We start from the raw sequence: 72,089 nt of genomic DNA on the forward strand, positions 1-72,089 counted from the left end.
TGACTATGCATCTGCCAGTGTACTTGTTACGGTGCGGTGCGGCAAAGCTCTGTTGCAGGACAATCCAGGGCAGGGTTTGGGCTCTTTGTGTCCTCTAGTACGCAGTCTGGTTCTTAGTGCTCAACCAATACCACACGAATGAATGAATGAATGACTCAGTAGCACAATCTTAACACATGAAAATACTAGTCAACCCACTGGTGGTCTGTCATTGGAGGAGTCAGCCCAGAATAGATGTCCCAGACAGAGCAGCAATGACAGACACCTGACCCCAAGAAACCGGCTCTCTGCATCGAAGTCTCGGAAGGGTTGCTACCATCTCCAGCTGAGAAGCAAGGCCAATCAAGGGTCAGCTCTTGCCCTGACCGGTGTGCCTTAGTTGGTTGGGCATCATCCTACAAAGTGAAAGGTTGATGTCTCTCTTCCTTCCTCCCTCCCTCCCTAAAGGTGAAATCTTTAAAACATAAGTCAGCTCTTGCAGGGATGGGGGCCTCTTCCCACCCGAAGTCTCCTCCTCTCCAGCACCCACACCTCCTTCCCTGCTCAATCCCAGACCCCAGCAGCCCGCGGATAGCCTTAGGGAGGGTGCCCTCCCCCATTCTAACTTCCTTTGGAATTCCGAAGTTGGCCATTCCATGTGCAGGTATCAACAGCCCTCTTTGTCCCTGAGAACTTGCCCAAGCCCTCTTCCCAAATGGTGAGCCTTTTGGCCACCTGGGGCCCTGCCCTATGAATAATTTTCTCTGTAGGCCCAAGTAGGTGCCTAGTGCTGAGCTTTGCATTAGGGCTCAATGAATATCCTTTCGCCAGCACAGCTTGGGCAAGAGTCTGGGCCAGTGTGAGCTGGGTTTTTAAGACCAGCATCTTCCTTTCCTCCCCTGGACTGATCCCCCACAGATGGCTTCAACTCTTCCATATACCAGAGATGCTGGTTCCTCCTCACCTGCCTGGCTCTTCCCCACTTTCTGCTCCCACCTGAAACACGGCTGTCCCTCACCACAAGGGGGCGTGCCAGGGCACGGCAGAGAGCATTCTCCCTCCCCCTGTCCAGCCTGTTCTGTCAGGAGCCGGCATTTCCCTGTTTTTCACTAGGGCTTCTCATTTTGCTTTCCCTCTGCAATGTCAGACCAACCCTCCCTCCACCCCAACCCTGTAGCCAGCATGTCACAGCACAATTCCTTCTAGTTCCCGTTAGCCACGGGTGCTGAGCTCATACTGCTGATATTATGGCAAGCTTTGCTTTTGACTTCGATGCGCCCATAATACAAATGTGCAAATCAACAATCACGGTCAGATATGCAGAGTTCCTGCATCACACCTCCAAAGAACAAGGGAGTAGTCTTCTGCTGGCTTGGGCAGGAAAACTTTCACAGAGCACCTAACACTGACATGGGTTTTAAAGGCTGAGGAGGAGGTTTGATAAGCAGAGAGGAACATGGGAGAATTTCTAGGCCGAGTGACTAGCACATGTAAGCGTGTTGAGGTGGGGAAAAGCTTGGGTGGTGAGTTTTTATCTGTGCTGGGCAGAGGGGGACACAGGCTGAAGGCATAGGTTGGAGCAAGTCTGTAAAGGGTTTCGAAGGCCAAGCGGAGAAGGTTGGAGTCTTGCTATCCTGAAAGTGGGAATTCCATTCATTATGGGCAGTATGGCAGAGGGGCATCCAACAAGTTCCAGGTTCCTGACATTCCAACCGTGTCTGCAGCAGACAGGACACGTAACAAATCTAAAGTGGCAAAACCATCAGCTAACACAGCCATTCCCAAACTTTCTGGTCTTGGGATGTCATCTCTTAAAAATCGAGAAACCAGAGCTGTTATTCATGTGAGTTGGGTCTATCAACAGTTAATTAGAAGTTAAAATTGAGAAATCTATCAATACTAATTTACTTAAGGTAAAATTAATTTTTAAAAAATAATGAAAAATTATTTCTAAGAAAGTGTTTGATTCTTGCAAATATCTTTGTTGTCTGGCTTAAGAGAAGACAGTTGGATTCTCACATCTGCTCCTTCGTTCCACCTGCTGTGGTTTCACATCATGTAGCTTCTGGGAAACTCCACTATACCTGTGAGAGCAGTTACAGTGCTAGAAAAATAGTTCTGACCTTATAGAACCTCCCAGCCTCCAAGCGGATAGACCTCAAGTCACATTGTAAGAAATGCTGGTCTATCAACAGCCGGGCAGATCACCAGAGGAACAAATAACCTGTCAAAACAGCGAGGAGTTTAAAAAAAAAAAAAAAAATCAAAGGTAGGAAAAAAGACTTCACTCAGGGGAAGTGAAGACGTATGGATGACGAGTGTCACCCAGGTGTCTTTGGGGCCTGGCTGACACTTAGTAGCTGTTTAACTTTGGCCTTATCGACCCGTTAATCCACCTCAAGATGGCAATAATGCTAGCATTTAACAGGGTGAGACCTGCAACTTGTAAAGGTTAGCTTCCTTCTCTCAGGCCAGAACAGGACTTTGTAACAACAGCGCTAGTTCATAGCTAGTGGAGAGCTTCAAGTCTGCGGTAGGTGGGCTGCTTTTGCTTCTGTAACACGGACCAGATGTGGACTCCACATGCACGGACACCTTGAAACTCTGATGTATTGGCACAGCTGCTCCATTGGAGGACACTGGGTAACGTGCCTGTCAAGCCAGCAGGCTCAAATTTAGGCTGCATCAGTAGAGGTAGCGTGCACAGAACAAGAGAGGTGAGAACTACAGTGCTCCGAGTAGTATACTTCATACTACTCAGACCCTCCCTGAAGTTACGTTCATCACAATGGGAAGGGACTCGACATAATTCGTTCCAAGTGAGGGATTTTTCTCAGCATTAAGAAGACTTGTCCAGAGGGTGGGAGGCGGTCAGGGGGAGATACAATTGCTCTTAGACTTGAAAGGTTGAGACATTAGCTTCAAGTGACCCCCCCCACCCCGCCCCGTAAATGAATTAAGGTCTGAGGGTGGCCTATGGAGAGGCAGTGGGGGGAGGGGAGTTGGACAATCACTGGAGTGTTTGAAATAGAAGTCGTCTGAGCTGGCAGCAGTACGAGTGCCACATTCAAGCGGAGGCTAGAGGATCGGGCATGAAAGAGGCACTGTGCCTGATCACTGAATGGCACCCACAAGCCCCTTCCAAACCCAAGTTCCTGTGCCTCTGGCAGATCGGAAAGACTGTCAGAAAAAAATCAAAAGAAAACATCGAGAAGACAGCCCCGTGGGATGGGTGAAAGAACAGTGGCCATTTTTTCAGGCAGGTCTGCTGGGTTCCCTGCCAAATTTGATCTGGACCTGAGATGTAGCTGCCAATTCCCTGGCCTAGAAACTGACAGGAGAAAATTCAGCCTTGCTCAGAAACAGTTCATTAAAAAAAAAAAAAAAAAAAAAAAAAAAAAAAATTAAAATTTTCTTTGCTGACGATGTCAAATATTTGAGCCGTGCTACCCAGCTGCGTGGGAAGCCCACCAATCTCTTGGGAGTGTGGAGATGTTAACAGTGAAGCAGGGACAAAGGCGTCCAGAAATCCAACAAGCGTCCTCAGCCCCACTCAGTCCTCGAGTGGCAACCTTCTTATCCTTGGAGGACAGAGGGCCTCTTCCAGACTTCAAGGTCAGCAGTCAGCAGCCACAACAAAGCTGGCCTTGTAAAGATGCTCCCCAATCCATTGTCACCTGACCTCCACTGGCAGTCTGTGAGGCAGGCTCTATTTTACCGAGAAAACCAGGACACAGAAGTGGAGCAACAGAGCCGAAGTCACAGTTGGTGTGGAGTGTGAAGAACCCAGGCTGGACTGAGCCCAAGTCCCTCTGACGTGGCCTCAGCATGGGACACCTGGAAGTGCAGCTGTTGGTCTGCTCTTCATCGAGTCTCAGGTGTAGACCCATCTCGTACTGGTCAACAGAATCCCACTGTCTGTCTGAGCAGCCATAGCCAGCTCACCGTTACGTGTCAAATCCCTCAGAATCTGGTGCCAAGGTCCCTAGGCTGAGGAAAGAAAACCAAAGCAGCCTTTGGGATACTGTACGTTGTCACTGAGCTTCTTAAAATGGAAGGTGTGGCAGAAAAAGGTATGAAGCCTAGAGAGCCCCCTAAAATACAGTGAAAGTCCCAACCATTTGTTCTTTGCCTATTTATCCACGCAATACTGACTGGGCGTCTGTGGTCTAGCCTGTCACTAGGTTCTGTACAGAGATGAAAGGCACTGCCGTTGACCTGGAAGAGCGCACCAGATGTTCTTTCATTCACTACCTTAGTGTGAGGGCTTTCACTTCTCCAGTAACTATTTACAAGCGGCTGAGAAAACGGAGGCCTCTGGCCCAAATCAGAGGAAAAAGGGGGTCACAGGAAGGTTTTGGACACAGAGGAATTAACAAGATAAAGGTGGGAACAGTTCCAAACCACGTGCCCAGCCCTGGGTGATTGCTCATTACGTGCTGACTGTACACTATGAACCAGGGAAGCAGCAGTGGAGGGTTCGGGCGCGGGGTGGGGATGGACCACAGCGGCCAGCCCGCGCGTGGAGTGCGCCCCTCCTGCAGCCTCCTGCACCACCACCACCAGCACCACCACCCCGGAGGAGGAAACTGGGAACACTCAGCCAGCATTTTAACCCCATGTGCCGCGCTTCCAGGGCATCTAGAGACTGGCCTGGCGGCACAGCAACCAGAGCAATAAAGTAAGGCCTTTTGCTCTCATGTACAGAGGTAGTTATTCAAGTGCTAAATTCAGAAGAAATGATCTAAACACATTTCCACCTCCATGTAAATCCAGTAAAAAGTAACATTTAAAATATTAATGCTCCAGCTTTGCCAAGAAAGTGGCCAAGCAGGGGAGCAATCAGCACTCACACAAGGAAAGGCAGCTGAGTGACTGAGGCTGGTTACACAGAGGAGGGGACAAATAAGAAAATATATTGAGCATTATGGGAACCAAGCTTCTCACTGTCTAAGAAGCTGAAATATGGAAAGGGAGAAGCTCAAAGGTATCCTGTGGTGTTGGGTTATAATTCAAAGTACCTGTGTGAACCACAGTTTTCAATTATCTATATAGATACAGAAACACAGATGTGAATGTGTGTACATGGGTGTTATTTCCCAAGAGCCTAGACAGATGGCTCGGGAGCAGGGAGACTCCAGCAGCAATGGGCACGCCTATCACCGAGGTTTGGTTCCTAAACATAATTTCCATGCAAGGGAACCAGAGCTCCTTGAAGAAATGGTGAATCCCAGGGATGGGGCACAGGAAGTATAAGAGCCTGGAAAATACTATTGTGTCAGAAAATAAGGAAGTTCTCATGGGTGTTAAGGGCATGCCCAACACAGAAGCCAACTTTAAGAATGCATGCATTATCCTGGGCATCAGAACAGCAGCACTACTGGACTATACATCACCGAATAAAAGAGGGATCTGAATCCACAGAGAAGCAAAGAGTAAGTGGGGAGAGAGAATGCCAGAATACAGGAGACCATGAGCTAATAAATGTAGAAATTATGTAATCTGAAAATTCCCACTTGGCAACCATCTTAGTAATAATTCAGGCAAGAAATAGTAGTGGATAGTGAAACTAAGGGGCAGGATTTTGATGAGAATTAAGATAGATATGCTATACAAGTATCTCCCCATATTTATTAAATATAAAGAGACAGAGTAACTGTCCAGCAGAGGGGCCTGGCAGACTCCACCTTCCCCAGATGACCAGAGTGAATGCGCAATGGCACAAACCGGCTCGGGACGCAGCGAGAGCGCACAGCAGCACTTCTGAGGTAATTCTCCCCAAAACGTCTAACTTGAGTCATGAGGGAAAGAACCAAACAAGCTGAGGGACAGTGTGTAAGACAGCTGTCTTGTTATCTTAAGTAGTAATACATTTGTTAAAACATTTAACTTTCAAAAAAAATACTAAAATGTTTATTCTTTATATAATTTCCTTAGCACTGAAGACAATATAGAAATTAGTCAAAATGCTATCAAACAAGCAGAAGCAGGCCTAACTGACCAAAAAGAAACATGTGTGTATATCTTTAAATCCTCCCCTAAGGATATGTTTATTGATTTTAGAGGAGAAGGAAGGGTGGGATAGAGAGAGAAAGAAAGGGAGAAACATCAATGAGAGCAAAACGTCAGTCTATTGCCTCCTGTACATACCCTAACTGGGGACTGAACCTACAAGTTAGGTATGTGCCCTGACCAGGAAGCAAATTCGCACCCTTTTGGTGCAGGGGATGACTCTCCAACTCGACTGAGCAACCTGGCCAGGGCGATCAAAAAGAAATCTGAGACCACCACCAAAACAAAAAAGGCTAAACTAAGACTAAAATGCAAGAAAGTTACAAAAATCACTCCAGGGTTCTATGAACAAAAACCCTAATCCCAAACTGTTCTAAGGCATATATCCCCACCAGCCCCACCCTTTCTTACCCAATTTTTAACAAATCAATTCTGAAGTAATTTATTAAGTGTTCTAACCTGCCACTGCAGGCAAATAAAACCCAGACTGGCTCCTGTAATTTACAGCCAAACGCTTTATGCATACTGTGAAACAATTTTAAATTGTGTTATAGAGGAAGAAGCTGTCGATGACCAAACCCAAGATCCATACCAAACATTCTCTGAGCCTTCAGGTGGCTATTCTATAGGCAGAGATCAGCCATGGTTGAAACATGCTTAGTGTGGAGGCCTTTAACAGGTAGGAGGCCCATCTAGAAAGCTACTACAGGTGCAGCATAGAGCTTCCCAACATTTTCATCACAGCAAACATAACACTTGTACAAAACAAGGCCGGGGGGAACGGGGGCGGAGGGGTGCTGGGACAAGGCTGCTTGGGGTAGGGCCGAGGCCAGGTTCCCCAGGTGCCCTCAAGACCATCTCATGAACTACAGAGGGCTGTTACTTCTAAACACCCGTAACTCACTGAGCCAGGCGGACAGGAGGATCAGGAGGGCCTACAACAATAGAAAACTGAGTGAGACATGAGGCAGAAGTCTCGGAGACTATTCTCTCACCTGTGCTCCTGGAAGACAAGTTACACTTTTTTACATTAATGGATCCATTACTACTCAACAGTACTGCAAGCTCATTGGCAGAGACCAAGCTCCCACTCGTTTTCCCACCTGCAGCACCGCACATAGGAACTTCTGTCATCCCTGGATTTCTCTGGTGCGCCCGGACTCCTCTCCACAGTGGAAACCCTACTTTGAGAAGCCAGTTCCCCAAATCTAACCTTAAAATGCCAGGGAAGGGCTTTTTCAACCTGTCACTACCACTGTCCCTGTGGTTTCCGAAACCTTATTGCAGTGTTATCTTTTCCCTAGCAAATCCAAGCCTTTAGAGAGTCCAGGCCTTCCCCCCTGCCTCCTTGCCACTGCCCGTCCTCACTACCCACAGGCAATTTTGGAAAGTGGTCTGCCACCCAAACAGGCCCAGCCGCTACACTGCTCCCTCTAGGGTTCCACCCACTTTTTCCAGCTGTTCAGCTGCCTCAGATCCCAAGGCCCAAGGATTCATCTAACTTTTGTTCTGATTGATTCATCACTATGCCAGGTGCTTCAGACATTGCGCTTAGGGCTAATTTCATTTTCTTCCTTTAAGAGCATGAAATAGTGTGGCAACAGCAAAGAATCATTTCAAGACACGACGTACATGCCAGGCCAACACACCAGACACACAATGCTCCTTCCTTTGTCCGTGCAGATGTAGGAGTGGTATCACTCCTCTGGAAGGAACTGTGACAGCAACTAACCACACTGAAGCTAAAACCTGAAGTCAGGAGGCCAAGAACACCAAAAAGGAATAAAAAGCATCATATAATTCGACATGACAGGCTGGCTGCCGTTTAAAACAGGGTTGGCACATTTCTTCCGTAAAGGGCCAGACAACAGTTATTTAGGCTTTGCCGGCCTTAGTCTCTGTTGTAACTAGTCAACATCTAACTTCCACAGCACAGAACTCATATTGGTAACATGTAAACAAATGAGCATGTTTGTGTTTCGTAAAGACTATTCATGAACACTGAAATTTGAATGATTTTCACCTATCATAATTTTACAAAACTTAAATGTAAAGACCTTACATTCTTAGTGGTGAGCCAGGTTCAGCTCATGGGGCTGTAGTTTGCCACCCCCTGGTCTAGAAGGATGAAGTGAAACAAAACAGACAGTGGAGATCCACTCAAAGGGCAAGTGAGCCTTGCAGTAGGGCAACTCACCTAACGCAGGCTTGGTCAGGAAGTCCTTACTCTCTGAAATTGCTGCCGATTGGCCGAGTATTTTGTAGCAGTCTTAGGCTGGCTGCTGTTAAGACATGAAGTATGGGAAAAGTGGGGATCCCGACATCTCTAAAAGCCCTCATGAAACTTGATTTACATTCCATCAGGTATCCCATTTGTTTGGACGCTTTTGTTGAGAAAACAAGAGAGCCAGTAAAACTGACGCAGTGCCTGGCCTCCTACATGCTACCTTCTCCATTCACTAAAGAAAACAGAGGGATCAGTGATAGAGGCATCGTCAACTTACATTCTAAGATCCTACATGGCAAAATCACTTAAAAAAAGGAGAAATGCAATGTTGGATGCACTGAAAAAGAGTTCCTAATTAATTCTTTAGAATCCTAGCCATCTTGTACAAGAAAAAAATTATCTGATGGAATACTTAAGTGTTTTTATACAATGTGAAGACACAGTTGACTTGAAGCTGGCAATAATATTTTAACGAATATAAACAAGCTTCCTCATATTTTTCCATAGAGCAACTAAACAAACAAAAAAAACACTTCAAAGAATACATGATGTAGTACTTCAAATGCAAAATTCCAAAGTCAAAAGTCACCTGCATTAAGAGATTTACCAAAACTGTAAATTAAAAGACAACAGCAAACGTCACAAAAAAGCCATTTCTTTTATAGTCTTGTCTGGTTCTTTAGGCAGATAAACAAGGTATTGTAAAGAATGGTCTAACTTGGCCCAAACTGTCCTCTGGTATTAATTAATCCCACTATTTGTAGTTTTGCTGTCCAAGGAGAGAAGCTCCATGCCACCCACTTCTGCTATCAGTTTCCAGAGTATAGAAGAAGCTGCTGTCTCCCTCACCTCCCCATTTCCAGTTTTCTCTTTCTCCGAACAATTAGGTAGCAGATAAAGGGTCATAAAATGAAAGCATTCTGTAATTTGACTGGAAATGCCACCCTTTCCCCAACTCCTCTGCCTTGAAAGATGAACATATTTACAAATCCTCATTTTATTCTAAGATATTCTGCATGATTCATTATAAAACGTACAGGTAATACAAAGTCCAAAGGCCTGTTGGTTTAAGGAATAAACACATGAAAATCACATGAAAATTAACTAACTGATTAACATTATTGGGGGGGGATCATGGACTTCATTCATTTTCAAAAGAGATAGGTTACGAGTGCATGATGGAAAAGCATGAACGTTATCACCAAATGGTGCACTAAGGATTATTGCAAGACTATGCAGGGAGAAATCTGTGCAAATTCATCATCTTAACTCAGTATCAGATGGTAGGAAAAAAATTTCTTTAGTCTTGTTTATATTTGAAAAACTGAACAAGTAGACACCTGTCCCCTCTTTATGGTCAAGTAACAATGCCAATGAGGGAGATTACAAAGAAAAAATTTAAGATGAAAAAATCCAAATAAAAGCCAACACTGCTATTAAGATTTTTCTTTTAATATGCCACAAGGTATCTTGATTGTATATTTTCCAAAGTACTTTTCCAGCCACATCTCCCAACCCTTCCAAGTGATTTCATCAGTCTTTCCAATGCAATGAAAGATGCAGGATTATAGTTCTGTCCACCTTCTCTTTTTGAAAGCAATATAATCCTAATGACTTTAATGGCCATATATCTCATCTAATAAAGGAAAACATTTACAAATATCAGAAACCCAGTTTTGAAACATCTGCATTAATTTTAAACTGAATCAGCATTTTGTCGGGTTTAAAAAAGGCAGCAGTTTGAACTCACAACTTGCTGACAAACACGTTTCTGCTGAGGAAAGGGGAGAGAGGGAGAGTGAATGCTGCATTGCTCCATTGGCCCCAAAGTGCTCATTTCACAAAGGGATACATCAAAAGCAAACATGCAATGGTGGTTTTAAAACTTTTACTGCAATATAACAAGGAAGTAAACAGTAATTAGACACCTACCAATTTCCCCCCAAAACAAACCAAAAAATGTAAACAGGAAAATAACTCTGCCTATACTTGTAGAGCTTCTCAAATCATGTTAGAAGGGTCTCACATTCAATGATCAAGAGATTTGAAAATAGCAGTAATTATTTTCGTTTTAAGAAAAGGTTCCCCTTCTTCCCTCCCCCATCCCAAGTATTTAACATGAAAGAATGGGCTTTCTTGACATTAATTTTATACTTATTTGAAGCAGCAACAATACCCATCAATAATTTGGCATTTGTTTATAGATGTTCCAATTTTTTTTTCAATTTCATAAAGCCATTATCCAGTGTTGCCATGAAATAAGAGACTGTAGATTCTAGGTAGCAGAGATTCTTTCTGAAACCAACATTAAGTCAAAGAAATATTAAGCAGGGCATTACACTAAATTTCTGGATCTATTACACTAAAAAGAGTGAAACCTAGGAAGTTACCTACTGTTTTATACAAGATATAAAGACCTGCAAAAGCTGGTTTTTGGTTGTCTATTTTACATACTGTGTGGATCTGCAGCATCTGCTAATTAAAGCAGACATGCACTGTATTTATCCCTGCCCTATATCCTAGATCCCTCCCTCCCCACCCCCAACAATCTACTACCTTATACCAAGTATTGTGGATATGAGCCCAAGTCATCCCAGACAATCCAGTGAACAAAGTTAGTGTAATGCACTGGTGTGAAGTGTGAGATTTTAAAAAAAAGTCCCTTTCAATCTTCATCAAAGTTTTGCTGTAGAAGAAAATTGGCAGCCAAGTTCTCATTCTTCTCACAAGCAAAATATGCTTGTATCACAAGTCCTTCAGGAAATCCTAATGCCTTTAACTGGAAGAAAAGAAAGAAAACATTATTATTCTAGCATAACACTACTGACTGATCATCACTCGAAAACTTACTATAGAAGACACAAACAAGCTCTTGAGGATTCTACACGAACCCATCACTATCTGAATATGGAGTCACTGTCCAACCCAAGGAGCCACATGGAACCTAGACCCTTTCCTTTAGCAACCACCTACACAATTCTCTGTTCCTACTTAAAGCTATTCAACTAACAGATATTTTGCTAACATCAATTGGCACTAACACTAAAAATTAGTTACTTACTATGGCGGTTTAAAAATGAATGACCCTGCAAAATTTGTAAATTAAATGGCTTTTAGTATATGAGGGCTGAAGATATGGACAAGAACAGCTGGAGATCAGTTTAACTACCTTAGGTTTGTAATGAAAGTCGTATTTTTCATTAGGGTCAAATATCATTTTCAATCTCTTTGCTTTATGAAATACTCCATACTAAAAAAATGAGTGATCAATTATTAGTGACATTACATGATACTCCTGAGACCAAGACATAGGGTGTTCTATTTCTATCTGCCTAATTTTTATAGTCACTTTCATTTTCCTAGTCTATTAAATCACGTGACTCAACAATCACTGCTTTAACAGACTTTAAATACTAAGTTTGAGGATCTAATTCACTAGAACCTATATATTTGACAGCTGAATGTTATTTATGAACCCCCTCCTCAACTTTCTCACTAGCCTTAAAAAAACTGGGCACAAGTCCCAATTCAGCATGATTATTCATCCATGAAAGGAGAAGAAACTAAAAAACAATTTTGTTACCTAGGTCTTGTCCAGATTAAAGCTGGGCTAGCTGAAGGAAAAGGTAGATAGGGCACGATCCAACTATATGCTTCTACAAGACACACACTTTAGATTCAAAGACACAAATATGCTGAAAGTAAAAGGATGGAAAGAGATATATACCATGCAAACAGTTACAAAAAGAGAGCTGGAGTGGCTACATTAATATCAGACAAAACAGACTTTAACATAAAAATTGTTACTAATAACAAAGGACATTTTATGATGATAAAATATCAAAAAGGCTTCATTATAAACATATATAACAGGGTCCCAAAATTCATGAAACAAAAACTGACAGAACTGAAGGGAGAAAGAGACAATTCAACAATAATAGTTGGAGACTTCAATATCCCCCATGTTAAATAATGGATACACCAACTAGGCAGAAGACCGGAAAGGGAAGAAGAGAAAACAACACAATAAACCAACTAGACTTAACAGATATTTACAGAACACTTAACAACAGAAGATTATGCGTCCTTCTCAAGTATATACATAGAACATTCTCGGTAAAGACCACGTTAGGCCATAAAACAAACCTCAATGAATTTAAAAGAACTAAACTTAAACAAAATGTGTTATCTGACCACAATGGAATGAACTTAGAATCAATAAATAATACAATCTGAGAAACTCGTAAATACGTGGAAATTCAAACAAAACCACAATGCAAACAAAACAAAACAAAAAACCTCCAAGCACTAAAACTTATGGGATAATGCTGCAGCTGAGCTTACACGGAAGGTTACAGCCAGAAATGTCTACATTAAAAAAGGTCTCAAATCAATAATCTAAGCTTCCACCTAAAGAAACTAAAAAATAGGAAAAAGTAATTAAGAAGCAAGCAGAGAAGGAAAACAGTAAAAATCAGAAAATAAATAAAATGGAAGCTAGAAAAATAACAGAATCAAAACCAAAAGTTAGTGTTTTTTTTCCCTTTAGATTAACAACATTGACAAAACTTCAGCTAAAGTGATAGAAAAAAAGAAATCTGAGGATTAAAATTACTAAAATCAGGAATAAATATGAAAATATTACTATTTTTACAGAAATAAAAACTATTAAAAAGGAAATATTATGAACAAATTAGGAAACGCAGACCAAGTAGACAAATTTCTAGGGGGAAAAAAAAACACCCCACCAAAACTGACTCAAGAACAAACAGGAAATCTGAATAGGCCTATAACAAATAAAGAGACTGAATGAGTAATCAGAGAGTTTTCCAAAGAAAACTCAGGCCCAGAGAACTTCACTGGTGAATTCTACCACTTGTTTAAAGAAAAATTACCACCTATTTTTTCATAAACTCTTCTAAACAGAGGATAAAGGAACATTTCCCAACTCATTCTGTGAGGCCAGTATTATTACAATGATACCAAAACCAGACATAGATACCACTATAGACCAGCATTTCTTATGAAGATAGATGCAGAAATCCTCAATAAAATACTAACAGACCAAATTCAGGAACATTAAAAAAAGATATATACCATGACCGAGTGGGATTTATCCTAGAAATATAAGGTTGGTCCAACATACAAAAATCAATTAACATAATAAAGCATATTAACAGGAAAAGGAACACTACATGACCACCTTAAACAAAGAAAGAGCATCTGACAAAATCCAACAACACTTTTTTGTTATAAAAACACTCATCAAACTAGGAATAGAAGAACTCTCTCTACCCTGATAAAAGGAATTTAGTAAAACTCACAGCTAACATCCTACTAATAAGGAAAGACTGAAATATTTTCCCCTAAGATCCGAAATAAGACAAGCACATTGGCTCTCATCACTTCTATTGATCAATAGATAGGAGGCTCTAGATAAAGCAATTAGCTACATAAAACAATAAATAATGGCATCCAAATTAGAACTGTAAAGCTATGTCTAGTTGCAAATGATATCTTGCATATATTAAATTCTAAGCAATGCACACAAATGATCAGAATTGATACATGAGTTCAGAAGATTAATATATGAAATAAATTGTTTTTCCACATAACAATGAACAATCCAAAAGTGAAATTAAGAAAACACTTTCATTTATAACAACATCAAAAACAATGAAAATACTGAGGAATAAATTTAACACAGGGAAGTACAAACTGAAGAGTAAGCATATTTCTGAAAGAAATTATAGAAAGTCTAATAATAAATGACTTGTTCATGACTTGTCTAATAAGTCCCATGTTCATGGCTTGGTAAGACCTAATACTTCTAACATGGCAATACTCTCCACACTGATCTACAGAAAAACACAATATCCTAATCCCACCCATTTGGAGAGGGTACAGGGACAGAAATCAGACAAGTTGAACCTAAAATCGGTATGAAAATGCAAGGGATCCAGAAGAGCAAAAACAATCTTAGGAAAGAAGCACAAAATTGAAGCACTCATACTTCCTGATTTCAAAACTCACTACAAAGCCAGAGTAATCAAGACTGAAGTTCTGGAATAGAATAAACATACAAATTAATGAAACAGAATTGAGAGTCCAAAAATAAACCCTTCACACTTATGGTCAATTGAATTAATAAGAATGTCAAGACAACTTAGTGGGGAAAGAGTAGTATTTTCAATAAATGGCGCTGGGGCAGGTGGACAGCCAGGTACAAAGCAGTGTAACTCGACATCATAAACAAAAAGTAACTTAAAATGGATCACAAACTTAAATGTAATAATCACTACAAACTCTTTGGACAAAGACAAGAGTAAATCTTTTGACCTTGCATTAGACAATATCTTTTCAGTATGACATTAAAAGTATAAGCAACAAAATTTCTCCAACATAGACATCAAAAACTGAACCTTAACCTCAAAAAAAAAAAAAAAAAAAAAAAGCTATAGAACAATTGAGGCAAGTGTCATTTACTCAATTCTGTTACTTGAGGGGGGAAATACCAGCCAGATACAAAGTATCTTTCAAGAAATACATATTTATAAACCTTGAACACTTGGTACGTTTATATTATATATAAAGACAAATTATTGCCCAGATGATTTTCTAAGTATTAAGTAAAAAAGGAACTTTATTGAATTTCCAACTCAGAACACTTTGTACAACAGGGCAAGTACTATGATTCCCTACTTATAAATGTTAACAATGGGGCTAGAGAATGAGTGAGTAGTCACTGTATCATAAACACCAGGTTACCATAGTGGTCGACCTAGTGAGGATGGAAAGAGAATCAGGATACCAGGGTCTGATGCTTACTGTACCTCATTTTTTATATAATTCACATACATATCTATTTTACATTTCAGTGACAATATGAAGTTAAAATCTGAAATATAAAAGAAAAATTGGACAATTTTATTTTGGGCAGACAACTAAAGATCTTTTTCCCCCTGAACTTTAAAACATCAATGAAACTTTTAGTTTCTTAGTATATTTACAGCTATTTCATGCTAGAATGGTATTCGCTGCTGGTCCCTAGGGTCCACAAAGACAAGCTGCGACAGCAGGCTGAGATGAGGAGCCTGTCTTTACTGCAATCCCTAGGGTAACGCTGTCTGACTCTGAAAGAACCACCTCCTGTGATGGAAATACTCTCTATCAGTGCCACCCAGCGCAGTAGCCACCGGCCCCAGGTCAATACCGAGCATCGGAAGGGTGACTACTGTGACTAAATAACCGAGCTGTTAGTTTTACAGAAACTCACCCTTTCTATAGCTTCTTTTTCCTGAGGCGTTACTTGAATGTAGTTCATATGACCGCTTCCAGCTTCTGCAATCCCTCCACTGCCACCTCCGCCGCCTCCTCCTTGACCACCAGCTTCTTGAACTGGTTCATTTAACATCTGAATAAAATGTTCCTGATGTTGGCTAATTTGCTGTGGTGGTTGGAAGGACAGAAAAAAACAATACATTGATATAAAGTATCTTCAGGAAAATAAGGATTCTAAATGTAAGTAAGAGAGAAGCTGTAACTTCGTGACTCTAACATTCTAGAATGATTCTAGTTTAGTCTTTGGAAGGATATGATTCCTTGTTTAGTATTAAAGCAGCTCAGTTCTTTTGAGTCAGATAAACAGTGAAGAATTAAGAGAATTCAAATTCTCGTTCATAAATGTATCCTGCCAAAAAAATAATCGATGTCAAAAAACTACTCGACGACTACAGGAACAAAAGCTATGTATATCTTCTACACGAGCAGGCAGTACAATGATCAAAACTAAAATAGTTTGTGATCAAAGCATTAATGAAGCCTACAAGTTTATTTTCTAAGAGATGGTGCTTCACTAATAAGGCTGGAAAAGAGACAAAGATTCTTTGCTGACGAGTTTCTCAGGTTCTTTAATAAAGTAGTTCCCAAATTCATATATTTGACCAACTAAAATCAACCCAACCTCCATGTTCAACTCTTTTTTCAGTACACCTATCCATACAGCACGTTCTACTGAAAGAGCAGCTTAGAAGAATGGTTTAAATGCTGGTGGAGAGGAAGTACTCATGGACTTTTTCAAAATGTGATACACACTCTAAACCTACTTCTGAAATTAACGCTAATTCAATAGTCACCTGTAGTAACTGAGGATTTTCTCGACCTATCTGTTGTAGCAATGCTGGAAGAAGAGAAGGATTCTGTTGAATAATTTGTCTCATCTGTTGAAACTGAGGCTGGTTCCGTAAAAATTCAAGGGGATGTCCTAAAATACACATAAATGTTTTTAAACAAAAGTAGCAATTACATATACAAAGAGCTGGTTCAAACATAATTTAGATGGCAGACACTGGAAAGAAAAATATTTATAATTTGAGTTCTCATATACACAATCTGAGCTCGAATTCCTGGGAAATTCAAAACAGGAGTGGACAAAAGTAGGTTTACAGTTGTTTGTACGGAAAAATACAAATCAATAAATAATATACATGAATAATTTGCTCTGGCCAGGTACCCGGTTGGTTAGAGTGTCATCCCGCTACACCAATGTTGCGGGTTCGATCCCTGGTCAGGGAACATACAAGAATCAACCAATGAATGCATAAATAAGTGGGATGGCAAACTGATGTATCTCTCTCTCAAAAAAAAAAAAAAAAAAAAAAAAAAAAATTAAAAAACCTGTTTTGCATAGTCACAACTGTAAACCCACTTCTGCATTTAATAATTAAAAGTTAATGTTTGCAGACCAGATGGAGTTTTATTAATACAAACTCAGTTCCAATTAGAAGATTTATTACTACCATCAAATTTCAAACTGATTTATAACTCTTTAGTCCAAGGTCCCTTTATAATAATAAATACTATTTAATAATGTGAAATAAAGCATAAGATCTAGACTTTCTGACTTTTTGGGGTGGTGGTGCTTGTCTGGTTATGCAATATAAAAATCAAAATTTGCATACAAAAGAATTGTTTTTGAGGTTACTAATGGAGGAGAATTTTTTAGATGTTATTTCCTAAATTTTAATTCAAGACACCATTCAAATGAAAATGACCACATAACACAGATAGTTATTTTTCTATATGTAACACCAGTTTTACAGATGAAGAAAACAGGAGTCGGAAACTAAGTTCGTAAGTGCTGCTCAAAGGGACAGCGCCCTCAATCTGATCCAATGTTGTGGCCTCTTCTTTCCACCCCCCTGATGAATCTCAAGAAACGAAAAGCCTGTCCTCTGGGAGACTGTATACAAAGTCCTGAGAAACTGTTGTCAACCAGAACTAACTGCTGTAATTAAGAGCTAGAAAATGCATCAAAGAATGGCCTCTTCAAATAACCGTTTGAATACTTTATCAATACACAGAAGAAAGAATGAAGGAGAACACAAGCAATTCCTGGGCCTACCTAAGGCTTTGCTTTGTAGTCAAACTTTTGGCAATGGAAATATGAGTGCTGGCCAGTAGACACTAGAATTCAAGTTTGCTTTCACCTCTTGATACGAGATTTTAAACCTTTTGAGGTTTTATTTCCTCGGTTGTATAATAACCACTAAGATACTACTGGTTTTGAAATTATACATACTTTATGACATTTGTAAGGAGAGAAGAGAGGTCAGCAAACCATTTGAAATGGATTCAGAATGTAACATGGAATGCAATCTGGGAAGCATCTCTTCCTTAGAATACTATGCACTTTACCAAAACTGGAGCAATAATATTTATTATAAGCAAAAATATCATCTATATCTACTTGGTAGAATTTCTTCTGGACCCTTCTCCAACATTAATGAATAGAGAATGTTCTTGGAGAGTTATCCAAATGCTCGAGGAATAAACCTCACCTCAAAATGAAATTATTTTACAGTACAAATTCAGGGCCATTTCCTCCCCATCCAAAAGATTCCACTTTACCTCCAGAACTTGTCGTTGTAGTTGTTGCTGTTGTAGTTGCTGCAGCTGCAGCCACTGAAGACTGAGGAGCCCCAGTACTAGCTGCTGGTGGGGGGTCCACCACAGCTTGACTTTCTCTGTCTCCGGGAATTCCCTATAACACAATTTCCAAGCTTTAAAATATCCTGTTCATTTAAAGTTAGTTAAATTATTCAGAGTAAAAGGTTTATTAATACAGTTACTATCCTTGTCTAATTTCCAAAAGCATTAAACAGATGTCTCCTTTACTTAAAAGTAAAAAAATCAAGCCTTATCTGAAAGCTTCATATATTTCAATTAGGTTAGAAATGGCTTGAGTGCAGTGCAGAAGAACCCATATTGCTATAATATTGGGATGGCCAAAAAGCTTATTCTATTTTTAAGTAAAAATAAGATGTTTTCCATTTTCACCAATAACTTGATTGAACAATGTATTCACTGTTTTATTCCACTACCTTCTGCCATCTTTGAGGCAACTTCATAATTCCATCTTTCCAAAACTTTTTATATTTTTTTAAAAAAAGATTTTATTTATCTATTTTTAGAGAGGGGAAGAGAGGGAGAGAAACACTGATGTGTGGTTGCTCTTGCGCGCCCCCAACTGGGGACCTGGCCTGCAACCCAGGCATGCACCCCTACCAGGAATCCAACTGGCGACCCCACTCCAGTTTGCAGGCCAGCACTCAAATGCACTGAGCCACGCCAGCCAGGGCACTTTTTATCTTTTTGAGCAAAGAATTATTCTAGGTGCCTTTTTCAGTTTTCCAGGAATTGGAATTTTTTCCATTAAGAGAATTCTGTAAAGACCAAAAGAAATGGAAATCCGAAGGTGCAATGTCTGGTGAATACGGCAATGAACCAGAACCGCCTAGTGAAAATGTAAACAGTTTTTGCCTGGTCATCAAAAACACTCAGTCTTGCGCTATCCAGATGGAAGAGTACGTGTTTTCTGTTGACTAATTCTGGACACTTTTGGTCTAGTGCTGCTTTCAGTTGGTATGATTGGTGGTAGTATTTGTTTGAATTAATTGTCTGTTTTTCCAGAAGGAGCTCATAACAGAGGACTCCCTTCCAATCCCATTATATGCACAATATTGCCTTCTTTGGATGAAGACTGGCCTTTGGTGTGGTTGGTGGAGGTTCACTTCGTTTGCCCCACAATCTCTTCCATTTCACATTTTTGTAAAGTATCCACTTTTCATTGCCTGTCACAATTTGTTTTAAAAAAACAGAACATTTTCATTTCATTTAAGTAGAGAATCACATGCACAACCATGGTCAAGAAGGTGTTTTCTTGCTTATGTGGAACCCAAAACATCAAAGCAATTAACACAACAAAGCTGGTACAAGCGATTTTCAACACTTGATTTGGATATTTTGAGTATGTTTGGCTATCTCCCACATGGTATAATGTTGATTGTTCTCAATGTCTTGATTTGATCGCTATCAACTTCACTGGTCTACCTGACTGTGGAGCATCGTCGAGACAAAAAAACCTACAGCATGAAACTTTGCAAACCACTTATGACATGTTCCATCAGTCACAGCACCTTCTCCATACACTGTGCAAATCTTTTGAGTTTCAGTTGCGTTTTTACCTTTCTTGAAAAAATAAAGCATAATATACCAAAAATGTTGCTTATTTTCTTCCATCTTCAATATTAAAATCGCTACCAAAAATTCATCAATTTTGATAAGTATTTTTTTTTAAATGCATGCTGATATGACAGCTGTCACAATACAATCTAACAAAATGTTTCGAATAAAGTTAAAGACAACTAAGTGCTACTAGAGCTATCAGATGTAAAAAACTGAACAAATCTTTTGGCCAACCCAATACAACGCCAACACTGTCCAATAGAATTTTCCATGATGATAGAAATATTCTACAGCTATGCTGTCCAATAAAATACCCATTAGCCACATGTAGCACCAAGAACTTGAAATGTGGTTAATGTTACTCAGACACTAAAATTTTAACTTTTATTAAAATGGCTACTTGTACTTGATAACTACCTTACCAGACAGTATAGATCTAAGGCCCATCATATTTTGCTGTGTATAATGCGCACTTTCTTGCCAAAAATTTTGAGGGAAAAATAAGGATGCGCATTATACGTGGGTAGTACCTGAAATATTTTTGTATCTGTTCTTGTGTTTTGCAATTATTTGTTACTTAAAATTTCTTGTACCACATGTTCAAAAATAAATGCTAAAACTCCTTTATAATGTAAAAAACAAGGTCTGAACATAAATAAATAAAAAATGGAATTAAAAAATTAAAACAAGAGATTCCCTCCCCCCCAAAGGCTTGGGCCAAAAACATGGGTGCACATTATACACGGCAAAATATGGTAAATGGATTTTATAATTTAGAAAGAATTGCATTTATTACCCTAACATTAAGATCATACAGAAAAGAGATTTTCAAGCACACATGGCACTTCTGAGATGAACCCAGGGATAAAAAAGGTCTAATGGAGACAGAGCAGGTGATGACAGAGACCAGCAAGAAGGATCACCTCTACTGATGCATGGTTCTAAGACGGTGTCATCCAGAAAGCATCACATATTAAAAATTAAAACTGATTATTCAAAATTTACAAAAATAGGTATAAAAGAAACTTAAATAATTATCCAGGTGATGCTTTTTCTAAGGTGGTAGCATTTATCTTCTGAAGTTACTGTAACTTAAAACTCCCTATTTTGATGCAAATGATTTTCAGAACTTCTCATATACAACTTTTTAAAAAATGTCTTTACGAAATCTTCACAGAATTTGGAAGGAGAACATAGAAGGAAATGTTACATTTGAATAAAAGACCATAATTGGTGAATGTTTACATTTCCCAGTAAATCAGAAGACAAAACTGTAAACATATAATTAAGGCCTTTGTAAGGTATATAAATGTCTAACATTGTGCTATACACCTGAAACCAATAATACTGTATGTCAACTATAATTGAAAAATAAATTTAAAAAAAAAGAAGGGTAATGAACAGCAGGGTAACAGCTGTCTGCATCAGATGTCACTTCAGGCACTGAAAACAACAAATGCTTTTGAGCGAGTTCATTTTTTTAATGCCTCAAAGTTTCAAATCTATCAGATATCTGATTCTATTCAACTGATGCAGAATTCCAAATCAGGAATAAATTAAAGTCTTTCTATGTAAGGAAAGGCAATACTTTAACAGACTATGTGGGGTTTTGAAGGGGTAGGAGGGAGCAGTAACCACAAAGAGATCCACAGTGCTTATAAACCCAGTATGTTTCCTCAACGCCAAACAAATTGATAAATGAACTGCCAGCATTTTAAATATTCTCTTTAAGAGGTTAATGAAAAAGAGCATTCAAGCTCTGGCTGGTGTGGCTCAGTGGGTTGGAGCACTGTGCTGAAGACAAAAAAGTCGCAGGATGAATCCCTGGTCAGTCAGGGCATATACGAGAAGGCAACCTATCCATGTTTCCCTCCGCTCTCTTAAAGCAATGAAAAAATGTCCTGGGGTGAGAATAAAAAATTAAAAATAATATGCTAAGAATGGGTTTAGTGAATCTCACATGCAAATAAATATGCAAATAACTGGTGGAAACAGAGCAGTTATTCACTCATGACTATTGAGTGAATAGTCATGACTCCTAAAACTACTATCTGAAAAGGAGTTTCTAATGCAGAACACAACCTAGAAACAAAGGAATCGCTTCAACTGTGTACTGTACTTCCTAATGAGTTAGCATCGTGGATGATATTTAGGGCAATTTAGATTATGATAATACTTCAAAACACCAGACAAATATAGAGTAAAATGTTAAGACTAAAAAAATATCAATCTAATGTTATTCCAAAATTCTAAGCTATTGTTTTAGCCCATGCCACATCTGTAAAACTAACAGACATTTACTGTCATAAGATATCAAGGGTTTTTAATCCATGCCCACAGCAACCTATTTCTCAAAAATCTTATGCTAGTAAAAAACAGTATCTTATTCAAAATCCCTTAAGGTGCTACCAACTATATACAAGCTTACAATTCAAGTAACAATGGAACCAGGTAAATAACCTCATATGTTAAGTTAAATATAGTCACGTAACAGTGGATGATGAATTAAAAGATTCTATGATCTAAAACTTTTCCTAATTCCTTGTGAAAATGTGGGATCAATTTGTCTAGGCAGACCACATTATCTGAATTTAAGCAAAATCTCCCAATTTTAAAAAATTATCAGTTAATTATAAAAATTTAGAGTATAAGTCAAATAAAGTTTGGGTTGCATTTCTAACTTGAAACTTTTGCTCTAAATAGTATATTCAAAATTATGCTGGCAGCCAAAAAAGCTAAAATATTAGATTGCATTAAAAAAATTATATAGATCTGCCCTTACCCCCAAACACAAGCTATCAGTCTGAGGATGACATTATTGGGGTAGAAGGATCTACTCCAAAAGGACAGCCAACTTTACAACTCAGTTAGCAAAGCTGTTTAATTAACTAAAAATAAAGTTAACTAAAAATTGTATCAAAATCTTTAAGACAGGTAATTTTATCAACACAAAATATTACCATACTAAGAAAATGAAAGCATTACATAAATTATCTAGCATATATTATTATTCTACTGTGAATTGTTACTATTCTTTTAAAGTCTTTGTTTCTTTGGGATACTGGTCTTAAAGTACAATGAAGAACGTAAAATGTTTCTCACCATTAAAAGATACTCCACTGCTCTGTCAGGGTTGTTGAAACTGGCTCTCAGGGCGGCAATTACTTGCTCTCGTTCATAGCCCATTGACATGATCTCAGTTACCATATTTTCGTAAGACTGACCTGTCACTAGAAAAATGTGGGAGCAGGGAAAAGAAAGGGAACGTTTAATGACTAAACATTCTCCACATACTTACTGAACGTATACAACGTTTCAGGCAGTACAGCGCTAGGAATTTAAAGATGAAAAGCACACATATACACGATAGGTAAACTACCATCCCTCCCCCATCCCTGGAACCTACAAGCATATTAGGTTACCTGGCAAAAGGGAATTAAGATTGCTAATCAGCTAAAATATGGAAATTATCCTGGATTATCTGAGTGGGCCCATGTAATCACAAGGGCTCTTTAAAGCAGGAGGGAAGCAAATTAAGAGGGTCAGTGAAACAGATGTTAAGAAGGGAGGACAAAAGCATGGCCCAAGGTGCTAGGCTGCTTGATGATGATGGGAGAAGGGGCCGTGAGCCAAGGAGTGTGGGTGGGCAGCCTCTACAAGCTGGGAAGAACCCAGAAGAATGAACACAGCCCAGATTTTAGCCCAGTCATTCAGTCTCTTGATTTTTGTCCTGTGCCAGACTTCTAACCTGTAGTATTGCAAGGTAATAAATCTGTGTTTATACCACAAAGTTTGCGGTAACTTATTAGAGTAGCAATAGAAAACTAATATAGTATGTTTAATAAGTATAGTAAAAATATCAGGTACAAATGTAGCACAAATATAGGACAGAATTAGCAGGTCAGGGATGGCAACCTGGAAAAACAGACAGATGAAATGACTTCTGATAACAAGAGGAGCATTTCAAGCAATCAACTCTGCCATAACAAGTTGTTTTTCCTTTGACACCTTTTCTTATCAAAGCAGAGGGGGAAAGGAGGTTAAAAGTTATAAAGTTAAAAATTCACATACCATATACAAAGCTGGCACAATGACCCAACCATAGTAAGTCACTTTTACCTCACCTAAGCCATCTTTTGTTCCACTTGTGTTCTAGGTACCATTCTCCTTCTTGTCTCCTCAAAGAACTGGGCCTTTTAGTTATTCCTTTTGTCCATTTCCCACTCTTCCCTATCAGCAGTTAACTATGTCCTCAAATGTCATCCTAAGAACAAAAATATGCCGCCCTTGACCACATTCCAATTCTGTTTCAAGAACCGGTCCATTTGTCTGCTCTCTTCCATTAACGGCCATAGATGTCTGCAGTCTGTGTCCACTTCCTCACATTCCACTAATCTTAAACCAATACCAATACGTGACTTTGGTTCTCTGAAGATTCTCCCCTCAAATGTGCCCCACCATTATCAGCCATCTCCATTTCTTCTTTTTTTTTTAATCTCATCTAAAGAAATTTTTTTTAAAGTATGATTTTAGGGAGAGAAAAGAAGGGACGAGGAGATAGAAGCACTGATTGATTGTCTCCCATTCACACCCTGACCGGGAATCAAACCTGCAACCTAGGTATATACCCTGACCAGGAATTGAGCCTGCAACTTCTTGGTGTATGTGACGATGCTCCAACCTACCAAGTCAGGACTCTGCCATCTGCATTTCCATAAGTGGCACCAATATCCAATCCAAGTAGTTGAACCAGAAAACCTCAGAGATTTCAATTCCCTTTCTCCTGCTTCCACATTTCATCTTAGCGTATCTGGTAGGTCCATAGCTCTAAATCACATCACAAACCCACCCAGTTCTCCCTGTTTCCACTGCCTTCACTGAAGACCAGTCCAGAACAATCACCGGTCTGGATTACAACCTGCTTCCTCCTCTCCTGCCCCTAAGCCTACAAATCATTCTTCAGCCAGTTGGCAAAGTAAGCTTTTTAAAAAGAAAACCTCATCTCGTTTAGCGCTCCCAACCCTCAACAACTCTCCATACGTAACATTTCAACCACACTTATCTTCTCCCGTTTACTTCACAAGTCATCCCTCCTCCTGCCTCAGAACCTTTACGTGCACCAGGCCTCTTTGATGTCCAGTTCCTTTACAAACTACAGTTCTCAATCTAAATGTTACAGTCGCAGTGAGGTACTGCTTAACTATCAAGTGCCTTCTGTTTTTCTTTATGAAAGCCATAGTTTCTAGCATATCATTTATCATGATTTGCAGAATATTTTACTCTTCTCTTCCCCCCCATCTGAATGCAGGTACAAGGGACCGTATTATTTGCATCACTGTTTCCCTGACACTCATCAGCTGAATTTTTTCCTGCAGAATTTGAAATAAAGGTATGTAGTAACTGTGAAAGTACAGTTTGAAAAACTAATCATCACTGAGCAAACTTGGCATCTGAAAGTTTGTTTAGGGTAAAAGCTTTTCCTTTTCCATTCCATAAAAAACTTGTTAATATATTTCTACTTTTAAAATTATCCATTGATATAATGCTGGCAAAAGCCAATCAAGTGCCAATACATTTGCAGTAATCTTGTTCCCAGACACAGAAATTAGCATCCATAAAAACAAAATTAAAAGTGGTTAAGTATCAGAACTACACTATTTTAATAGGGTGTTTCTCATTTAATTCTTACAATAACTCTTTGAAAAAGGATTATTCTCCTCTCCTTTAAAGAGGCGGCTGAGGCTTAGAGAGAACTGATGGTGGTACCCGTGGCTGGTGCGCCACAGTGCAGAGGCACACACACAGGCTCTGAGACTCTGCAGCCCCCACACCTAATCGTTATGCTATGGCTCCTAAAATTACGCTTCCTAATTAAGAAAGTTATAAAAAAAAATGCCTATAAGCAGTCTGATACTTTTTAGATTTATTTATTTTTAGAGAGACAGGAAGGGAGGGAGAAACAGAGGGAAAGAAAATTGATGTGTGAGATACATCAACTGGCTGCCTCTCACACGCCGCCAACTGTGGACCTGACCTGCAACCCAGGCATGTGCCCTGACTGGGAATGGAACCAGCAACCTTTTAGTTTGTAGGCCGGCACTCAGTCCACTGAGCCACACCAGACAGGGCACTTTTTAGATCTGAAAAGTATGAAGATAATTAGGGACAAAAGACAACACAAGACAATGCTAAAGAGGTTATAGAAGTAGTGAATAACTTTATACATGTCATAAGAATGACTTTTGGACATCTTTTAGGTCACCGAGGAGCTACAAAATGAACTAACAATGACCTCCTTAGATTTACCTTTTAGAAAGTCTACTGTGCCAGAGAAAAGACCAGTTAGAACCAGGTAATTGAAGAGCATCAGTGAGGTCAGGACATAAACTAAGGCAATGAAATAGCAGTAGAAACAAATATTCCAGAGACTTGTGGGAAGGAGGAGCAACAAGACTCCTGGGCTCACTAGCCCAAGAGAGGCAGAGGGTCAAGGATGATGCCAGTGTTTTGGTAGAGGGTGGATGATGATAGAAGGAAGGGAACAAAGAAGAATCAAATTGGGGAATAATAGATGAGTCACCTGAAACCCAAAGACTTTGTGGAGGTTATAGGTTTTTTAGTTGGCAATTTAAAGAATGAGTCTTGGACCTGGCTAGTGTGGCTCAGTGGACTGAGTGCCGGCCTGCACACCAAAGGGTTGCTGGTTCCATTCCCAGTCAGGGCACATGCCTAGGTTGTGGGCCAGGTCCCCAGTTGGGGGCACGTGAGAAACAACAGATTGATTTACCTCCCACACACTTATGTTTCTCTCCCTCCCTTCCCCTCTCCCTCCCTTCCCCTCTCTCTAAAAATAAATAAATAGGGGGAGAGAGGGAGAGCCCTAGCTGGTGTGGCTCAGTGGACTGAGTGCTGGCCTGTGAACCAAAGGGTCACTGGTTCGATTTCCAGTGTAGGGCACATGCTTGGGTTGCAGGGCAGGTCCCCGTCAGGGGGCGCGCGAGAGGCAACCATATATTGATGTTTCTCTCCTTCCCTCCCCCTCTCTAAAAATAAATAAAATCTTGAAAGAAAGAAAGAAAAGAAGGACGGAAGACTTCTCAAAGAAGACATTTAAAAAAGAAAAAGAGTATGGGAGCTCACAGGGAGACATGTACTAGTTAAAATTTTGGGAATCCTTGCAGTATAGTATATGGGAATTCTACTAGGTTGGCCAAGAAGTCCATTATGTTTTTTTCTGTAAAATAAACATTTCCACCAATAACTTTATTGATTTGGATATGTCGGTTGTCTCCTGCTATTGGCTCTAGTGGGTAGAGACCAGGGGTGCTGCTAAACATCTTCCAATGCATAAGATGGTCCCACAGCAAAGAATTATTTGGCCTAAATGTCATTAGTACCAAGAAACTTTGCAAACCACTTCTGACATGTTCCATCAGTCAAAGCACCTTTTCCATATGCTGGACAAATCTTTTTTTATGCATTTCAGTTGCATTTTTACCTTTCTTGAAATAATAAAGCATAATATGCTGAAAACGTGGCATTATTTTCTTCCATCTTCAATACTAAAATGGCTACATAAAAATTCACCAGTTTTTGGGTTTTTCTTTAACGCACACTGATATGGCAGCTGTCACAGTACAATCTAACATCATTGTTTCAAATGAAGTTAAAGATAACTAAGCACTACTAGAGCCATCATCCAGAAAAAAGATAAGGGACATTTTAGCCAAACCAATATATAAAATATGGTATAACTGCCCTTCTCATGGTATGAACTTTGAACTAAGCCTAGAGCAGAAATGCGAAAGCAAAAAAACAAACAAAGAAAAAAAAAACACCAAACCCATATATATTTATGGTCTGAATAAAATGTCACTGCATTTCTATTGAACCAGGAATGGCGACAGCCAGAGCCTCCAGCAGCATCAGGGGCAAGTGCCAGCTGGTTCCAGCTCTAAGGCTACAAAGCACTTTACTGACACCTGGGTAATCAATCTCCTTTGGCCCTTCCAGTATGTCTGCAACGATTTCCTAAGAGTAAGCCTTTCTCTGTTTGAAATACAGTGATTTCTGTTTTCCTGACTGGACACTTAACTAATACTCATTTGGCAGCAAGATAATCCTAGAAAACAGTCCTTCTGAGAGGCGAATGTGGGTTTGGTACATCCGGGTGATTTTAGGTTGATTATTTAAGCAACTATTCTGCCCCTGTATGTGCTATGGGTAACCCAGAGTGCCATTTTCAATAGTACTAAGGGCATCAAGGAGTTCAAGCCCAACTAGGTCAAAGGGCCAAGCCCAGACCTTACGAGATGCTACTGCTGCTGTAACCCTGCTGCTGTAGCAGTTAAGCAAGGAACCCAGAGGCCCCTATGTCTCTGAAGCTGCCGTTCCCTCCTCCTGTTCCCAGTCATCTACCCTCCACTATTTCCAGTAATATAGAGAGTACCAAATGGCAGGAATGGGGTGTCAGCCAGGAGACCAATAATTGGAAGGCATAGCAGGAACTGTACCTGCTATGTTACAGTGGAAAAATGGGGAAAAAACAGAGCAAAACTGATTTTGACAGACTAGGTGTGGGGGGAAGGCGGAAAGATATTATTCAACATGTAAAACTACAAGTTTTGGAATGGAATAAAACTGCATTTTCACAGCAAGTACAATACAAACAACAAGATACAGATGGAAACCTACAAGGCTACAAGCTGAAATAAAGGCTGGAGGTGAATAAAGATTAAGTGTGAGACAGATTTATAACATTTTATACCGATTTCAAAGACATTTTATTATAATAAACCTGCACACAGATCAAACTTTGTTAAGATCCCCTTTACCATTCACATTTGGAAAATAAAAATTATTTAAGGAAAGGAGTATGCTTAACTCGAACAGTACAATATAAAGGATTCAATGTATATTCCCAACAACAAGACCTAGAATGTTGTGTGCTAACCACTGATAAAACAGGTTGAACAGAGAAAGACAAATACCGTATAATTTCACTTATATGTGAAATCTAAAAAACAAAATAAATGAACAAGCAAGACAGAAGCAAACTCACAGATACAGAGAATAAACTGGTGGTTGTCAGGATGGGGATTGGAAGGCTAGGTCAAAAAAGTGAAGTAATTAAGAAGCACAAATTGGCAATTACAATATAGTTTCATCTTAGAGAATATAGTCAATAATACTGTAATAAATATATGTGGTGCTAAGTGTTATAAGACTTACTAGGGGGATCGCTTTGTAAATTATATAAATGACTAATGACTAGGTAGTATACCTGAAACTAGTATAACATCAAATGTCAACTATAATTGAAAATTAAAAAAACAACACCATCTTAAAAAAAGAAAGGATTCAACATTTAAAACATTAAGTTACAAAGTCTTTAGTAACATTAATTATCTAAATCAATCATTTAGCAGCTTGATTATAAGCAACCACGAAAACAAACATATTTATGCCCTGACCAGCATGGCTCAGCTGCCTGGGAGTCGCCCCACAACGTGGAAGGCTGCTGCCTGATTCCTGGTCAGGGCACATGCCTGGGATGTGGGTTTGGTCCCAGGTCCACGTTTCTCTCACATCAGTATTTCTCTCCCTTCTCTCCCTCTCTAAAAATAAATAAATAAAATCTTAAAAAACAAGAACAAAAACCAAATACATTATCATGACCTGGAAAGATAAAACTTAAACCTCTTCCCTATTTCTTATAAGGTATTTACAATGGTGATACTTACCAAGTGCACTTGTTGCATCTTCAAAAAGGTTTGACCGAGAAGAATCTCCTGATGTACTGCAAAAGTTTTTTAGAAAATCATATTAGAAAGTATGTAAAATTTACATTAAAGTTTAGTAACTGGTGCTCTCCCCTTCTGGCTTTGCCTTCCCCTTCTTCTTCTCCCACAGACTTTTACCTCCTAAATTCTAAGGGACCCACAATACTTGCACCCAGGGGAGCAATGGGCAGCAACAGCGCGTCCTGGGCTAGCCCCCTGAATCTGCCTCCAAGGCCCCTTTTCTCTGACGTCCCAGTGAGCCGACCACAGCTCTGCCCCTCCTGCTGCTCCTGTCCTAAGCCCTTTCTTGTTTCAGATTAGTGTTTAATTTCTAAAGAGAGTCTTTGATTTTAATTAAATGTAAACATCTGGCTATAGTATTTAAGCAGTCTTCTAAATTAAACCTTCAACCTTTATTCATTTATGCATTTACACATTTATACATTTTTGGCTTGAGAAAAACTTTCAATATTAGTACTTACTCTGTTCTGCCAATCCATTAAAATTTTAATTAAAATTAATTAAAAAATTAATCCACTTTTAAATGTTCAAAGATAAAAAATAACATCTCACAGACAGCTTACTATCTGAGGAACACAAAAAGATAAGGGACACCTATTTCCCTGAAAGAATTTACATGACAAGTCAAATAATCTATGTCAAGTCACAGGAGAAATGCCAAAAGCAGCACATGATAAACAGCCAAAAGCAGTATACAGAAACTGCATTAGGCTAGAAAGGCCTGGGAAGTCTTTACATAGCGGAATTTTAGTTAGATCTTATAGGTGAGAATGACCACAAAAACTTGGCTAAGTCCAAGTTGTAATGGAAAGTTAACCAGTTTAAAGGGACTACCACAGGACACTTTAGTTCTGAGAAAACACTGTAGCATGGCAAAAGCAAGGGAAATACTTGTGTCTGAATTCATAAATTACTTTCTAAGGCTCAGTATTTTCATCAACACAATGAGGTCAACAATAGTATCCACATATCCCAAGATGCTGTGTGTAGGGTTACTACTGGGGAAGTGCTTAGCAAGGTGCCTGGCATCATAATATCCAATATGATCATTATAATCCCTTGGTGTAATTATTAAAGTATCTTAATTAACTACAGGGTCCAGCACAAATAATGCCCCCTTTTTATTACAAAATCATAAGCATGTAATTCTGTAACAGTATCACACTCAAGCACAATACATGACATTTTAGGTGAAATGTTCAAATTAAAACTATACATTATTACACACATATTATTACCCTACCAACCACGCTCAAAATAGGCATTTCTTCTGCTGGACCCTGTAGATGGTAAAAGAACTAATTCTCCTGCACAAGACCCCTGCTCCGAGACACCACTGCCACGAGTTTCTATACAACAACCACTTGTGTCCTCCTCTGTGTGTTTTATTTAACTTAACAATTATTCCATGTCAACACACACACAAGCACCTCAAGTTTTCCCAACAGAAGCATGGTATTCCATTTAATTGACCAAATCAAGCTCTTACTAAAGAACTTCCAGTTGGGCTGCCAAGATTTAAATTCTTTCTGTAGTCAAATTTATAATTGTTCCCCTTTTTTCGACTTTCTGGTTAAGATTATTTCAGAGGCCTCAAATTATATCTTTATCTTAGATTAAGTCCCGATACGTATTTTCGTCTGCTTCTGGACTACTGTCTATCCCGCTAAGCAGTCTTCCTAGTAAGAGCCATTCTAAGTTACTGTAATTGTTACCATGCAAAATACATTTCACTATCTGGGAGGGTTAGTCACCTTCATTACTGTTCTTTTAGAGAACAGTTTGTGCTATTTTTGCCTTGTCTTAAAATTTCTTTTTAAACATTACAGCCAAGACTGAGGTATCATTTAACCACCATTCTTCATTCTTGATTTCGCCTCACCACTTCTCCCCTCCCCATCAGCACAGGAAACCGCTTATCAGTCAGTCTACTGTCTCTTTGCTACTGTTTTTCTACACATTAATATGCATTCCCATAGAAAATACACAATGCTGTCTGCGGTTTTTGTTTGTCTGATTTATGGTTATTACCGATATTGTTTTGCAATCTGCTTTTTCACACTTGATAAGGAAGCCCTGAAACCACATTCATTTAATACACATATATACTGCACACTTTAACTGGCCTGGGGTACTGGATATCAGGGCTTCCCAAATGTTAGGAAGCCTAAGAATTCACCAGGGGAGCTTGTTAAAAATACACACTCTGGCACCCACCTCCAGACAATTTTGATTTAAAGGTCTGGGGGGAGGGGGCCCTAAGAATTAATTTCAAACAAACTGCCAGTGATGCTGATGCTGCCTCCTGACTGCCACACTTGGAACAGCACGGCCCTCTAATTTGAACAAGTCACAGGTCAAGTCATTCCCTTACCTTACTAATGAATATTTAGGTTGGTTACAATTTATCCTCAATTACAAACATAGTTGTGCACAATTGCAGCTATCAACCTTAGAGAATGAATTAAGAGTGGAATTTGCACTGCAATAGTTTTTAAAGAACGAAACTGACCTAAGAAACAAATCCCTGATAATAAAATGCCAGGCCAGTGGTGATGGCAAACTTTCTATACCCCTAAAATTCTATCAGAATATCTCCGGATAATTCTCTCACCAACTTTTGCGGTTTACAGTGCACTGACCGTTTTGAGGCACAAAGGGACTAAGGCACAGTTACGCAGCTTGTTTTCTGAGCTCCTCTCATCCTTCCCTTCCTGTGTTAGCCGTCTCTGTGGTGTATCATTTTGGGAAATAAGAGCAAACATTTGGTGCACAAAGCCCAACTAAATAAGCAACTCCAGGGTCAGCTCTTCAGGATCACTGACCACTAGCTATGTATGCAACCTGTGGAAGTCTGGAAGGGATCCTGACTCTTAGAATAGGTGGAGAAAACCGCGTCCCCAGGAAGAAACAAAGAGAATAGTGATGACTAAGACATCTGAATGGATGGTATCAGTATTAGCACATTAAAATGTAATAGTTCTGAAATGACACCCAGTTTTTAAAGGAGCTTAAAGCATTTAAGGAAGTAAGATATAGTGTACCAACTCAAGACACAATTAATTACATTTACAATGTTTAAATGGTTTGGGAAACCAATCTGTTAAATTTTTAAATTCCCTCCCATACACAGAACTGACCAACGGCCTTTTGATGTAATTGCTTAGCCTGCTTTGGATTGCCTCCCACCAGGTAAAAGTGCTGAAAGCATTTTAAACTGTATAAGGGAGAAAAATCAAGTTAGGCAATGATACCTGAGAATGCCTAAAGCAAAGTATAGCAGGCAGGCATAGGGAAAATATTTTACTACCTGAGCCTATGCTGTCCTGTTGGGAATCAGCTGCTTGAGAAGAGGCCCCAAATGAGCAATGAACCAGGTGACTCACATACCTCCAAACATGGTTGATTAGGTCAGACATAGAAACTACGCTTAAAGGCAGAACACTGGTATGTCAAGCTACAATATATATTGTAATTTTATCACTGTTCTTCTTGGTCATTTGATTTCTACACAAAATGAGTAACAACTCTGAATCTCTATCCCTTTCCCTCTAGAAAAAAGAAAATGCAGACTATACAAATCTGGATTGTGGAAACTTAAACAGACAGAAGTATACTGTTTTCGCCAGAGTTCAAAGTTTAGAAAGAGTTTAACATAGGATATAGAAACTTAATTTGATCAAAACAGTGATCAAAATAAATACATCCATGAAATTCTCAGTATGAACATATTTTGAGATACAATTTCCTAGGAGCTAGTTCTTACCTGTCAGTTGATGCCGGGCTAGTAGCCACTGGTGTTTCTGCTGGCTTTTCTGCAGGGTTCTCTTGTTTTGCTGCACTAGCAGGTGCAGATTCAGAAGTTGTTGTCGTTGATGCTGGAGTGACAGATGCAGGTGTGGGAGTGGGAGCCAAAGCAGGGGCGGGGGTTGGGACCTGAGCCACAGCTGGTGCCGTGGAGGAACTAATCGTGGTAGTGGTGGCAGGATTCGATGGCTGAGTTGTTGTTGGTGCTGGTGTTGTCACTGCTTTGGGCTAGGCATATTAGAAAGCAACATAATGAATTATGATAAAATACTGCATTATTACCTGATCTCTAGTTGGACTACATTGTTACAGGATGCAACAAACACAGCTAGTAATACAACCTTCTAACAACAATAAACTTTAAAAGGCACATAAGTCAGTATCAGCCCTCTGAATCACTATTCATGTTACTCTTTTCAAAGCTAATGAGGGTATGTATATTTTCTGAACTATCAACCTCAATTAGCTCAATTAGTTTTGGTCAATTTGAGCCAGTAGAGAGTGCATTAGAAAAAAAGCGGCTAGTGCAAGGTAGGAGGAAAGAACTTTGAATAACTGTTGTAGTAATAGCATTTATTTCCTCTTTTCCCTATTCTAAAAGTCGTGTATTTAGCTCTGTAACTTTTTAAACTGCCAATTTACTACTCTGCAAATTATTAGTATTTCAAAACTCCAACATAAATGAAAAATATAATTTAAATGCATTATGCCCACTTAATATTTCCCTTGAGATCTGTAATGAATATAATATTCTAATATTACCTCAGGGTCTCTGTTGCCAGGAAGAGTGACTGACTTTAGCCTCGTCCTAGACAGTACTAAACCCACCTGACTTTTTGAAGCTTTTTTGCTTACTTTTGATCTTAATTGCTTTCCTGTCTCTTCTCTGTAATAAGATCATTTTTGCATTACTTCCATAATGCCTAATTATAGCAGTCTTCTTCCCCACCTAATACCTGGCTTCTACTATTAACTAGAAAATAAAGCAGCCACCAATATCACTGGAATCCTATGTAAGATAAGGACAGGCCTGTCCCTGGCCAGTGTGGCTCAGCTGGCTGGAGCACCATCCTGTACACAAAAGGGTTGTGGTTCGAACCTCTGTTGTGGCACGAGAGGCAACCAATCATTGTTTCTCTCTCACTTTATGTTTCTCTATCTCTAAACTCAATAAACATTAAAAAGGGGAGACGGAGGGGCTTGGCTCCAAGTAGTTCTTCTCCAAATGCATGCATCTATTCTGAGACCTATCCTGCTAATTCTTAGTTCTGTTCTAACATTCAAGCTTACTACAATACTAAAGAAAGCAAGACCAATAACAAACATATCCAAACGTGTGGTCACCACACTTTCCATTATGTACAATGTATGATAAAACTAGATGACACAATGGAATATTATTCAGCCCTAAAAAGGATGGTAATGCCACAATATGGATGAACTTTGAAATTAGTCAGTCACAAAAGGATAAATAATATATGATTCCACTTAAATGAAGTATGTAGAGATGAGGTATGTGGATGGAAAGTTACTGTTTGATGGGTACAGTTTCAGTTTGGGAAGACGAAAAAAGTTCTGGAAAACCAATGGTAGTGATGGTTGCATAACAATGTACATTCTTATGCCACTGGGCCTTACACCTAAAAAAATTTTTTCAAGTCCAATTCATGTAAACTATTACTTTTTCTCCTCAGTACAAAAATATGTAGTAGTTAAAATTTGTTGAACTCTATTTCCTACTGCATATATAAATTTTTTTGACTTAAAAACACACACTTATTCTATTTTTGGTCTTTGATAAGCTGGTTTCTAATTTAAAATTATTTTTCAGTGCTACAAGTAATACCATTCTTCTGAGATTACAACAATTCAATCCTAAAAATCAATGTCATGAATACTGATGCTTTTCAATGTCTTAACTCTTCACTGCATGCTTACGTATCATCAAACAAGTATGCAAATAAGATCTCTGGAAGAATCTATATTTATTTCTGCTTTAGAGAAAAACTTTGGCTTTTGTAACCTATCCCAAATATATTCCAGTCCAATAAATCACAGAAATGTTCTGTTAAAAATAATTTAAAATTCCTCGTAATCATTCCATCATTTTTTCAGTTGCCTCTTCCTTTGTAGTTTCTAAACACCTATCCCATTAACTAAGAAATATCACTGAAAATAATATGAGTCTACTTGCCTTGCCTTTGCTACAAAACCTTGAGGAGTATGTGAGGTATAGTACATAATTTAGCAAGTCCATTTAAGATACCCTCATAAAAACTACAAAATAAGAAACATTAATTCAATTTCTAAGAATCACATTTTCTAATAATTACATAATCAGTGATTTTACTACTCCAACAAAATCTAACAATTTTTTAAAAAAAGTATTTATTTTCTTTAGAGAGGCAGGGAGGGAGAAGGAGAGGGAGGAAGACATTGAGGTGAGAGATATTATCTATTGGTTGCTTCTCACATGTCCCAGCCACGGAACTGGCCTGTAACCCAGGCATGTGCCGTGACCAGGAACTGAACCAGTGGACCTTTCGGTCTGTAGGCTGGTACTTAATCCACTGAGCACACCAGCCAGGGCTAAAACCTAACAATTTTTAAAATGACATTCTATATGTCAATTGTTTCAATTTACATAAACTTATGTTCAAACTACAAGTATATAACATTATTAACTTATGGTTGACCCAAGATAAATTATTAAAGCCTTCAGAAACAGTTAAGTGCACGCTACTATGGATGTGCATAAACTGGATTCACTCAAAGGTGTAAGGGCTGGACCTGGAATCATTATTACTTAAAAACTCATAAGCATGAAGGTATACAGAATAAGGCTGAAACTTACTTTTGTCACCATAACCACCACAAAGTTTTTCTCATCAATTTTATATTCTTTTAGAGCAGTATCATCATTGAGGATTTTGCCTAGTATATAAAGGGGGAAAAAGTTATTTGAGGCATAGTAACCTTTGCCTTACACATGTTAAATTACCAACATCAATTCTATCAATACTTTCCCAAAAGAAAAACATTAACCAATAAGCCAAGAATAATATAAATGGAAACATGATTAATTAAAAAAGCATAAGCATTTAACTAAAAGGTATCAAACATATAGTATAGATATCCTACGCAATTCTTAAATCTTAAAAAATTATTACCTGATAATTTTAAAATTATAACTTTATAGCTTTAAAATTATACTAATAAAATATTTGCTGGTTAAGGATATATTAACTATATTCCTAAGAAAGGAAATTATGAAGACAAATAAAATTCAGTATTGAAATTGCCCAAGGATTCTCCCTGGGGAATAACCTATAATCCTTTCTCATGAAAGGAAAAAGAGAAGAACAAATTTCCTGCTCCCACAAATAACCAGATATCTGGCAAAACAAAAATATTCCAACGCTATAAAAGTGAGATACTCAAAAATAAAAGTACTTCAGAAAACGGCTCATCGACAGCACACGGAAGTGACAGATGATACAGAGCCGGGTAAGACACAAAGTGCGCAGGACCCCGCAGCGCTACCGAAGGCCTGGGAAGGCCTGGCGTTGGGCCGGGGTTCCGCCAAGTGTCCTTTTCCTTGCATTTCGTTTTCCACTTTTAAAAAGTTATCGAATAAAAAGCTACAGGCAAGAAGATGGACAGAAATAGCGTTTCTATTCTATATGGGACCAAGAAAACAGCAATGAGAAATTCTGGTTTTATGTCTGCCACCATTTTGAAAAACAAAGAAAAGCATTTTCTCCACAAAAACAGACTATTAAGTCTATTTTTAAAATACATTTTCCTGGTTACTAGTAAGGCTAGTAATGCAATTTCCTGTTCATGTCCTTTGTTACTTTTTTAAATTGCGTTACCCTTTCCTTATAATTTTCTAAGAGCTCTATATATAATCTGAATATTAAACTTTTCTATTCTTGTCACTTATTTATGTCTCATATCTTGACATACAAGGTTTTCTATATTCTTCAGTCATTTTTGATATTTTACTAAAAAAACCCCAGATAAAGTGAAATTTAATTTCACAGAATGATTCCAAGTACATCAAAAAACATAATCAGTGTAAGTGGTTCCATTTCAAAGGATTAAAAAAAGGCTCGGATTGATTAAAAATACAAAAGCTGGAGATGCGACAGTCTCCTCAACAAACAATGATGGGAAAACTGGAGAAAAACAGAACAATAAAGCTGGACCGCTATCCCACAGCACTCATAAAAATTAACTGAAAATAAATCAAAGTCTTAAACATCAGACCTGATACCATAAAACTCCTAGAAATAAATGTAGGAAACCTCAATAAATTTGAAAAAGTAGGGAAGAAGCTCATCAAATAATGTTTTGCACATGATGCCAAAAGCACAAAAAACAACAAAAAAAATAAACAAATGCAACTACATCAAACTCAAAAGCTTCTACACAACAAAAGAACAGTTAACAAAAAGACGAAAAGGGAACCCCTTATACATTGTTGGTGGGAATGTAAACTGATCCAACCATTATGAAAAATACTATGGAGCAATTCCACTTATGGATATATACCCAATGAAAACAAAATTTCAACAAGCTATATTACTCATGTTTATCGTAGCACCATGCACAACAGCTGAGATATGGAAACAACTCAAATGCCCAACAAAGATGAATGGATAAAAAGATGACACCATACAACTGAATATTACTCAGCCACAAGAAAGGAAGATATCCTCCCATTTACAACAGACAACATGGATGGACCTTGAGAATATTATGCTAACCGAGGTAGGTCAGATAAAGACAAGTACTGTATGCTATATCACTTATGTGTGGAATCTAAAAAGAGTTAAACCTGTAAAGAACAGAGTAAACAGTGGTTACCAGGGGACTGGTTACGGGGGTGGGGGAGGGTGGGGCAGCTAAGAGTGATGGTATTTAATGGAACAAACTTGTAACTTGTAAATAAACCTCAGAGATACAATGCTCAGCATGATGAATACAGACAATAATATTGTACTATAGTGACATCATGGGATAAATGTGGGTACTTCAGTAAACATATTACAAAATATAAATGTATCTAACATGCCATACACCTTAAACTTACAATGTTACACATCAAATTTATTCAACAGAAAATTAACAGAATATATAAAAACTTATCAAAGATTAAACAAAACTAACATTGCTGGAGATATATATAAAGCAAATGTAAATAAAGAGGGGACTGAATATTAATATATTCAAATGACTGCTTGTTCACTGCTTCTATCTGTACAATCATGTTTCTGACAGAATCAATTTGTATACACTACAATTCATAAAATGACAATTTCTAAAACTACAAGAATATCACTGTAACAAAGAAAATAGAACATTTTCAATATTCAGTCCATACCTGCATAAATTAATTTTTGACCCGCTACAGGAAAGGCATCTTTACCCTTTTCAGATTCAATCTTCTCTTTCAGTGCTTTCACCTATAGGAAAAATAAAGATTTTTTTTTTTTGGAAAAAGTTAAACAACAAATGGCAACCCTGAATCTGAATAAATGATGCAAGAAAAAAAATTTATACGTATTAATGCCTCCAAAATCTTAATGATTGTGTCTTCACAATATTGCATCGAAAGATACATTATTGCCCTGGCTGGTGTGGCTTGGTGGAATTAATGCCAGCCTGTGAACCAAGGTCGCCGGTTCGATTCCTGGTCAGGGCCCAAGCCTGGGTTGCGGGGCAGGCCCCCAGTGCAGGATGCTCGAGAGGCAGCTACACATTAATGTCTCTCTCCCTCTCTTTTTCCCTTCCTTCCCTTCTCTCTAAAAATAAATTAATAAAATCTTAAAAAGAAAAGACTCATTATTAATTTAACCTATATTATTAGGTATGGTAAATATAAACTTTAACTACCATCTGTTACACATACACAGATTTTCAAAAACGTTTTACCAGTTGACTTGATAAATCTATTTAAAATAAAGGTTTCAACATCAAAAGGTTTGATTCTCATTATAAAGTTTATGGGTGTAATTCCCACAGTAAGAAAGTAAAGGAAAGGTCTAAGAAATAAAATGGTCCCATCTACAATTAAAGTTAAATATGAAATATATAAGGCAAATAATTCACTGTAAAAGTGGGTAATATTTCATTATAATCATCTAAGGGGGCTTTATAAAGACCAATTCAAAGTATAACTTCTGAGGGAAGGGTCTGGACGTCTTATTTTTTTTTAATCTTTACTATAGGTGGTTCCAAAGTTCAAGGCTGAGAATCACTGTACTACTTAAATGACCTTAAACAAGCAGCTCAGTTTCTCTCAGCATCTAGAAAGTAAGAGGGACTGGAATACAGCAGATGATCTTTATGGTCTCTTCTGAGTCCTCAAATTACATAACAACAGCCCCATAACAAATAACAAGTCTGTCCATTTCTGAAACTACCTGATCATAAAGCAAGGTGCCCTAAGAATTAAAAGGCAAAAAAAAAGAAACTAGTTTCATAACCTTAAAGGAGTAAGAAACAAGGGGGAAAATGCTATTTCCTTCAATTTCCCAGAATACTTTTAAAAACTGTCTAATTTGATAGTTCTGAGCTTTAGGTGAAAAATGTCTGCTAGGGATACAAAGAGAAGGTTCTTTTGGACAATTAAAAAACTATGGTATAATCTTCCAAAATAAAAAGACAGTTATGTTTGTATGACTTCAAGTACATTAAGACACAAATTCACAGAATCCTAAAAACTTGGACAAATGGAATTATCACTCATTCGATTTTATAGACGAGGAAACAAACAGAAGTTAAATATCCTTGCCAAATCGCATTGCTACTGTGTAGGAGCTGAAACCCCAAACCAGTTCTTCTGACTCCAAGCTTTGAAGCACAGTATTTTGCAAATGCTGTATAAATCACCCTTGCTACACTGATCTTCCTGAAATGGGTCAGTAGCATCACTGCTATTCTTATGTTCCCCTGAGTAGAAATTCATCAGAAGTCTCTTGCCCCGGCTGGTGTGGCTCAACGGATTGAGTGTCAGCCCGCAAACCAAAGGAGTTTGAATCCCGGTCAGGCACATGCCTGGGTTGTGGGTCAGGTCCCCGGCTGGAGGAATGCAAGAGGCAACCAGTCTTTGTTTCTCTCCCTCTCTTTCTCCCTCCCTTCCTCTCTCTCTATAAATAAATAAATAAATAAATAAATAAATAAATAAATAAAGCCTTTTTTTTTTTTTTAAACCCTCTCAGCTCACTATTTTCTTCTGTTCCAAATTTCAAAGGTAAAACTAACTCAAGTGACAATTTTATCAAAAAGCACTCAGGAAATCTGATTTCAGTATCAGTAAACTGTGAACATAAATTCCATAGTAACATCCAGTATACTGTTCTTCTATTACATGGTAAACTCTACGCTAGGTGTGGTTCAGAATAAAAGTACAAGAGTCCACAACTTGTTTAACAACTCCATGGTCAGCCCTGCTTTAAATAACATTTAAGCTGAGAGTTCTGACTAGCTATACATTCAGTGGAAAATAAGAGATATTGGGTTGGCCAAAAAGTCCATTACTTTTTTTTCAATAAAAGAAACATTTTTTACTTTCACCGATAACTATTGATTTGGATATTTTGAGTGTGTCAACTATCTCCTGCTACCTACTTCTACTGGGAAGAGAGGCCAGGGGTGCTGCTACACACCCTCCAACGCATAAGACGGTCCCACAGCAAAGAATTATTTGGCCTAAATATCAAAAGTATCAAGAAACTTCGCAACCACTTTTGACACGTTCCATCAGTCACAGCACCTTCTCCATACACTGTACAAATGCTTTTCTGCATTTCAGTTGCATTTTTACCTTTCTTGAATAATAAAGCACAACACTGAAAACGTTGCATATTTTCTTCTATCTTCGATATTAAAATGGCTGCACAAAAATTCACCAATTTTGGTAAGTTTTTTTAATATGTACACTTGTATGACAGCAGTTACAATATAATCTAACAACATTGTTTCAAATGAAGTTAAAGACAACTAAGCCCCTCCTACAGGAAAAAACAAATGTAACGGTTTTTGGCCAACCCAGTACTATCTAAATTTCTGAGATGAAGTGACCTTTAAAGGCCATCTAGTCAAACCCCCTGTATTGCCATCAGATGCTAAGGCCTACAGCAGAGATTCTCAAGGTGTGGTACAGGGAGCCCTCTGAAGGTTCATACGACCCTATCAGATGGTCTGCAAGGTCGAAAAAATTATTTGCCTCTTCTCACTCTCATTTTCTCATATGTACACAGTTAAGTTTTCCAGAGCCTACAAAGTATGTCATATCACAAAAAACTAAATACAGAGGCAGACAAGAATCCACCTATCTTCTATTAGGCAAACAGTAAGAGAAATTTGCAAAAGAGGAAAAACAATGTCAATTTTCTCACTGCCTTTTGTTGTTTTGGAACATAATTCATTCAAAAAATACATTAATTACAACATGTAGTAGGCTTGTAATTTTTAAATGAATATGTTAAAAATTTGTTTTAGAATAGCCATGGGGATGTACAGTATAGGAAATGGAGTAGCCAAAGAACATTATGTGCATGACCCAGGAACATGTACAATGGTGTGGGAACAATGGCCTGAGAAAGTAGTGGGTGCTGGGTGGAGGGGGACAAGGGGGAAAAAACTGGGACAACTGTAATAGCAAAATCAATTGAAAAGTAATTTTAAAAACTTGTTTTAATTTTGAATATACTGAATATCAATAAATAAGCACATAGACAAAAGCTATTTAAGTCCTCAATAATTTTTAAGTATAAAGGGATAGTAAAAAACCCAAACCCCCCCCCAAAACCCAAGTTGGCTGGTGTGGCTCAGTGGATTAAGCACCATAAACCAAAAGGTTATGGGTTCAATTCCCAGTTAAGGCACATGCTCAGGCCAGGCCCCTGGGGGTGTGCGAGAGGCAACCAATCGATACTTCTCTCACACATCGATGTTTCTCTCCCTCCCTTCCCTTCTCTCTGAAAATAAATAAAATCTTTAAAAAGAATATGGGGGATAAAAACAAACAAGTTTGAGAAGTGCTATCTTACATGCTAACTGACTTGCCCAAACTCAACTAAGTGGTGGCACAGCTTGGTTAAAGCACTGTGGTGAATGACAAATTTCTTTCCACATTTTTTTGAGAAAGGAAGAAGTGATGCAATATTTGCAACTGTGACTGCTTGGTAAAAATCATGAATTACAGACCCACATGTCACTATGTGTCACTATGAATAAATCCAGTTCTCAGAACAGTACAGCACATGGTGTTTTAGCACACAGTTGGTGCTCAGTTATCAACTGCTTGAAAAAGAAAATAAAAAAGAAATACATGACACAAAAATAAAGAAATAAGCAGGAATCTCATCCTTTGACAGGTCAGGGTGAGTAGGCAACTATTGCAGATTTAATTGATATACATAATTTCTATCCAGTAGAAGTTATATTTTTATTTCTAGCACCTATATAGAATATATTTTACCAGTTTAGGCCACAAAGGCTATTTCGCTATTTTCAAAAGCCTAAATAAGTAATGGCTGCTCTCTAGCTTTGTATATAAAAAAGGATGGAGTGGGGAGCACTTGCCCATATGAATTAGAGTAGGACAAAAGGCAACAGAACACCTCTAACCAAGTAACAATGGCCTCAAAGAAGGAAAAATGTTCTTAAAGAATATTAAGAACCTAACTAAAACTCTATGTGATTTGGCTAAAAAAGTAATCAGACTAACACTAAAAATGTTTATTATTAAACAAAGAAGAAAAATTAATAAACTAAGCACACAACTCAAATAGAAATAACAGGACAAATATCAAAAGGAAAAATGCAAATCAAAAAATTAATTAAGGAGAGTAAAACGGTAGAACATGGTTCTTGTGGCAACAGAAAAACTGATATATGACCAGGGCAGGCAATTCACAATGACAGAGTCAAAAAGAAAAGTTCAATTGTCTTCAGTAACCAAAAGCACAGATTTTCATGTCAGACATCCTTAGTTCAATAGACTGCTATACAATGAAAGGCTGTCCTGTATACAGTTCTTGGTATTAAGTGTGAGGAGATACATTCTGAAATGTAACAAATGATAAATGTTTTGAGGGCAATACGCCAAAATTCCTGAACTTTTTTTGAGGAGGGCGATTTGACCCAGTATCATCGCTTCAGGTAATATACCAGTATCACTTCAGCTAATATATCAAAGAAAATAACTGAACTAGACTTTGGAACCAGGTTCGCGGACCTGTCTCAAAATTCTGGCATCGTTCCTTAACCTCAACACAATGATCTTCGCTTCTAATCTACTTAAGTGGCCAGGTACTCATAGGACACAAGCTGAATCTTTTTATCCCAACAGTGCTCCATCTTTGAAATTTTAAGTACCAATGCCATATTCCTACCAACTCTCTGAGCAACTGTTCATTATACCTGGTCTTGCACCTGTTATTAAGACTTTGGTCCCTAGATCCTCTACTTTCATTTCATTACTGGCAGCTTAGACAACAATGCCACTACTTCTATCACTTTCTTCCCAATACGACAGACTTTCTTGTTTTTCTGCTACTCCTGTCAAGCTAAATTTCACATTTGGATTGATGCAATTAAATCATCAGTACTCAACATAAAATTCTCTCAATCGCTCTGTGGTATCACTCTTCTACTTCACTTAGCTAACAAATTTCACCATTAACTACCTAATTGACTTCCCACCCACATTTATATCCAGAATTCTAAATGCTATTGGAGCAAGGAAACAATATCCTGCATCCGCCTGTTTTCCTGATAAGCCCTCTCCTTCATTCTCCAAGTGGGTATTTCAAACCTGGACTCTTCTCTAAATCTGATTCCCAACCCTAACCCCCCATGACCATTTCTGCTTCACTCAAAACACAGAAGACATCAGAGGAACTCACCCTCAACTTTCTGCCACCAAAATGACACCATTTGTTGTTGTTGTTGTTGTTGTTTTTTGCATCCAGATCATCCTAATCTCCTTCCCACCCACAAAGTGAAGAGGTATTCCTTTCATTTAAACTTAACTCTTTCCTGTCCCCAGGTTCTCCCTCCTGTATTCTCTAGTACCTTGCTAGGGTCCTATTTCCTACCCTCCCCCTCAGCTTATTTTCAACATCTCCCTCAAAGCCAGTTCATTTTCATTTACATTTAAACAGGTCTAATTCTCTATCTTCTTTAAAAAACAAAACATCCCTTGGCTGGTGTGGCCCAGTGGATTGACTACCAGCTTGCGAACCAAAGGGCTGCAGGCCAGGTCCCCAGAAGGGGGTGCATGAGACACAACCACACATTGGTATTTCTCTCCCTCTCTTCCTCCCTTCCCTTCTCTCTAAAAATAAATAAAATCTTTAAAACAACAACAACAACAAAACCCACAACCCCTTACTCCCGCTAGCTACTCTCCTTCTCTTAGTCTCAAGCGTTTTTCAAAAACTACACATTATCTTCACTTACTGGTTATCCCACACCTATTACTCAAGCGTGCAATACAGTGCTGATAAAACAGATGCATGGACTTTGCTCTCACTTTGCTGCTTACTTTCTCCAGTAGTGCCTACTCCCACAATTCCATTCAAACCGCAGGATCACTGATTTCAGCAACATCATAACCAGACGTTTCTTAGTCCTTCCCTACTTTACTTAACCTGTCACATTTGACAGTACTGTTCTGTCTCCTTTCCAAACTATCTTCCTTCTGCTTCCATAATGTCATACTCCTCTGGTTTTCCTCCTATCTCCCTGTTCACTCCTTTGTGAAATCTTCCTTACCTAACCCTTTAAGGCTGCCATTTCTCCTCTTCCAGGATAGGAAAACTACTGTTAGTTTTAATAACCATCCAGACGTCATCTGTATTTCTAGCCCAGTTCTCTACTAACCTTCTTCAGTAATGCATACCTAAAATCTCTACTGGACACCTTTAGTAGATGTCTTATAGGCAACTCAACCTTCATGTATTTGTTGAAGGATGACTTCTAGAGCACTTTGCCTAAATCTTCCCTAACCCAATCAAACTGAGCGCACTTTACAAGAGCTTATAAAGGCCTTTCTAGATGTGACAAAGGAGCAGGCAGCAACTGTGCACAAGGATTCTCTTGGAAGGTCATGGCCAGCAAAGCATGCAGTTATGACTCCTGTAACTGCTGAGCCCTGTATCGATGCTCCTGTTCCAGTAAGTCATGTAAATACCCAGGGCTAATTTATCCAAGGTTAACAAACCTGCAGGGACTAAACTTTCATTCTGCTACTATTTCCTCCTAAGGAATGAGAGTTTATCACTAATCCAACTAGAGACAAAAGCATGGTTAACACTCAAGAAATCAAACATTTTTCTAGCCAAGACACACACTTCTCTTATGAAACTGTGCACTTTGAAAGACAAGCATGCCTGGCTATCCCATATTAAATAGTTGGTATGACTTTTATTTTTCCCCCCCAAAAGTAGATAACCGTAAAAATCCAGGCATACTTTATTTTAATGTGCTTCACTTTACTGGGCTTCTTCACAGATGTTGCATTTTTTTAATGAACTGAAGGCAAGATCCCCACCCCCACCAGCAAAAATATTACAGCTCAGTTTATTCTGATGCTCACTTTGTTGTGGTGGTCTGCAATCGAACCTGCAGTGTCTCTGATGTATGCCTGTAGTCTATTTAAAAATGCCAATGCAAAAGGTGATGGCTATCCCTTTGAACCTACTCCCCTGTGAGGTGCTTTTCTCTTGCTTCCCTCATATTCCTCCCATCAAATCATTTATCTAGTGGTTCCAATTTATCATCGATTTCCCAATTTGAACACTACATTGCATCCCATGGCACTACCCTAGTTTAGGCCAACAACCATTAAAAGTAGTCATTTTAACAAATTTAAGCTGTACGGTTCAGATATCAAAATAGTATCTTATAAGTTATATCCTGCTCATAGTAATATGTTTTGCATGTCAGTCTTCTTACATAGCACTTCTGCATAAGATTTCTAAGACTAATGTTATTGATTAGGTCAACAACTGAATTTTTCTGATAACTCACCCTCCTCAACGTTACAGTATATTTTCCTTATTACTGTTGTACTATGTTGTTCCTTATTACTGTTATATCTATACACATGAAAAAGAATTATGCAAACTGCCCTGAAATATCATGGCTAAATGATTAACAGCTCATAAGTCTACATACTCACCATATACCAGGCAGTATACAAAGAGATTCACAATACTTAACTCATTTAATCTGTCCTATATCTTTGTTTGAATCCCAACTAGTTACTCATATGGAAGTTGGTATTTGTAAACAAAAGCCGTTAATATTTGTGAGCACTGATGCCGGCATTCCTTGGGCAATCTGCCAGCCTTTGATCCAATAATTCCCTATCTAGAAAACTGCTGAAGAGATGCTCACACAAGTACTTCAAGATACGTGAACAAAATATGTGCACTACACTTTTGCAGGTAACATTGAAAATAACAGTAATATCCATCAATGGAGAAGTGATAAAATGCATTATTGCACATGCATTCATTTGCATACAAGAATGATGATTATATAAGGTCACAATATGAGGCACATACGAATGAAAAATTAAATATTTGCAGTCATCTTTAAAAGACAAAAGCTAGTGGCTAAACAATTTATTTTTCAAAACCAAATATAATGTAGGTATAAAAACTTGACTAGTTTCATAGAGTCCAGTAGTTACTTAGACCAGTGGCCCAAAGCCTAACAATTTTTACTTTATTTACTATAACAAACCTGACTTATTTTAAAATTTAAAAATTTAAGAGAAAACTTAGAGCTTAAAAGAGGGGGAAAAAAAAAGAACAGGGTGACTGCCGGTCAAGATGGCAGCATAGGCAGACAAGGCTCATCTCTTCATACAACCACATCAAAATTACAACTAAAATATAGAACCATCACTCAGAACTGTCAGAAATTAAGTCTGACAAGTACAGATTTAAAGAAACCACATCCATCCAGACTGGTAGGAGGAGCGCCGGCATGGAACAGGCTGGTCCCAACCCACGTGTGGTAGATAAAAATTTGGCAAGAATATCTCAGGGAGTCCTAGAGCCACACCAACCCCTCGACCCAGGGTTCAAGTGCCAGGAAGATAAGTTCTCAGCACCTTCTGGCTGAAAAACTGGCAGGGACTGAGTCAGTGGAAGAAGCTTCTGGAGCCCCAAACAGTGCCAGTGCATACAGGGACTCATCTACTCAGACCCTCCCTTTGAGCTCCAACACTGGGGTGGCAGCATGAAGGGCACCAGTAACATACTGGCAGAGGCTGAAGTGTCTGGCATCGCAGTGCACAGAGGCCATTGTCCCTTTTCTGAGCCCTCCCCCAGCCGATCCATGGAGCCTGGATGCTGGTGTAGTATCTGAGACTCCATCAACCTACTTGACACAGTTTGCCTCGCCTTGGAGACCCCCAGAGACTCAATCCCACCCAACTAACGGGCCCACCCAATCTGCTTTTCCATATGAATGGCTCGTCTTGGCTCATGCTGGACAACTTCCTAAATCCTCTCAAACACTAGCAGCAGTCAGACTAGATTCACAGCTGGGCTTCCCCAGGAATCTCTAAGCCTAGCGTAAGTAGTAGCCATCTTAGATCGTTTTATAGCTTAGGCAGGGTGGCTCCAGGCAAAAACAGGTGGGGGCTGACCTTGGCCTGTACTACCCAACAAATCCCAGGGCCAGTGCACACAATGGACAGCTACGGACCACATCAGAGCACCACCATCCTGCCCTTGCACAGCTGATCCTCCATGGAAGGCGGAGGTTGGTGGTCACTGGTGACACCCAATCCCTGCAGCTGAATGGTCTGAGGAAATCCCTCCCATCGATCTGCCAACAGCAACCAAAACTCAACTACAAGAGGAGGGTGTACTCAGCCTACAAGAAGGGCGCACTCTGAGTACCCAGTTTCAGTGATAGGGGAAGCTGTGCCAGTGGACCATACAGGACACCTACTATAAGGCCACTACCAAGACAGAGTCAAAGCAGCTCTACCTAATACATAGAAACACACAGGAAGTTTCTTCATTGGCCCGAAATCAAGAACGAAGAAACATGGCCCAAATCAAAGAACAAATCAAACCTCCTGGAAAAAAAGCTAAACGAAATGGAGATAAGCAATCTTTCAGATGCAGAGTTCAAATTACTGTTTATAAGGATGCTAAAGGAACTTAGTGTGGACCTCAACAGCATAAAAAAGATCCAGTAAGAAATGAAGGATATGCTAATTAAAATAAAGAACAATTTACAGGGAAACAGCAGTAGAGTGGATGAAGCTGAAAATCAAATCAATGATTTGGAACATAAGGGACCAAAAAACAATCAGAACAAGGAAAAAAAATTAAAAAAATAATGAGGATAGTATAAGCAGTCTCTGGGACAACATCAAGCATTCCCATATTTGCACCAGAGGGGTGCCAGAAAGAGAGGGGAAGAAACTGGAACTCTATTTGAAAAAAAATTAAATAAAGCTTCCCTAATTTGGTAAAGAAAATAGACATGCAAGTCCAGGAAGCACAGAGTTCCAGACAGTATGGATGCAAAGAGACCCACTCCAAAACGCATCAAAATTAAAATGCCAAAGGTTAAAGATAAAGAGATAATCTTATAAGCAGCAAGATAAAACTTAGTTGCCTACAGGGGAGTTCCCATAAGACTGTCAGCCGATTTCTCAAAAGAACTTTGCAGGCTAGAAGGGACTGTCATGAAATACTCAAAGTCATGAAAAAGCAGGGACCTACGGCCAAGATTGCTCTACTCAGCAAAGCTATCATTTAGAATCGAAGGACAGATAAAGAGCTTCCCAGACAAGAAAAAACTAAAGGTCATCATCATCAAACCATTATTATGGTAAATGTTAAAGTTATTTAAGAAAAAGATCAAAACTATGAACAGTAAAATGACAAAAAAAAATACCTATCAATAATTGAACCTAAAAAACAAACTAAGCAAATAAGAACAGAGACAGAACCATGGATGCAGTGTTTTGATGGTTGCCTGTGGGGTGGGGGTGGAGGAATGGGTGAAGAGGTCAGTGGATTGAGAAGTACAAACAGGTAGTTAAAGAATAGCCTTGGGGATGTACACCCCCCCCCCCCAGTATAGGAAACGGAGTAACAGTATAGGAAACGGAGTAACCAAAGACCTTATAGGCATGACCCATGGACATGAACAGTGGTGGAGGAACTGCCTGAGGGAGTCAGGGTGCTCGGTGGAGGGGGCAAAGGGGGTAAAATCAGGACAACTGTAATAGCATAATTAATAAAAAAAAAAAAGGGGGGGGAAAAGATCTCATTGCACTCCCCCAACCATTGCTTACCTATATTAAATAACAATATACAATAACTTGGGAAGCAGATTTTACTGGGGGAGGGGGTCAGAGGCAGTGGTTTCAGTATTACATAGCCTAGCAAATTAAAAAAAAAAAAAAGCAATTAAAATTTGGCAATTAATCATTAGCAATAGGAAAGAGAGTCCCAAGCCTACTATGTTTACAAAAATATTTCATAGATTTACACTAAGAGCAAAGCCTTTTCTTTCCTTTTTGATTACTTGGGTGGTATCCTTCCATTTGAGAAACTGGCACAGGCACCAAACAGCATTCTCTGAATTCCGACCCCCAAAGTAGGTTCCTGCTAATTTTTAAAAATACATATTTTTTCTTTTTAAAAAAGATTTTATTTATTTTTAGAGAGGGGAATGGAGGAAGAAAGGGAGAAAAACATCAATGTGTTGTTGCCTATCAAGCACCCCACACTGGGGACCTGGCCCACAACCCAGGCATGTACCCTGACTGGGAATTGAACTAGCGACCCTTTGATTCACAAACTGGTGCTCAATCCACTGAGCCACACCAGCCAGGGCAGTTCCTGCTAATTTTTAAAATAGAACTGATTATAAGCTTGTTGACTTCAGTGCAAAACGAAAAATCTCCCCACCAGACTGAAGGAATAAAAGAACACAGCACAAGTGATATTTTTTTACTGAAACAATAACTGAGAGTATAATATTAATGTATAAATAGATAGTAAACGAAGGAATTAATTCTCAAATTAGAGTTATGGTCCCAAAATCTACTTTAAATGTACTATTCAGAATCCGTATCTCCCACAGAACCTATGGTATTTAGATTCCTAGGCCAAACCATTAGTGTCAATTTAATCTATTTTATTATAAATTATATTCCAATAGTTTGATTTCAACAAGATCAAAAGAGGCGCAGAGTTTGAAGACTGAGGAAGTAGAAAAGTAAGAACTCCCAAGAGACCTGTGACCTTTAAAGTTTTTATATAGGCAGAGAATGATCTAACGAACTACCAAAAAAACCTACTACCTAATCCAAACAGAAGTGTAGAGAGGAAAGGGAGGAGTGACAAATTTTTATGTACCTGTTCCTATGTATTAGTCATTTATAGCCAGTCTACTTCCGGTGCTAGAAAAGGTTTATATAATGCTTTAAAGGGTTTATAAAGTTCACTCAGTTATAAAATTAGCTCTTAGAGACACTACACAAGAAATTTATCCAAACTTATAGCAAACAGATGGTGTGCTGTCCTTCGGCAGGATTCACTGTGCAATAGCTGGCTTAAATATAGCACATTTGTTTCTAAAAGTGACAGGAAAATTTTACACATTATCCATCAAATAATCTCACAACTTTCAAGCCAAAAGAAGGTAGAACACTGCTCTTAAAAACTGTATGAAACTGCTGATTACAGTAAGTTGAGAGAATGAGAAGGATATCTCATTTACACAAACCTCTTCCTAGACAGGACAGTGAAAACATTAATCAATATGGAAAACTGGTGAAAGTAGAATTACTTTTAAAATTGCATAAATTTATTTCTAATTTCACAATTCACTAAAAATTTTCAGATCCATAATCTCACCTGATTATCACATCGGCTCTATGAAATAGGTAAATTATTATTATTACTGTACTTCCATTTTACCAATGAGAAAAAGAGACTTAAGTACTGTGCTCAAGGACCCATGAGAACTACAACGTGGGACGAAACTCTCTTCTAGTTTAGAAACAGTATGATATATGTGAAAGACAGCAAGATATAGAAAAACGGAAACAGACTCAAGAGCTGATCTTAAGCTTTGTTGTAAGGAAGAGGAGGGAAATGAGGTAGTGGCCAAAGAGGGATGTGGATGGTGAGGGGTACTTAGGATGGAGGAAATGTATGCACACTCTAGAAATGGAAAAGGCAATGATGCAGAAGAGAAAAGGAGAACTGATGGAGTGACGTCCTTCACGGATAACAGAATCGTATAGGATATAGCAGAAGGTAAAGGGGTTGGCCTTACACAGCACCATCCTCAACAGATAGCTATCCACCATAAAAGGGGGTTAGCAGGCAGGTAGCTCCGGTAGGCCCTTGTAAAAGTTGTCCCAATTGCTTCTCTAGTCTCTATAAAATATAAAATTTCAATAAAATATTAAATCTAGGGCCATCAGCTGAAAATAAGTAGAGATATGAAATTTGTGACTAGATCAGGGAAATGTATGACTATCAGGCAGACGAAGGGCCTAATGAAGGTTAATGTTCATAAATTTAAGTGAGACAGCTCAATGTGGCTATGTGTTCATCGTCCAGCTGCACAGGTGCAAGCAGAGGGTTCAATTTAATCACATTTGGGGTTTTCCAAGCAAGAACAATAGTGGGAGTGGGACCGTGTTGCCAAGCACTGTCACGGTTCGAAGCACTCTATATATATTATTTCAAACTCATAAAACCTTCAAAACCACCGAGTGAGGTTAGGACTTCTAGTTACTAGAAGTGGCAGGGCACTCATTTTACAGATGAGGAAACAGGCACATAACCAGGTAACTTGCCCAAGATACCAGAGCAAATGCTAGAGCCACAATCAAACCTCTGACAGCTTGGCTCAAGAGAGATGCTGTGCTGACCCACTGCCCATGGGGTGATTATAATTGTCCCCTGTTTGTAGCTGGGCAAGGGTGGAAGAAATAGAATTGGGGGGGGGGGGTGCCAGAGAAAAGAAGTATGGATAAAATGGATTACAGGTCTCATCAGAGTTGGAATCGGAGGGAAGGTCAAGTGAGATACCAAAAACAGATCAGTGGGGATGGGGAAAGAGCTACAGCTAATAGTAATGGGAAGTACCAGCTACTTATCAAAGGCCCTGAGGTAAAGCAGGAGGAAAGATCACTGGATCAAAAATTAAGGAACAGAAGGCCAGGGTGTGGGCAAAACTATCTTTCACTGATGTTAAAACTATCAAAACCAAGGCTGTGTGACCCCAGGCAAGTTGCTAATCATGCTGGTCTTCAGTTATTCTTTTTAAAACACATACTATTATATATTTTTCACAATTCTGGTGTGGGTACTTTTTTTAAACATCGACCACATGCTGTGAAGCTCAGAATTATTGTAGTAATTTCCACACATAGAAAGGCAGTGACACCAGGTAAAAAGGACAATGTGAAGGATAATTATCAATGTATGTGTGTAGGCACTATCTCCACTTCCTCATCTCCCACGCATTCCTCAATCTACTCAAATCGCTGCTGGCCTCACCACTCCATAGAGACTATTCATCAAGGTCAGATATGACCTGCAAGTTGCCAAAACCAAAAGTCATGTCTTGTTTTAAATCTTACTTTCTATTTTGTGACTATTAGACACATTTGACCTTTTCCTCCTCCATGAAACATTTTTTTTTTTTTTTGGATTCTTCCTACCTCAAAGGTTGCTCCTTGACTGACCTCATCACTACTCAACCTTCACGTTAGAGCATGCCAGGATTCAGCACTAGGCCCCATCCGAGCAACTTTCTCATCAAGGTTCCTCAATTCTAGTAGCACACATGCTAATTAAATACATACAATGAATACGTGAGGCCTTAAGGCTCAAAAGAGACTAGGCATTAAAAAAAAGACTACTGGATGACCTCATCTAAAGCCAACCATACTCATATATGCTGCCAACGCTCAGTCTCTATCTCTAGCCCAGACTTCTCTCTGGAATCAAATCTCCTCGTCATCCCCACGTGAATGCTTAATAGGCATTTTAAACTTAGGTCTTGGGTCCCCACCCCAACGCCCAAACCTACTCCTATTCCAGCCCTCCGAATCTCAGGAAAGGAACCTAAGGATTCATACAACTGATACAACCAAAATCTAGGTTTAATCTTTGATTTCTCAATTTTCCCCACTCCAACCCATCAAAAAATTCTCTCACCTCCACATTCCCAACTATCTCAAATCCACCCGCTCCTCTCCATATGCCCGCTTCTACTGCGCTTCCCGGGCCGAGGCCTCCACTGCTTGAGACTACTGTGCAGGGCCTCGCCTTGATCTCCCTGCTCTTGCTCATTCTACTACCATTCTCCATATAGTAGTCCAACTCTTAAAAATCATACCAAAAAAAATCATTTTTCTCCTCCGCTTAAAATCCCCCAAAGGCTTCCTATTCCACCCTGAAAACCCCCGGGTGATGACAGAGCCCCACAGGCTCCGGTCCCCAGCCTACCCTTCCAATCTCTAATCTGTGAGCACCGCCCCCTCTCCCCACCCCCACCCCGCACCCCCAGATCAGCAACAGGAGACTTACTGGTTTCCAAAACACTCTTTTAAAGGTCTTTCCCTACAGAAAATACTCTCCCCATTTCCGTGCTTATTATTATTCTGATCTCAGTTTTAAATGTCACCTTATTCAGAAAGGCTTCTTGTGACCAATTTAAAAGTAGCCATTCAGCACTATCACATTACCTCATCCTATTTCATAGCTCTTATATAATTATCAGGTTTTAAAAATTTGTTTTTTGACTAATTAATTCCACTATAATGTATGCACCATGACCACAGGACCTGACATTTAGTAAGTACTCAACAAATATTAAATAAATGAATCAACAGGCAAACATAAGGGGTCAATGACTTGACAGTTCACCAAAAGATTGTATTCAATTCATTCAAAAGATCTTTATTAAATGTCGATGGTGTGCCAGTATAGGAAGAGCAGAAGTCTGGCAGAAACCATATCAATAAGCCAAGAAACCTTAGTTTCATCTCTGCAATGTAGATTTTTAATACATTTACTACTTGATGTTGTAATAATGCAGGAAACACCTTAAGGCACCATCTCCAGCACCATTAAATTAAAATACAATACAGCACAATAGGAAAAATTCACTAATAAAAATGGCAGCAAATACCATATACAGAAAAAGTACTAAAGCAGTATTTTATATCATAATCAATATTATACAAATAGCATAGGGAGATATTTGCAGATTATTGTACACCACACTAACTATGCTATTAATAATTAATACTACTGTACCTTTACAATTCTCTCAGCAAAATCTTCCCATACACACACACACACACACACACACACACACACACACACACACAGCTTTGAGGTCACTCATACGAGTACAGTGATATAATTACATTTCAGCTTGTGTGTTTAAAGTGTCGTCCCAGCTGGGCTTTTTTTTTTTTTTGCTCCAGTTACTGAAAGCACACAACAGTGGCAAGAGTTAACAGACTGAAGGATTAAATCTGCATACACATACTCTTTCTTGTCATTTTCAGTGATACAATAAGATCTTCACTGTATTACAACAATTTTTTTAATCCACTTGTCCTCAATTAATGGATTTAAATAATGGCCAAAAAAAGACTTTAGATCTGAGCTTAAAAACTTTGTGCACTCCATTTCCCTCTAAATATCCATCACACCACCAATCTTTAGAATTTTTAAGAATTGTGTATGATTATCAGTCTACTAGACATTTCAGAATGCTTTATTACATAGCTTAAAATTCTCCACTTAATAAAGAATAGTCTTTCAAGCAATGGTTTCCCCATCCATCCTTCCCATTTTGTGTGTGTGTATCATTTGAATATTTTATGAGAAAATGCATTACTATTACAAATGAAAAAAGACTTTTGCAATGGTTCAAAATGGCTAGTGAGTGTTAAGAAAATTTTGTTAGTTAAAAGAAGGGGGAGGATTTTCAACATTCAGAAACTAAAGGAGATACAAACACCTTAAATCCTCCTGCTTTTTCCCCTTTGTATGACTTCAACTGTGTAGCCCCCTAAGCCGTGTAACTAGGCCAGTTCTAGGCTTCCAGAAGACCCATACCAGGTCCTTCAAGTTCCCGTACCCTCCAGTCTCGCCAAAGCTCAATGAACATTTACTTGTTCAACAAATGAATTGCTCCCATGATTCTTATCTCAGTTCTTTCTTTCACTCATTTTTGCACCTGCTCATCCCCCACAAGAAGTTTCTTTACTGGAAACTTCAAGTTACTTCATTTCCTCAGCTCATTCTAAGCAACTATCAAACAAGGACAAACCTTTGAGCAGCCAAAATAGAGGTCTCAAAGGCCAAAATCTGTTCACTCTCTGTGGCTCTCCCTACATGTCTCATTAAAATCCATTTCCTCCTTTATTTTAGATCTCTAATATCCTTGGTTACCTAGTTTTCACCACAGGTCAGAAACAGGATACTTAGTCTATATATAAACATAATCTTCATTATTTCTTTTCTTATTAAAGTTCTACACTTAAATTCTGTATTGAAAATATTTTTTAAAAACTATAAACTTAATATAGTTCTATCTTGAAAAACATTTCTGAAAATTAAATTCATTAAAATAAAATTGATTCATTTTAATGTAGATTTTCATATAGCACAGATTAAATGTTTTTCATTTCTTGCCCCAGCCTAACAGTGTTAATTTGTACATTTATACAAATAGCAAATTAAGGTTAAAAAGCCACTCTGTAACAATGAGCTTCCTGAAACTATATATTTATAATTCATGTAACTAATACATTGCCTTGGAAATAAACTGGGAAATAACAAATAGTTAAAAGTCTATACAAACATAACATTGGCTCTAGAGAGCTATACAAATCTTACAGAATATAAATATTTCAGTGGAGCTGAAAAAAGTCACTGAGTAACTTCAGTAAACTCACAGGTATTTAAAAAATCTTTTGTTTCATTAATTCTGAATATTATTAGCTGGTAAAGTTCCTGCAGCACCAACATTTAATACTACAAAGAACCAAAATCAAATAGACAATTATGAAAAGTTTTATCTGAAAACATTAAAGAGACAGCTGCATTTGAACTTCCATCCTCTAACTTATTAGTACACACTAAGCAGTAGGAATATTCATTAATCTGATTTCTGTTAGCAACATCAGTCGACAGGGTGTTGTCAATTACTTCTGAGGACACAAGTTTCTCATCTATAATCCATATTTTCTGCAATTTTAAGAATTTAATCACACAGCATACTTCTACACATATCTTGAAATAAAATCATTTTGTGCCACAATTCCAAAAAGGTTGGGAACAGTTTCTTAAATGATAAAAGATGTATAAAACTTTACATTAAATGAGACAGATGAAATACACTACTGTATCTTCGCTCAAAGGTATCCACTGATTAATAATCACTTCCATTTAGTGGCCACCAATCAAATACCATCTAATTTTCTCATCTCTACAAGTTAGGTACATAATAAATAAAAATAAGTACAAAGCCACAAAGAAACTCAAACCCATTTAATTAACACTAAGAATAGAATCAACTTTGTTTTTTTTTTAATACAGACGGGCAAAACGTTGCTCGTTTACACTTAGCATTATGACAATCTCAACGGTATAGACGATGACAATTCCACAACATATGCAGTAAATTTATGCTCATGGCATTTTTAGATTTTTGGCGTAAAGTTGTACTGACTTCAACATAGTGGCTCTTTTTGCAGTCACACATGCAGAAGATGGCATAAGAATTTACCATGTGGACTTTCAGAAGTGTTCAAAGGTTTAACTGCATAACAGTCAAAGTTTTTATTTTCGTTTTTCTCCCATGAAGTGCTATTACTGGGGTGTGGGAGGGGGAGAATGCAGGGTTCCAACTTCTACAATTCCAAGACTTTTAACACCGAGGACCTGGAAGGGCTCTAAAGCAAAAATCTTCGCCACAAAGAGCAATCTACTTATAGCTGTGGGTTCGGTGGCGGGAGAACTGCAGCCAACATATATATATATAGACAAATAAAAGGATTATCAATTCTGAAAGGGTACAGGGCACAGAATTCACTTTCCCCACGCCTCTCCTCCCATCCTGCGGTGGACGGAACCTGACACCCTTTTTAAAAAGGCTCTTTCTCTTCCAGTTTAGCGCCTAACCAGGTCCACGCAGAGGTAGTGGCGACGCCTACATCTCCCTCCTCCACCTATGCACCCAACACCAGAGTGCCCGGGTACACCGCAAAAAAGCCCTGACCGCCCCCCCACGCTTTGGCCCCGAAAAGCAGAGCTCCTAGGACAAGGCCTCCAGTACCCCGCGTGCGTGCGTGCGCTCGCTCCACGCCATCTGCCACCAAGCCTTCAGCGTCCGGTCACTGCTTCCCCTTACTCCTGCCACAAAGCCTGTGACCAACTCCGAGGGGTCGAGTCGGCCGCACACCACCGGGGCAGGGACCTCCGGCCCTGCCGGCAGGCCTCATCCAGCGCCCGGGGCCCGAGACCCAAGCACGCCGCGCTCTCCCAAGTGCACCCGGGGCTCTCCCCGCTCAGGGAACCGCCGGGCCCTGCTCAGCGCTGAGCCGGGGATCCCGCGCACTGCCGCGCCGACCCCCGCCCAGGCCCGGCGGCCCGTGCGCGTCCGCCCCTTCCCCCGCTCCCCGCCGCTCGCACCGTCTCGTCCGGGTCGATGTCGATCTTAAAGGTCTGCTGCTGCAGAGTCTTCAGGGTGACCTGCATGGTGCCGCCGCTCCGCTCCGCTGCCGGGCCTGCTCCGGGTGCTGGCCGCTGGGCGGGGTCTGTGGCCTGGCGGGGCCCCGGGGTCGCCCGCGCTCCTCGTGCTCTCGGGAGGAAGGCGGTGGGGGTGGGGGTTTGTCACATTCGCCCCGCGGATCGGCCTCTCCCCCAGCCGTGGCCTCGGGCCGCGTCGCTGCCTCCGCGACTGCGGCCTTTCCCGCGAGCTCGAGCCGCCGTGCTTCGTCAAGTTCCTGGCGCCAACCACTGAGTCTGAAGGAGGTTCGAGAAGCCCTTGGAAACAAGCAGAGAATCCGCTAGCTCACCACAAGCCGGTGGCCGCCATCATCGTGACTCGCCGAGACGCACCCCCTCCCCCATCCGAAAAACCTGGGGGATGGGGCTGGGCGGGCAAAACGCGCAGGCGTAAATTGCGGCGAGCCTGTGCGCAGGCGCGACTAAGAACTCCGCCCCGGAATTGGGACCCGGTGATGGCGGCTCTGGAATGTCCTCGGCCTGGACCTGGTGTGCGCAGGCGCAGTCCGCGTGTCTAGTGGGCTTTTGGGGCTGCCTGGTTGCGTCTGCACCCCTGGGTGTTCTCCCGCCTGCCGTCGCTCCGCCTACGTCCAGACTCCGCCCGGCTGCCCCGGCTCGGATTGCGCAATCCGTAGCAGGGGAAACGCTACGTGGAGACCGGATTCAGTGGATTCTGAGCTCGGGAGCTGGGGAGCTAGAGGGTGGTAGGTCGGGGCCGAGCTTAAGTGAAGGATCGTGGTCACCACAGTAATGAGCCGGCGCATATGGAACGCTTGTTGCGTAGCTGAGCCTTTGTTGTGGCGACTGGTTCTTTAGCCTTGGAAGCAAAGACTCTAGCGCCCAGATTGCCTATGTGGACCTTGAGCCTAAATAGAAGGAGGAGTCAAGTTATATCACTCCTTTGCGGAGAACTGTTCAGTAGCTCCTTAGCTCACCCAGAGTAAAAGTCAGAATTGTTGAACTGCGTGCATAGCCCTTGCCTCTCGCCTCGTCTTAACTCTCCCCCTTGCTCTGGGTGGTGGTGGTGGTGGTGGTGGTGGAGGTGGAGGTGGATACTAAACATATGCTCCCTCCTGGATTTGCACTCGTTCTCGCTCGCAAGAGCTCTGTCACCGGACACCTGCGTGGCTCGCTGTCTCGCCTCCTTGAAATCTTTGCTCAGTAGTCACCTCAGCGAGGTCTAACTTGGATCCCTGACTTAATGCCGCAACTACCATAGGTCCGTTATCCTGCTGAGAATTACCTTATAATGTACATCTTTTTTAAAAAGTGTTTTTCATCTTGTTCCTTTCTCTATACCCCAGACTGAAACTGTGCGAAGGCGAGGATATTGTTTTGTTAACCGTGTTCCCCCAGCATGAAGAAATATGCCTGGCACAGAGCAAACACACAGATGTTTGTGGAATGGGTGAATGGGCTTCCGGTTCCTCATTAGCAAGATGAGACTACTAGCCGCATTCAACTCTATTGATTATTGGCGCGGGGTGGGAGGGGGTTGAGTAATGTATGTTAAATCTTAAAATCTTAGTACAAGGAACATAATAAGCAGTCCATACGTAGTTAGCTATTAATAGTATGTCCATTGACAGGTAAGAAAACTGAAGTATAGACATACTGAGTAATGTCCCTGGAGACACCTTCCTGGTAAGTGGTTGATGCCAACCACTGATTAGGACCCAAACAGAATGGCTCCAGGGCCTTTGCTCCTAGGTGCTTGGCTATTCTGTCTCTTAATAGGACACATTAAGGTACTCCCTTTGGCACTTTTGACTTTAAGTGGTTCAGGTGAAAAGCAAAGTTAAAATTAAACCACTAGCTGTGAGACCAGTTGCAAAGTATTTTTGTGGGACAGTGTCCTCACTGATACAATGTCACTGCTTGGTGTTCCATGAATACTAGGGGTTCAGATATTCTGTGGAACTTTCCTTGACCAGCCTCCCTCTTCACTAACCAGGTGTTTCCCCTTCACAGCAAGTATCTTCTCCTTGTAATTCAATATCTGACCCTCTGCCTTCCATTTTTTGGTGTCTCTGCCATGAGTCACTAGGTGATCTCATCCTTGCTTTGAAATGCCTCCAGCCTGGACCTTTCCTTTTAGCTATAGATAGGATTAGCCAATTGCCTGTGCTATATCTTCACTTGAAATATAGCAAGCCTCTGAAACTTAACTCAGCCAGACTCATTAATTTCCTGTAATAGTTCATGGTACCCCCATCTTACCCAGATGGTAGGACCAAAAATCTAGTCATCATCCCTGATAGGTCTTCTTCCTCCCTTCTTCCCCTTCAACCACCACATCTAATCTATTACCAAGTTCTGTGAACTTTATTCTCCATACTCTATCCCAGTTTCAGCCATTCCTCATTATTTTTACTTCCGCCACCCTAGGCTAATCCATCGTTATCCTTCACCTGCCTCCCAACTGATCTCCCCGCTTCTACTCTTTTCCCCCAGCGGCCACCCCAGCAGTCAGAGTGGTCCTTTTCAAAATAAATCACATCATGCCCCATCTATTAGTAATAGCTAATTACACTTTAGAATAAAATTCAAATGCTTTACCTAGCCTTGGACAGCTCACATGGTCTAACTGCTGCCAGATTCTCTGGCCTCATCTCATTCCTTTCCTCATTTACTGTCATCCATCTGAACTACATTTCTTGCATCCTTCAAACAAGCTACGCTGGTTCTAGCCTCAGGGCCTTTGCAGTTGAGATGACTTCAGTTTGAAACTCGGTGTTCCCCCTTCTTTAAATAGCTAACTCCTTTGCATAATTCAGGTTCCAAGTTAAATTTTACTTCCTCAGAGAGGACTTCAACAACTTTCCTAACAGAATAAACATACTATGTTGCCCTTTACTCTAGGCCTGGCACTGTTCTAGGCACTTTTCATGGATACTCTTATTTAAGCCCCTCAAAACTCCACAAGATAGGTGCGACAGTACCCTGGTTTAAATTTTTTCATGGATCTACCTAAAATTATTATTTTTTAACTTGTTTCCTATATGTCTCACATGACTACCCCACTTACCATGTCTGCCTTTTGGAGAGAGGAACTCACTGTCTTATTCAGGGCTCTTTTCCCAGCACATAGAATAGTGCCTGGAACGTAGCAGGTGCTAATTGCATATGTTGACTGACTCCCAACTTAGTAAGCTCTATGACACCTGATGTGTGTCACTCTTGTTCATAATGGTATCTTTGGAGTCTAACACAATGTGGATGTTCAAATATATTCATTGAAAAAATGGTGAAGTCACTTTAGTTAAAATTGACAACAGTTGTAAGAAAACATGCGAAGACATTTAAAAAGTAGAATATACTGTGTAGAGTTTTTATAATATTAAAATGTATCCCCCAAAAAGTTTCCTGATACAACTACTATTGTCTGCAGGGAGAAAAAAGAGGAGACGAGAGATGCCTTTCCATGTATTAGTGGGTATTTTTTAAAACTAATCTTTTGCTCATGGCTATAGTCAATAGTATAGAAAAGGAATGATTGAAAGTAAAAGTCCTCCTCCCCCATTCTGAGAAATAAGCATTGTTTTGAGTGTCTCTAAAATTTTTCTAGATGTATACAATATATTCCCTCAATAAGTTGTGACAACAGTAGATTTTAAATGTCAGTTAATTGAAAGATGCACCTAAGAATATTTCCTAAAGTACAGTGTTAAGATATAAAGTTGCTGTAGTGCATTCAGATCTTATCATCCACACTAATACCATGCAGCCAAAGAGTAAGTTGTAATAGTCTAGTGTTGTCTCATCAGGCATAATTTACCACTGGCCAACCTCCAAATTCCCACACAGGAAAAAAAAGAAAGAAAAAGGTGTTTTTGTTTTAATTTCTAGAAAAACTGTGACAGACATACCCACTCTTGGCCCAATGGCACAGTTTGGACAGGCTGTATGCCTCCATGTGAGGTGTAGTTGCCTTTGCCCAGAGTCCCACAGTTCATGTGACAGATGACAGGACCCCGACTCCCAAAGCAATGGCCACTAAGGTGAGGGCACTTGTGAACCAGGCCTTGTAGGATAGGCCTTGGGCTTCTTTAAGAGCTACTGAGCCAAGATAAAAAGATCAAGGGGAGTCATTCCAAATATTTGGTAACAAGCCAGGGAATCTTGCTTATACTTTTTGGAAATCAGTCAAATGATTTCAGGGAAGAGGATGAGCCAGCAGAGATGGAGCATCTGCTGACTTAGAAAATATCAGGGTGAAAACACCAGACTTAAAACCATTCATTCAGCAAATAGTTACTGAGACTCTCTCCTTGCTAGGCACTGTTCTGGGTGCTGGGGAATACAATAGGGAACAAGACAAAGTCCCTGCTCTCAAGGAGTTTGTATCTAGTGCAGCAATTTTGCAACCAGTGTGCCACAGCAAGTATACTGGTGTGTTGAAAGAATTTTTAAAACATGCAATACCTGACTATTTCCCTCATAAGGGAAAACCTCTTTTCCCTTAGATTATCAAATTAAAAAAATGACAACAGCCAACACAACAGTAGCCATCTGGTGTGGATGAATCAAAATTACACCTTTTTTTTGGTCAGATTGACAAAAAAAAAATATTTTTTGGAGTATTGCAGAATTTAATAGTTTATGTGTGCCATGAGATGAAAAAGGTTGAAAATTGCTGTTCTAGGGGGATAACAGATAAACAGATAATAAACTAAAATCAGATATTTATACTATATCAGGTGTTGATAAGTGCTATTTTTTAAAAAGCATGTGAAGAGGATCAGAAAATTCTCGGAAAAAATAGAGTTGCTACAGAGAACTCACCAGATATGTTTCATTCCTCTTCCTCCATCATTCTGTCTTCCCTCTTCTTCAGCCAGTAGTTGACCCCAAGAAGGCTGACCTCTGTGAGTTACACAATTGGCTTCACGGGGGGTCCTAGCAGGCCATGTGAGTGAGGGAGGAGAGAGAGGTTAAGGAATTTATTTCTCTTTTTGGCTGGCTGTGCTCTCGATGCAAGGTCATTGTTTCTGTAGGGTGGCCCTCCAGGTGACTTGCTTCTTACAGGTGATTCTTTCCTTACAGGTGATTCCCTCCTTTTAGGTTCTAGTAACTGCTCCCTTTTTTGCCCTTTTAGGCCTGGTGAGCCCTTATTTTTCACTTCAGGGCACTGCATTCTCCCTGTGGTTTCCCTGTATTGGACTCTGCCCTACATCATTGTAAAAAGTCTCTTTATTGAATCTCCCTGGAATACACCCATATTAGTTTCCTACGGCTGCCATAGGAAAGCACCACAAACTGGGTGGCTTAAAACAATCAAAATTTATTGTCTCATAGTTCTGGAGGCTAGAAGTCTAAAACTGAGGCATTGGCAGGGCTATGCTCCCTCTGAAACCTGACAAGGAAGACCCTCGCCTTGTTCTAGCTTCTGTTGGTTTGTGGGCAATCGTTGGCTTTCCTTGGCTTGCAGCTGCAGCACCTCAGTCTCTGCTCCCATCTTTATATGACGTTCTCCCTTTGTATGTCTGTCACTCTGTGCTTCTTCCAAAAAGGATACCGGTGAAATAGGAAAAACTTTATTGTTCCTCCTGTTACACTCACCAGTCAATTATTACTCTCAATACTTCCTGTCACCAAATGTATGGGGTTTTTCCCCCCACACCAAGCAACTCTTCCGTTATCTGCAGACACCAGCGGAATGTCCTACATGTCAACTAAATTCTGGCACTATCTACCATTGAGATAGCACCAGATCCCACAAGATAAAGGCTCAGTCTCACAAGACTGCCCCCACATCAGATGTCAATTACAAGTCCCAACTTGTCACCTGTACTTAAGGCCAACTGGCTATAAGCTGGAGTTCCCACAACCCCCTCCTTGGGTTTGCTAATTTGCTAGAATATTTCATAGAACTTGGAGAAACACATTTAGCAGTTTATCATATAATAAAGGATATGATAAAAAGATACAGCTGAACGGCCAGATGAATAGATACATAAGCAAGTGTCCTGAGTGCAGGAACTTCTGTCCCAATGAAGTTTGGGTGCCCTTCCCTCCCAGCACATGGATGTATTTACCAACCCACAAGCTGTCTGAGCTCCATAATTTTGGGTTTTAATGGAGGTTCCCTTACATACACCTGGTCATGTATTAACTCAATTTCCAGCCTTTCTTTCCTGTCTGGAGAAGGGGTGCGGGTAGGGCTGAAAGTTCCGAACTTATAATCATGGCTTAGTCTTTCTGGTGACCAATTTCTACCAGGAGTCTACCAAGAGTTGCCTCAGAATAAGACACTCTTATCACCCAGGAAATTCCAAGAGACAGGAGTTCTATGTCAAAAACCAGGGTAAAAGATCACATATTAGCAATAATCAGGGACACAGAACAATATATATATTTTTAATTATATATAAGACCAATATCTTACTTCACGCCAGTATATTGGATTAAGGACTCACCCTACTCCAGTATAACTTGAATTACAACTGCTCGACCCATAAGGTAGCATTCTGAGGTACTGAGGGTTAGGTCCTCAACCTATCTTTTGGGGTGGGGGACACAATTCAATGTGTTGTAATACCTAATTTGAGTGTAGCATGTGTTTCCATTGAGACTCTGACATACAGGTTAATCGAGGAAAGTCTCCCTGATAAGGTGACAGAGTTGAGAAAAACAAGCAGATACCAGGGAGAAAAAGAGGGAACAATACTAATAACTATAAATGTTTATACTCATATAGCACTTATTATTGCAGATACAGGGCCATGAGGTAGACGCTTCCTTGACTTGTTGGAGGAATACCAGGAGGTCAGATGATGGAAATGAGGAAGCAATGGAGAGGGAATAGCTGATGATAGCAGAGATGTAAAGAAGTGGGGCAACGGCAGAAAGCCATTGTGAAGCCTTTGACTTTTATTCAGAGTAACATGGAAAATCATGGAGGGTTTAAGGTAGAGGAGTGACAGCATCTGACTTATGTTTTGAAAGAATCACTCTGATTGCTGTGCGGAGAACTTCCTGTGGGGACGGCAAAGATGGATGTGGAGACACCAGTCAGGAGATTATTGTAATAATCCAGAAGAGAGTGGTGACTTTTACCAGGGTGGAAGCTGTGCAAGTGGGAAGTGGTTGGATTCTGGATTTATCATAGAGCTTACAGGCTTTGTTGATGGGAGTCAACATGGGGTGTAAGAGAAAGAGGCTCCCCACACATACGTTCACGTTAGGAAACTTCCTTGGAATGGTCCTCCTCATTTAAGAGTGGCCGCCCTGACTGATAATGTTCTGCAGGGTACCAATCTAATCCAGAAAATGTTCTGTGAGCACCTACTCTGTACAGGCATTGTGTTGGAAATACAATGATGGACAACGTCTGATTCTGAATTCTATTCATAAAAATAATAGGGTTTGTCATAAGCCCTTCCATTTCCTATTGGTTTATGACAGAAATTGTATGTTAATAGAACCTCTTTCGAAGTTCTAGACTTTTTTTTTCATCCTCACTTGAGTATATGTTTATGTATCTGACAGAGAAAGGGTGGGGGGGGGAGAGAGAGAGAGAACATTGATGTGAGAGAGAAACATTGACTCCTACACACACCCTGACCGAGGATGGAGCCCACTAGCTAGGTACATGCCCTGATCGGGAATTGAACCTTTTTTTGTACAGAACAATGCTCTGACCAACCAAGCCATCTGGCCAGGGCAGTTCTAGACATTTGTAGAGTGGTGCAACTCATTATTAAAAGTATTTCTGCATACCACAATTCAATTAAATATATCTACTTTTAAAAACAATTGCAGCCCATGACAATTGAGCTTTAAAAACATCTTTGGGCTTCTTGCTCAGGTTTCTGTCTTCCTCAAACACCGCCTTCCTTCTTCCACCCCAGGTTTCTCAGCCCTGTGAATCTCTTTCGTGGTTCAGTCACTATGTCAGTTTAGGCCTCTTGGAAGAAGCAGACAATGAAATAGAGTTAGGAGTACAAGAGCTCTTTTGGTGGGTATCCACCGTGAAAAATAAAGGGGAGGAAGCAGGATTTGGTGAAGAAAGCCTTCGGACCATAATGCGGATTACGTTTGCAGTCAAAGGAAAGAGGGAAGGAAGCAGAATTGGGTAGAGATTGGCTCGGACCGTGGTGCAGAGCTGACAGGCTCAGGCAGTCCGTCGGGCAGCTCTGGAGTAGAGATTACTTATTAGAGCAGTCAGTCTTTGTGCAAAATTTCCAGGCTCTGGTATCCCTGCCATGTTCAGTGGCTAGGGACTGCCTAGGAAGAGCTGTCAGCTAACTGAATTTCTCACAGGCAAGATTTTTCTTGAAGGGCGATCTGAGCAGTGTGTATCTTTGGCTGCCACAGGCTTCTGCTCGCACCCTGCAAACCCACTTATCCACACACACTCAGGAAGCAGCTGCTCCAGGGACCCACTGAGCATCTCTTATTAAAGGAAACTTAGAAGAGGTAGGACGGTGGGACAAACCGCACAGTCCCTACCAGCAGCTGGTTTGAGGGCAACTGCTGGAAATCGTCATTTCCCTCCTCCACTCTCCACACTAAGCTCCCTTGTTCTACTGATCTTGGTTTACCTAGTGGCGTGACCCAGACCTTTATTCCTGAGCAGAATGAGCCTTTGGCAATGACATCGTTTTCAAGCTAGGGTTGCTGCACTTGTCCATTCAGTCACAGATGGCCAAGTGAGTAGCAAGAGGCATTGAAATCAATTCTACATATACTTCCTGTCCCTGCTGTGTAACAGCGGTCCTATCTCCTGTTGCTAATAAGGACCGGTTATTCCTACCAAGTCGATGATTCTTCTTACTTCTTGATTCCTTAATATAAACAGCGGCAGTGACAGCTTATAGTTCAGTGGGACCATTGCTATGTCCCCTGACAAAGTGCTCCCCACTTTGAGGATCAGGAATTTTAACCCTGCAAGGTCCAAGGTTGTGGGGACAAAATATTCCTCAGTGGATCACTGGGAGTGGTGGGTGGGACCACCCCTACTTCCCGGCCTTGGATCCTGGACCCAACTAGTCTTCCTGCTAGGGACACAGTACCCTACAGGATTCTCTGATTCAGTGCATACATTGCATCCTAGAGAATGAGATCCTGTTCTTGCACAATATTGCCTCCAAGATGGTGCTTCAGCTGTGCTGTCAGTGGGCCATCCCATCGCTCTCGCTAAGCTCATTTTTCTGGAAAGGGTGGTATGCAATAATACCAACGGATCCCTTGATCACTGTGAAGTGGGTCTCCTGGTTGGATGTTATAGTTCGTGGGGTTTCATGTCTGTGGATCAGACACTTCATAAATTCCTGTATAGTGAGTGGTACAGGCTAAAGCTCTGCTGGCAGGAAATGTAAACAGGTACCCAGAATAAAAGTCAATTCCTGTGAGAACAAATTGCTTATCCTTCCAGCTGGCCAATCGACTGGCCAGTTGATCCCTCAAAGAATAGTGCCATTTTTGGCTGTCAGCCCTGGTCTCTCTGTCAGATTGGGCATTTAGGGGTTATAGCTAGGTCAGCCTTAGTGAGAGCCCATGCCAAGGGACTATACATAGTCTCCATCTCTGCCACCATGGTCACGCCATTCATGTGCCTGTCACTTTCCCACTCTTGCCTTCTCACCGTCTATTTTAAATACAATAGCCAGATTCTTTTAAAACAGATCAGTTCACTCATGCTCAAAACAGTTCACTCAGTAAAAATCCTGTCTTTACCATGGCTTCCCTTCTCTCCCCCCTCTCCTCTCCATTACTTCTCTGATTTTATCAGCTATACCTTTCCCCAGGTTTACTCTGCTTCAGCCACACTGGACTCCTTGGTGTCCCTTGAACTGGCCAGGTTCACTCCCACTTGGGTCTTTTGTCTCTCTCCCTGAAATAGTACGCTATAGATACCTGTCCTCATCTCTTCCTCCAATCTTCTTTGAAATCTCTTTCCAGTGAGATTTAAAAACTTGCTTTGACCGCTTGATTGCCTTATTTAATATGACAAAATGCCCCACACTTCCCAGTCCAGGATTTCTGATGCCTTACTTTTTTCCTCCATTAAACTTACTGTCTTGTAACACACTACATAATTTATTTATATGTTTCTTGATTAGTGTCTTTCTCCTCTGCTGGAAGATAGGGATCTTTGTCTTTTTTGCTCATTCACATTCCGTAAGCACCAGGAAGAGTGCCTGGAACAGAGGAAGAGCTCAATTAATAATGAAAGGACAACTCAGTCACCCTCCAAAATAAGCATTTTGAAACAAGATAATACTCTTACGTGTTAAAATTGACAGTTGAGACTTAACTTCCAATATTATTATCAAAAGTGTATGGGAAATTTAAAAAAGAAACAGGAAAAAGGAAAAAAATGTGTACAGGAAAGATGTTTTCATAGTTTGCTGGTGAGTTTAGATCTTTCCCCCCAATATTTTGGAAAGCCATTTAGCCACATAGGTGTTTCTTCTAGAATTTCAACTCTTGTACCCCTAAAAGTATTTTTCTCAACTTAGTTATCTAATTGTGATTTAAAAAGTTGATTTTATGGTGTAGTCAACCAGCCAGCCACTGGGGCAAAGTCCTGGCACTCACATGTTTTATGTTTAAACAGTATCCTTTATATAACCCAACATTCTTTTTTCTCATTTGACCTCATTTTCTCATTAGTTTTGCAAGAGAGAGTAGAAAAATTGTAAGCAATAAATTGTGAAATAAAACTTTTGCTAAAGTTCAATATGTTTAAACAGTTTGGGTTCTTTTGTTTGTTTTTTTCTTCTTTTTTTCCCCTCAATTCAACATTCTTTTTCTCATTCAACAGGTTTTTCATTTCTGGCTAAAGCTGATTTTAATACATTTATTTCAAGCATACCAGGCTTGTTGAACTAAAAATCATAGCTGGCTTTTTGTTGATATTATGTTTATTTGTTCATTAGTTTATTATCATTACTTCTCCATATTCATTGGGAAGTGATGCTATTCCAGGTCCTACCTGTGTTGGGTGAGTCTTTGAATCTCTGTCCTCAGGAGGATACTAGGATATGGAGAAATTGAAATCCTTGTGCCTTTCTGGTAAGAAAGTAAATGGGGCGGCCACTGTGGCTGTTCTTTAAAAAAAAAAATTATGCATAAAATTACCATTTATGCAGCAACTCTACTAACAGTTAAATAGCCAAAAGGATTAAAAGCAGAGACTCAAAAAGATATCTGTACACCCATGTTCATAGCAGCATAATTCACCTTAGTCAAAGGGTGGAAAAACCAAAATATCCATAGGCAGAAGAATGGGTAAACAAAATATGGTATGTACATAAAATAGGGTATTTTTCAGCCCTAAAAGGGAAGGAAATTTTGATACAAGCTACAACATAAATGGACCTTGAAGAAATTATGCTACATCTACTTTATAATAATTTGGAACTGGAAGTGAGAAGACCGGAGGAAAAAAATGAGACAAACTGGGAACACCAATGGGAACTAGAAACTAACTAGAAACTATGAAACCAATTTCACTCAACAATGTATATGCATGAAAAGATGTATCAAAATATTTTTTAAACTTTAAATGGAAAGCGTGTGTTCCTTTTTCAGAGACCCATGTTTATGATTTGTGGTTTTGCAGTACATGCCTGCCTGTGTTTTGCAGAGCTGTTATACTACATTTTAACTGAGAAGAGCCCAGGACCCAAAGCGCTTGAAATAAGAAAGTTTGAAGACAGGCAAATATATGCCATTTGATTCACAGACTGTGGGCCACCAACTTTGGCCCCAGGCTAGATTTCAAAAGGGGTCAGTTACATCTTTTCCAACCTTGGATTTCAACATACTCTTGCATACTTTTGTCTTTTTAGCCCCACAATCGATGCCCTCGTCAGAGCCTGAAAGAATGTGGTATCATTTGAGATAATAGTATATCCTTCCTGCCATTTACTGTCATAATCCCCTTGGTCCCTTAACACTTTCTCTGGTTCCTACCATTTTTGCATGCTTCGATTCTCCCAGGACTTTGTCATGACTGCTGCTATTTACATGGTGGTTCTATGTCACTACCATAGAGTTGTCATTGCCTCCATCTTTTTTAATGGTCACCCTATACCCTAGCTTAACTTGCTGTGTGCCATCACTCTAATTCCTTTAAGGATTTCCTCACCTCTTTCCTCTTCAGTGGAAGGGCCCAAAGTCATGCTTCTGAGCACTTTCTGGTACTGTCTTCTTTTGGAAACTTGTGGAATTATGCCTATATTTTCTTAAAGGATTTTGAAATTTAGCTTCCTGGAGTCCTCTGTGTACATTTTATCCAGCTCAACCTTGCTCTTCCTGGAGAGGAGCTGACCCTCGCACTCCCACAAACGGCTTTTTCCCATTGTTTGGAATCAGCCAAAAGTTACTTTTATTTTTTCCTTTACCTTCTAGGACATAAAATTGTTAGGAAGGCAAGCGAAAGAATCTGCTTTTATCTGAATGAAGTATCCAGGATATCTCCATTGTCTGTGCTCTGCCAATTTCGTGGCTTTCCTCCAAGTGGCTCAGCTCCGCTTCCATAAAAACATCACTTCTGCTCTTCTCTCCTTTCATCTTCATCCAAGTGTTGCGGGATTCCTCTAATCTATTGTTATCACAGCCTCCAGTGCTGCTCCCTCTCCTCCCAACAGGTCTTTTGTGCACAGCACACCCTTCTGTCTTTACGTTCCTATGGATCCTCTCCATCCCACCAACTCTCAGTGGTTTCTCTGAGGTCTTGTTTGCCACCCTGTGCTGTAATCTCAACGTTACAATGTTGGTCATGTTCTGTGCATGATAATCTGGATATTTCTGATGGCCTTTCCAATTGTTTTCTTACTGAATTACTCAGCACCTCCCTGTCTGTTGAATTCTTCCCAGCCCCCATGAATGTGCTCCCCCTTTTCAGTTTTATCTGGGTGTTTTTTTTCTCCCTTCCCGTCTGTTTTCCATTTGCAGCCCTTTTGGCCAGATGAGTTGGTCTCTGACTAAACACATTCTTTTCGGTCTTTGAAAAATGCTCTCCATTCTTAGGCAAATATCTGTCATTCCTATCTTTGAAGTTATGACCCTGAAATAAAAAATTACACCAATGTGTACCTAATAATTCATATCATAATTTGTTCTCAACATTTCTTCCCCTAAGTCCTTTATTTTACATCCCAAATTTCACAGCATCTTGAGATGCTTCTCCACTTTGATGGGTTTTCATTTCCCTGTAACCTCGCAGTCAATAGCTTTGACCAGCCTCTGCAGGCTCTGCCACGTGCTGGATTCATACTCATGCATATATCACCCCTTCTTGCACGACTTAATTGTGTCAATTCCCAGACATTACCATATTCCTCATAAGGGAGCCCCAAGACCCAGAGTGTGACTTCTCCTCCGTAGCTTTACCATTTCATGTGTCTTCCTCCCCCGTCGAAAAGATTATTACAGGCGTTGTAGTAGAGTAGAAACGAGGCTTGCTCTGCTAGGTATTACTGAATAGCTAAAGAGGACAAATAACTAAGTGAACTCACCAAGCTCAGCTTCTTTATCCTTTAAGTGGGAATGTCATGCTGACCTTATGGGGTTATGATGATCTAATATGATATTATATATGAAACCACTTTGTGTGCAAAAAGAAATGCATGACAAGTTGCTTAACATTTGCCTCAACCCCGATTTAACTCATTTATTGAGTGCTTTCTAGAAGCCAGATCCTCTGTAAGGAGAAACAAAGGCGTGTGCCCAAAACTTGGTGGTGGGCTTCTCAGCCAGGAGGAAAGTGAATTTGGGAGCATGTTCTTTCCCCAGAGGATTACAGTGGGCATTGTGGTAGCCTGTGCACTGCCCACAAACATCTATGCATTGCTTTGTGCTTTGGATTTTAATACCGTTGTACACGAGTGTTTCTGAGCATCCCAGAGGTCATCTCAGTCATGTACAAGAATCTGCTTATTT

At 39.8% G+C, this 72,089-nt stretch overlaps 1 protein-coding gene and 1 non-coding gene across 2 annotated transcripts; one reads left to right on the top strand and one right to left on the bottom strand.

Moving 5' to 3' along the window:
• Window positions 1–9,640: 9,640 nt before the first annotated feature.
• RAD23B (RAD23 homolog B, nucleotide excision repair protein) lies at window positions 9,641–58,543 on the bottom strand. Its single transcript, XM_054584564.1, has 10 exons — window positions 58,098–58,543; window positions 38,744–38,825; window positions 36,209–36,288; window positions 33,314–33,582; window positions 29,488–29,543; window positions 22,847–22,974; window positions 18,128–18,260; window positions 16,354–16,481; window positions 15,495–15,665; window positions 9,641–10,997 (listed from the first exon to the last, which is right to left on the bottom strand). Exons 1-10 carry the CDS (start codon window positions 58,161–58,163, stop codon window positions 10,884–10,886), a joined length of 1,227 nt encoding a protein of 408 aa, XP_054440539.1. The 5' UTR covers window positions 58,164–58,543; the 3' UTR covers window positions 9,641–10,883.
• Window positions 58,544–61,820: 3,277 nt separating this feature from the next.
• On the top strand, window positions 61,821–62,002 carry LOC129079727 (small nucleolar RNA SNORA23). The gene has a single exon (XR_008530089.1). It is a non-coding gene; the product is annotated as a small nucleolar RNA SNORA23 (small nucleolar RNA).
• The last annotated feature ends 10,087 nt before the right edge of the window (window positions 62,003–72,089 follow it).

This window comes from Pteronotus mesoamericanus, unplaced genomic scaffold (genome assembly GCF_021234165.1).
Source record: "Pteronotus mesoamericanus isolate MK-2021 breed Mesoamerican mustached bat unplaced genomic scaffold, CSHL_Meso_final contig_78, whole genome shotgun sequence".
In the NCBI taxonomy this organism is placed as follows: domain Eukaryota; kingdom Metazoa; phylum Chordata; class Mammalia; order Chiroptera; family Mormoopidae; genus Pteronotus; species Pteronotus mesoamericanus.

Coding starts and splice junctions, on each gene's coding strand:
- RAD23B (XM_054584564.1), bottom strand. CDS start 58,163: ATGCAGGTCACCCTGAAGACTCTGCAGCAGCAGACCTTTAAGATCGAC. Junction 38,826..58,097: donor ACATCGACCCGGACGAGACG/GTGCGAGCGGCG, acceptor TTTTTCCTATAG/GTGAAAGCACTGAAAGAGAA. Junction 29,544..33,313: donor AGCCCGGCATCAACTGACAG/GTAAGAACTAGC, acceptor AAACTTTTGCAG/TACATCAGGAGATTCTTCTC.